Source organism: Mercenaria mercenaria, chromosome 6 (genome assembly GCF_021730395.1).
Source record: "Mercenaria mercenaria strain notata chromosome 6, MADL_Memer_1, whole genome shotgun sequence".
Classification (NCBI taxonomy): Eukaryota; Metazoa; Mollusca; class Bivalvia; order Venerida; family Veneridae; genus Mercenaria; species Mercenaria mercenaria.
Genome location: NC_069366.1, coordinates 50,889,929 through 50,962,017, shown reverse-complemented (window position 1 = coordinate 50,962,017; position 72,089 = coordinate 50,889,929). Strand labels below are relative to the sequence as shown.

Sequence of the window (72,089 nt, the reverse complement as noted above, 5' to 3'; positions counted from 1 at the left end):
ATTTCTAACCGGCCACCTCATACGAAGTAATATCTTTCAAAAGATTTTCAAGATATGAGAAAAAACATATTTGGCCTGTATTTTTTAACATGTTGATCTCCACCAGGTTCGGCATAGTAATTCATGTGTGACACTGAAAAATGACAAAGTGTGTGAAAATAAGTGTTAGATATAGGTCGAAAAGTAAAGTATAATGTTGATTTTCTCGAGTAGGCCTAATTCAAAAAGCGTAATAACGGTTCATTCGCTTCTGTACAACATATTTTAGTAACTCGTTAGGATATCTTGTAAAATTCAAACGTCAATAATAATATCTGTCATGTGTTTACGAATCGGATGGAAATTTCTTGCACACCGGACTGGCGTTTCCGGTGATTTTACCCATGCCGACAAAACCCATCAGGCACGCCCCATGCCAGATGACTCACGTGCTGTTAATGACAACTAGTGGTTCATGCACTAATAATATATTGTTTATAAAAATACGAAAAAAGCAGGTACCTTGATAGTTTCTCTCCGTTCCTTATGGTATATTTCTCGATTCAAAATACGTTAGTTTACCATAAGAACATAACGTTACGCTACAAACGATAAAACTAAAGTGGAACTTTGTTATTGTGCGTAACGCAAAACATCATGACGTCACTTCTGCTTACGGACGTTAATTTCCCGCGCTCTGCTATAAGAAAGAGTGCTACAAAGAAAGTATTTCTACCTGTTATTTGTAAAATGCGATATGCAAGAAAAATTATCTGCCAGAATAAAATGCTAACATGTATACGATATGCAAGAAAAAATATCAGTCATGTGTTTACGAATTGGATGGAAATATCCGTCCCTCGGCCACCTGCGCATGGGCGGTAATTCGGCAAGCCTCATTACCGCCCAATGCGCAGGTGCCCTCTGGACGGATAATTCTATCCGATTCGTAAACACATGACAGATATTATTAATCCGTCCCGAGGGCACCTGCGCATTGGGCGGTAATGAGGCTTGCCGAATTACCGCCCATGCGCAGTTGGCCGAGGGGCGGATATTTCCATCCGATTTGTAAACACATGACTGATATTTTTTCTTGCATATCGTATACATGTTAGCATTTTATTCTGGCAGATTATTTTTCTTGCATACCGTATTTTACAAATAACTCTTTGTAGCACTTTTTCTTATAGTAGAGCGCGGGAAATTATCGTCCGTAAGCAGAAGTGACGTCATGATGTTTTGCGTTACGCACAATAACAAAGTTCCACTTTAGTTTTATCGTTTGTAGCGTAACGTTATGTTATTTCGGTAAACTAACGTGATTTGAATCGAGAAATATACTATAAGGAATGGAGAGAAACTATCAAGGTACCTGCATTTTTCGTATTTTACATGAACAATATATTATCAGTGCATGAACCTCTTGTTGTCATTAACAGCACGAGAGTCATCTGGCATGGGGCGTGCCAGATGGGTTTTGCCGGCATAGGTAAAAACACCGGAAATGCCTGTCCGGTGTGCAAGAATAAGTTTGTACAACTGGTCACTTTCACAGCAATCACACTTATCGATTTTTGAAAGAAGAAAAAACGCCTAAAACTTTTAGCGTGTAGCTTTAAGTGTAGATCAATTGGAGTTACACTTACTCTGGTGTCGATACAGATCATTCTTGTCCCTGTAAATGCCTCTGTAGGCATACTTGTGGTTTGTTTCATTGCTATGGACGACGATTTTCCCTTTCTAAATTAATAATCCACAAATCTGACACGTTTTCAAAGATAACGAGCGGGGTGTTTAGCAGAACTTTGAGGTAATGCTGTGTTGAATAGTGTTATCCACATCCATTACACATGCATTTCACATCTGAAGCATAATACGAAAACCCTTTAAAATATCTAAATTCCAACAAGACAACGTTTATGTAGTTTCCTAAAATTTAACAGCCGATAAAGACTGGCAATGACTGGCATAATAGGCATGTCGAAGTTGTTTTCTCGAAGATTTCCTTAACATTAAGCTGTTCGTGAAATATAATACACAAAAAGTAACATATCAAATAAGTTGTTACAATCACAAGAACGCAAAAATGAACTAATATTTTCGTTGAACGCTTCTGTTAAAGCTTTTAAAAAAATAAGACTTGAACCATATCATGAGGAACCAAAAGAGACTGTGTTAAGTCGCACTAAAGACGTTTGGCTATTTTTTCCGTAATTCCGTACACCCTATCATTGTTTTCCCATACTTTCCATTATTTTCATCAATCCGAGAAAACTTTTTTATCTTCCAAAAAACGACGAAACGTTCGCCTTTTTGACTTGATAAGCCTTTACAATGAGAAAATACAATATGCAAATAAGGTTTCTAGTAGATAGATTAGCTGATTATCAAGACAAAGACGGAAAACGAAATTTCCTGTAACCCCTATCAATCGTCTAAAAACATGTTTTGTCATTTGTTTTCTTTTGTCAGTGCATCATTAACAAACGAAGTTTGATAATATACGTATGCACATTCTTGGAAAAAAGCAAGTCGGGTTGTCTTTGGTGGAACATTTAGATCTGTTACAAAATGAAGACAGAACCGACTTGTCTTGTGAACAAATCCGCCGAAAAGGTTTGAAACGAAGAAATCGACGCCATGTTTTCCCGTACCTTTGCATTTTTGTTTCACACAACACAAATAGCTTCGCCGCAATGTCTGTACTTCCTACATTAAAACGGATGGTAAACGGCAATTGAGGTAGGTGTAGTTATGTTTTTGTTCAGTAAAACACAATTATGAATGATCTCGGAAAAAAATGCTATTCAACAAAAATGATATAAAACATCATACGTGTGAAATATCTGGCCTTGGCCATATTATCACAAAAACTCTGGTAACACGACGCCTAGAAACTGTATGAAATCAACAAAAATGTCAGTTTCTGACCTCATGTGCCTTATTTGAGGGTATCTGACGCTTCTAATGATAAAAACACATTAATACATTAGCAAATATTACATTTACTTGCTTGATATCCTGCAAATAGGGACATAATTGACAAAAATACATCATCGGGAATGGGGTTGCACGCCGGGAATGGAGTTGCGCATACAGTATACTAGTATAGGATAATGTTAAAACTTTCCTGTAATTTATGTTATAGGTCCTTAAACAGTATTATTTCAATAGATATAATTCCCTTTATCATTTCGAGAACAATGGGAACTTGATTTGAACACAATAGGAGATACTGTCCATACCAAATGGTACAGTGGACCTCAGAAATGTTATACATGTAGTAATTATAATACAGATATGAGGTGGGGGGGGGGGGGGGGGGTGTGGAAAGCATAATTACTACGCTCAAACTGGGCTGTCATCATTTTGTATATCATTTGCGTAAATATAAAACACTTAGCAGACAAACAAAGGGGCATTTTTTTGCAATTCTAACATTGATGAAATGTCGTTGACTGCATTTACACAAATCTAATATTTCATGGCAACGAAGTGCTGCAACGGAAATTCTCTGCACTTCTGGACATTTTTCAATCGGACTTTTGTTGATGCAAGAATCAAGATGTCTTTCTGTTGAATTGTTTCTACACAGGTAACGTGTATTCGTAACAACATTAATAGGGAGGACGCAGATCTACGTATCTCAGGGTCCTGAGTTTGATCCTCGGGCGAAACGTATGGTCGACGCTATGATAAAAGGCATCGTGTCTATCATTTGTCCTCCACTTCTGATTCATGTGGAAAGGTTAAAACTGAAGGTCACTAAGGGTACCGAATCTCTAGTGCCCACCCAAACATAACTGAAGTACTGTTGAAAACTGCGCTAAACCCAAAAAGCCAACACCATGTTTCCTGCTCTTGTGTCGATTAAGACCATTCGAAAGAAAATTCGAAGTGAAATTCCTTGAGGAAAATGTTACACGTTTTAACCTCAATATTAAAGTCAAGAAGGCGTAATTCAGCGCCATCTAGCGTAACGTCAAACATTATAAGATTCTTTCACTGGTTGTAGGTGCAGATAGGAATATCCGGCCTCGAGGGTAACTGTTTAGGCGATAACGAGGCTCCCTGCCGAGTTACCGCCTAAACAGTTACCCGAGAGCCGGATATTTCCATCTACACCTATAACCAGTGACAGAATCTTTTTCTTGCATACCGATTTCAAGAAATAATAATAAAAATAAAATCAATTGAACCAATGTCCGTAAACAGGAAAGACGTCATGACGTTTCAAAACAAACAACAATGTTTAGTTCCGGTTTTGTTTTATCAGTTGCAACGTAACGTTATGAATTTTTGATAAAATAACGTGATTTGAATCGAGAAATATACTATCAGGAACCAACAGGAACTGTCAAGGTATTGAATTTTTATTCCGTTTTATAAATAAAATATAAATTACTACATAAATCTTCTACATATATGTAGTTCGTTATACGTCATTTACAGCATGAGAGTCATCTGTAACGCGGCGCTTTGCCACTGTCACAAGGGATCCGTCTGGGCCTGGCTTTTGGCTAAGTTGTATTATTAATGATATGGAAGGGAACTCATAATCGAGACATTTAACATTTAACAATTTTATTAACTGTAAAGCTGTAACCAAATTCTATGTAAGTTTCAGATATACATAACGTCTTATAATGAGAATTTATGTAAAGTCATCAGATATTTATGTAAATATGTTTGGTAAGTCTATGTTGGTAGTTAAATAGTGATATTTTATCGAGGTAGTGTCAGTAAAGTTCCTGTACTGCTACAGTTTCAATTTCAGTAATAATTCTGATGTTCGAATGTTCGAATGTTATGGTATAATTATTCCTAAAATCTTATGAGTCTCTCACACTTTAAAATATCACACAATCTGTCCAGCTCATGAAATCGTCTGTTACTATCTATAACACTTTTACGGTAGACTCTGGTATTATTGAGTACACTGTCAATAAAGTCTTCAACGGTAGTTACGGTTTCAGGAACTCAAGTGTTTATGCCAATGGTGATTTTGGTTGCTATGCAAGTCCGTTACACAAGATATCAGGTTGTCCGGTTATTTATTGTTGGAAACGTCTTAAGCCTTATCAGAACCCAATGTGCTGACGAAAGTTCCAGTGGATTATAGACATCAATGAAAAGAGTCTAATGTACACTTTTGTAACTCAGCCATTACTGTCGCTGTAAGTTTAAATGGTACCACGCTTTGAGAAAGTTGGGTAGTCCCTGACGGTAATAAATGACTGTTCAATAGCACTGAAGATACTGAAGTATAGACTGTTTGGTAAAAATGGCACAGTTCTTTGAAAGTTGGTGTAATGTCACTGACGGTGGTGTAGTGTGACACATCCGATGGTAAATGATTAAGGTTTTATAGCACTAACGGTTGTGTAGAATTGCACAGCTCTTTATCACTGACGGTATTTTAGAATGACACCAATACTATAAAGCACTGACGGCACTGGTTCTGTAGAATGACACATTTATGATATTACTGGCGGTAATAAACACAGCACACTGGAATATATTATTAACACTGACGGTAAGGTAGTACTGACGGTTCCGTAGAATGCCACTTGAGAACTTTTTATTACTGACGGTACTGTAGATGCATGGACACAAAACACTAGGAAAATAATACTGACGGTTTTGGTACACTGACAGTAAAGTAGCACTGACGGTATTTAACACTGACGGTAGAATAGGACAACAAGTTATTTAATACTGACGGTTTTGTACACTGACGGTAAAGTAGCACTGACGGTATTTGACACTGACTGTAGAATAGAACAACAAGTTATTTAACACTGACGGTTTTGTACACTGACGGTTCCGTAGAATGACACTTGAGAACTTTTTATATTACTGACGGTACTGTAGATGCATGGACACAAAACACTAGGAAAATAATACTGACGGTTTTGTACACTGACGGTTCCGTAGAATGACACTTGAGAACTTTTTATATTACTGACGGTACTGTAGATGCATGGACACAAAACACTAGGAAAATAATACTGACGATTTTGTACACTGACGGTTCCGTAGAATGACACTTGAGAACTTTTTATATTACTGACGGTACTGTAGATGCATGGACACAAAACACTAGGAAAATAATACTGACGGTTTTGGTACACTGACAGTAAAGTAGCACTGACGGTATTTGACACTGACTGTAGAATAGAACAACAAGTTATTTAACACTGACGGTTTTGTACACTGACGGTTCCGTAGAATGACACTTGAGAACTTTTTATATTACTGACGGTACTGCAGAATTTCACACTGGCGGTTTTATTGTTGAACACAACCGCCCGTTGAAATAACTGACGGTAATTCACATGACGGTTTTGTAGCACTGACGGTTCTTTAGAAATTGCACAACCTTTTCACATTGACGGTAACAGCTGACGGTAGTGTAGGACCACCGGTAGAGAGGAAACAAAAACCGTAGGACCTTACGGTTTCGTACCGTCCACGGTTACGGTGCTATTGGTATTCAGCAGGAGACTATGACGTACCATTTGGGTCAAAAGTCTGAAATCGCTCGAGCGGTACCATAATACACGGTAAGCGTGTAAATTTACACGCTCACCGTGTAAATTTATACGTTAAGCGTGTTTTTTACACGGTTAGCGTATAAAATACACGCTAAGCGCGTAAATTTACACGCTTACCGTGTAAATTTACACGCTCAACGTGTATTTTCGTTGACCCGATTCCTAATTTAGAATTCGAGCGAATAGACCAATCAAAATTTAGTTTAGAACTGCAAAAATGACTGCATTCACAGCGGACCAGTAGTATGGTCGTCTTCTGTATCGATATGAAAAGAATGCATACAGCAGTAGTTTCTTAAACGAGTGTATATTATTAAATGGGAAATAATTTACAACTAAAAACAAATGGAGAATAATTTCATTGAAGAAATTGATAATATTTATTTCCGGGTAGCCAACGACCGGCTGCGCGAAGTCCCAGTTATGTATATGATGCGTACCTGTAACTAACAAACTTACACTGAAATGGATAATAATTTATAACTACAGCGAAATGGAGAATTATTTCATTGGCGAAATGGATAATATTTATTTCTGGGTAGCCAACGACTGGCTACGCGAAGTCCCGGTTATTTATTTGATGCGTAACTGTTACTAACAAACTTAAATAAAATTGATAATAATTTATAACTACAATGAAATGGAGAATAATTTCATTGACGAAATGGATAATATTTATTTCTGGGTAGCCGACGACCGGCCGCGCGAACATCCTGTAATATTTATCATGCGTACCTGTAACTAACAAAGTTATTACTGAAATGAATAATAATTTATAACTAAAACGAAATAGAGAATAACTTCATTCATGAAATGAATAATATTTATTTCTGGGTAGCCGGCAACCGGCCGCGCGAAGCCTAGAAAATGTATATTATTCGTTTAGTTTTTTTTTGTTTTTTTTTTCCCCGAGTTAAATCATATTTTATTGCTTATTACTTTTTACATTTATACTAAGAAAAATCAAAAATGTACATGTACAGCCAAGAAAATAAACAAATAGGTCGGGCCACAAGTACATGTAACTAACAAACTTATTACTAAAATGGATAATAAATACAACGAAATGGAGAATATTATTTCATAGCCGAAATGGCTAAAATTTGTATTACCTAAATGGAAAATAATTATATATGGAACATTTAAAGATCAATTATTTATACCAAAGTATTTGTCTTATTTCCTTGCTCGACCTCGCAGAACTTACAACATGCCGCAATAAGCTTGCATGATACTTGTAATATAATTAAAAAGTTGAAAACGAAATATTCAGTTAAGTCCAGCCTTTCATATTGTATCCACTTATACTAAAGTGAGGATGAATTCATTCCGTATTCAAAAATAGTAATCATCTTAAAATTGTTATCATTTCTATTGATTCTTCGAATTGAAAGTTTTTATTTGAAAATATGAAATGGCAGCGGTCAGATTTAAGAGAGAGAGAGAGAGAGAGAGAGAGAGAGAGAGAGAGAGAGAGAGAGAGAGAGAGAGAGAGAGAGAGAGGAGGGGGGGGGGGCGTGTAGCAGCAGGGAAGAGTGTTCTAGACTTGAAATCTTGTTCTATTTTTTGCGGAATTCAGCTTTATCATAATTATTCTATTAAATTACGGATAATGACTTTGCGCACGATACAGTTTCAATATGAAAATGATCCAGCATGTAAATTAAAAAATAGAAAATTATAGATTTATATTAGCAGGAAGGTCTAATACGTATCAGTTGTTCCAGATATTAGGTATTTCCCATCAGTAGTAGTTTAAGTCCTTGATTCATATCTAACGAATTTACATTTTTTTGTTACTACACGTTCATCGTTTTAAAAATAAATGTCCATTAAATTTCCAAATATATTCTTACAGATTTTAAAATACTAGATATCCTGTGAAATTTTTATTTTCCTTTCACAAGACAGCTCCGCCACGTGATATATTAATCCGTGTTCGTTCATATATAGTGGCATTGATGACCGAAGGCATTAAATTATATCATATCAAAGCCATCTTATATGCTTCAGTAAATTTTATGATCCGCTCTAATTAGGGAACCTCGAAAGGATTTCCTGTTCTGATAACCTAGGTGACATATGTTTTATCATGTCATTTTGCATAAAAGTTACGTAATGATTTCCGGTAGATCACTTAAAACAGCAACTTCAGTGACATGGAGCCGCTCGATTCCCCCACCCCTCCCCAATTATGTACATGTCATTAAAGTTGGAGAAAAATAAATACTATTATTGTTTATATATATATTATTTGAAGTTGTAGAAAAATAGATATATGATAACAAATGACATTTTAAAAAGTAAAGTACAAGTTTTATATGTGTATGATGTGTGGAATTAGACTTGAAATGCTTGTTCTTTTCTGACGAAAATAAGAATAAAGCAGGCTTTTAGGTAAGATATAATACAAAATATACATGTCTTTAATCAAAGCATATATACAGTAGAATAAATTACTTGACTGAAATCATCTTTACAGTGGCAAAACATTTCGTAATATAATGAAAATATTATGTATGTTTCCTTAAAAGTAATAATTCAATCATAAACTTTATAAATATCTTCCTTTGTAACATGTATTTTGATTGGCTAATTTATTTAAAAGTGTAACTCAAGCGAGCGATACGCGCTAAGCGTATAAATTTGTACGCTTAGCGTATATTTTACCCGGTAAACGCGTAAAAATACACGGTGAGCGTGTACTTTTATAGATCTACCGATTGAAATACACGGTAAGCGTGTAAATTTACACGCTAACCGTGTATTATGGTATCGCTCGAGCGATTTCAGACTTTTGACCCAAACGGTACGTCATAGGAGACGGAGGGAGTTGGATGACGGTTGACGGTGGCTATGGTCGACGGTATATCCGAAAGACGGTAATTCTAGACGGAGACGGTAGTTGTTAATACCTGTACAGAGGTGTCCATCGTTGTTACGGTTCTGAACCACCCGAGATTCCAACTCGAAGTGACCTGTTTTGTTTTGTTTTGTTTTATTCATTCTTATTTGTTTACGCTGCGCTGCGTAGTTATGACTGTTTCCAGTCTAACTAATCAATCGTAGGCCCAGCGAGATTTGAATTTTGAGACCCGTTGCCAGATACAGGTCGGCGCCTGGATCGATTCCAAAGAATTAGATTCATATGATATAGTTAAAAAGGGACCTTAATTCAAGGCCCGGGTGTTATTTTGAACATGTCTGGGTCTTGGCTGGAGTATTTATTGTTATTATATTGTTTTTAAATGTTATACCCCCCTAAACTGTGTCATAATTTCCGAAATAATAAATAGGTTATAGAAGTATTTAAATTTATTAAATTTTGTCATCCAGGGTAAGAGCCGCGACTACCTTACTAACACTCCTGAAGCGCCTGAGAAAAACTGCCACTGACCATGAACTACATCTATACTCTTAAGCTTTATTTTATTAATATCAAAACTTTAAAAACATTAAAACTTTAAAAATACGTTTAAAACATAGCCTCTATATACGTCCGATTGTTGACAGTACACAGGTTATTTATAGATTACACGCCACGCCTACTGCATAAATGTGTCATATCGATAAATATGCTTGTTGCTATGATGGCGTCTTTCTCGGACTGGGTCATGCTTATGCATGCCACCATAGGTCCCTATCACATATATACATTGCTGACCATTACTTTAAATTATTTTTATAGCTTTATTTGGTATTGGTTGCTTATGATTTCATGATTTTATTATAGAGTTTGTATAAAAAAGTTAAAATTGAATAAAAGTTGGTTAAAAAGCTAGCTAAAATTTGATAAAATTTGATAAAATCAGAGTCGGCCTTTGCCGAAAGACGAAAACACAAAGACTCTTATTTCTGATTTTTATTTTGCCTGAAGTTTTTAATAAAATTAAGTTATAAAAATATATTTAAAACTAATTTAGTAAAAACAGGTGGCCATCCTTGCCGAAATGTAAAGTGTTTGCAAGGATGTGTCTCCTAGTTTTAAAATCATTGTCTAAAATTAGCCTAGTTATGGCTTAAAATTACGTATATGTTTAAAATCAGAACAATTTAAAAGATACTGGTTGCTAAAAGAGTATTTGGCCTTTTGATTATTATATAAAACAATAAAAATAACATATGTATATATACATTTTAACAACTAAAAGTAAAGTACTATAATATACATTATAATATTAAAACCTCTTTCGGGCTTATTTTGGTATACTTCATATACAGTCGGCTCCTGTTACTATGTTATTCTTGAATTTATTTCTAGCTGTTCATAGTTGAGGCCCGACCCTAGCAACTTTAATAGATAGCGCCTTTCACCCTGAGGTGACCTGTGGCTGCTTTCTGCCTTTTATAGTAGCTATCGCAGGCCGATTACGTCACAACAAGTGCGCTCATAGAATAGAGAGTATTTAGGTTTAGAGATTATCCAAAATGGCGGCCTTTACTTCTGCCGTTATAGTTTTAAAGTTATTGAAGCTTATTTTGAAGATCATATGTTATGCAAAGCCAGTTTCTAGTATCAAATGATTATTTCACAACAGAAATAAGGGTAAGATGATGATAATTTACCCGTGAAATAAATTTTATGTCTGAAATTACAGGGACTAAGTTACGCCTTTGCTTGAAAAAGGTGGGTGGGGAATGAATCCAATACTCTTTCATCTGTAATTCAGCATTGCGCCAACCGATTTTGAAAAACAAGGTATCGTTGGACTCGTCTCCTTGCGTGCTAAAACCTCATGTATATTATCTGTTCCTGGTTTATAAGCCATAGATTTTTAGAAAAAGAAATAGGTCAAATACAACTAACAGTGGTCAATTTCTGCACACACACACACACAAATTTTTTAGGTACAACGGTGGTGAGACTGAAAGGTCATTACACATCTTACACCCCGGGTGTAAGATGGATTTTTCCAGCACCGGTGAAGTTCCTCTTTGTTCCTGATAGTATATTTCCCGATTCAAAACATGTTATTTTATTAAAAATTAATAACGTTACGCTGCAACTGATAAAACACAACCGGAACTAAACATTGTTATTTGTCTTTGAAATGTCATGACGTCTTTCTGTTTACTGACGTTGGTTTCCCGCGCTTTGTTTGAATACGCTGCTATAAGAAATAGTTCTAAAAAGAAAGCCGTTCGATTGAATTTATTTTTATTATTATATCTTGATATCGGTATGCAAGAAAAAGATTCTGTCACTGGTTATAGGTGCAGATGGGAATTTCCGGCTCTCGGGTAACTGTTTAGGCGGTAACTCGGTAGGAACCTCGTTACCGCCTAAACAGTTACCCTCGAGGCCGGAAATTCCCATCTGCACCTACAGCTAGTGAAAGAATCTTATATGACGACGCCACGTCTTTGCGTTCTGACTGTAAACAGTTTGTATGCTGAAGATTGCTTTTCGCATCCAGCTTTTTGTCATATTCAAACAATTAAATATCTACTTTTAGTTCAGAAAAGGAGTGGATATAACTACTGCTTACTTTGAATATATTTTCTGATATATTCTTTTCCATTAAACCTAGTATGAACGCCTAGAAGCAAAAAAAAAAATAATAAAAAAAATGTTTATTTATGTTTAGAGTGAAAATATCATATGGCTAAGATTTTGTCAGCATTTGGCCGTATTCATATCTACTACTCAGATAAAAACTTCCACCGTTTTTATCAGTGTGTATTTTTTTTTTTTTTCAAATTTGAATAACGTGAGTATAAAGCTGGATATAGTCGCATAATCGCTGTCATTTTCAACTTTAGCTTGAAACAAACCCCGGTGATATGAATGAACTGAAGTATAAAAATATTAAAGATCGGTGCCGTTTCCAAACTTTACGCAAATATTTAGAACCCGAAAAATGATCGCTCAGAGTCTGTTTTAAAACGGCACTTTAAAACAAAAAATAAAGTAAAAAAATTAATATGAATAAACGGGGGGAGGGGGTAGTGATAAAAATGAGCTTTCGCGTTTTGATAATTAATTGCTTTATTATTATTTTTTATTTTAATCATATTTGACGGCTCTTTTTTTCATACATAACAAAATACAAATATATCTTTTTAACACCGAAAAAAACAACAACAACAACAAAAAAAAAAAAAAAACAACAACAACAAAACAATTAGGTCGGGCTACAAGTTATCTCAACATCGGCATAATTATACAGTCATTCCCACAATGTGTTAATTTTCATCTTTGTAAATAAACATTTTAAACCATAGTTAACAAATATGTGCAATTCAGATTTTAGAATAATTTTCGTTTTGAAAACATCAAATACAACTGACCCTTAGAAAATAGTCTCTTGTCTAATTCGTCCAGTCAAAAATTACCCCACCCTTCATGTCGGACCGAATGAAGTGTACGTACATGAAATATATAAGTTATTGCACTTATGCATTTACACAACCTGTCTTTTATAAAGGCACTCGCCGTAAGAAATTGACAACTTCCCCGCTTCATGGAACGCTGGATCTATTGGGGTTGAACTAACATATCCGGATTCCGGAGAAAAATGTGTTTAACTATTTATGAAACAGCTGAAACGGATTGAAACCAATTAATAATGCAACAAGCCGTTCAATAAAGGCTGCAAATAAATCCTACAAACAGACAATGTGAACTTGGTTGAAAAAAAAACTCAGGAAAAAGACGTAACGTTTTACCGCGCAAAATAAATAGCTTTTATTCTGAAAGTACGTGATTCTGTGCATTTTCTTTATTTGAACTACTTTCAAATAACCATTATTTGCTGAAATATTTTTTAAGGTCTTTTGCTCTGAATTATAACCAATATGCTTCTTCTTTAATGTAGTTATATTGAAATGTTATGCGGCATGTAAGAAATTGGATGGTGGTAACCAATGTTATTGGAATATAGTTTGGTGAACGGTTACTTGTTACAGCCATTTTCAAATAAAAAACTGGCAGTTTGATTTGTAATACCTATTTTTCAGTTTCCGTTGATAATTTGTTGCTTATATACTAAAACTAATATCTATGATTGTTCAAATTTCAGTAGAAAATTGTGGTTTCTAGAATTGAATTGATGTTACCATGGAAACGAAGCCCGTGACCTATATATCTGAATGTAAAATTCAAAAGCATTGACATTGGTATATTTAAGGAACACAGCTTCTATTTTTTTTTATTTCATTTCAACAAAATCCATGAGAATAATAGCAGCATGCTGAACGATTTTCCCATGAAAAATGCCACACGAAGGGTATTGCTGTAAGTATTTTAAGCTGTGAAATTTGTTTGAAGAAATGCAGATAACACGAAAATTTAACTTACGTTAGAAATAATATGTTTTAAAGCTACATTAACAAGAAAGAGTATTTTATTCAATATTTTATATAAGAAATTACTTCAAAAAGCAAGATATAAGCTATTTTAAGCATCTCTGTTGCCATGGTTACTTTAAACTTTAAGAAAAATAGGGTACCATGTAAAGTGCTTGGTATTTTGCTAATAATATTACCCAAATATTCCATGTTGGTCATTAACAGAATGGCACTGAAGCCGTCGAAAACCCCCATTTTTATACATTGTTGTTTTAAATTGAGAGAAAATGCGTTACCTTGGAAACACGAGCCCCGCGACATATACATTTTAATCTTATATTAGAAAGCTAACGCGCATACTAGTAAACTTATCAATTATGCAGACTTCTACGGTTATCAATGAAACTAAAATACACTGAAAAGTGTTAAATATCCGTATTTTCCTTCTTCTTTCAATATAACATACCTTTGGAGGGTCATGTTCTTCAAACCTAGATAAAAAATTAACTTGAAGGGACAGAGATAAACGAAATTGAGATTGTAGCAGTTAAAACATCATACTTTTACACGAAATACAAAAACATGAGATTGTAGTAGCTAAAATATTAACTTACACGAAATACGATATTGCTACGGTTTAACTAATTTGAATTTACCCTGGTAACAAGGTATACTACCTCCTTAGTGTAATTTTAGTGCAGTTTGAGGTTTAACACGCGAACCAGTTGGACGTACTACGTTGTGTGTTTTTACCGTAATTTCTTTTACCATAAAATGAATGTTACCGGGTTGCGATTGGAATTTTATGGAGATGGCGGCCCTTCTGAGAAAGACGGTATTGAATTTGATCCTAGTGCGCTTGTGTTTAACACAAATGACTCTGTTAAAGAACTGAGCCTCACCAACATCAGTACCGGAATTAATGATCTCAAAAGTATTAGATTTCTCCCATTGGATCATCCGGTACGTAGCGCACATTTTGTTTAATTCAGTGTAATTTGATCTTGACGTTTCATACTGGGAAATCAACATAATTTACTTTACCTTATTTAGATTAGACTCGACTTCTAGTCATAACTAATAAGAACGGTGTAGTAGTTTCGTGCTGGCTTGTCACATAGACGATTCTTTTTTGTTTTTAGTGAAAATTGTTGAGTCGTAATTAAATTGATTTCATTTTTTTTTACTAAAATATTTTCTATTAATAAATATTTATATGTTTCTATTTCTATTGTCATGTACAAGTTCATTTCATTTTAAATACCATTCAGAATGATTCATTAGCGGTAAGTTTCGCCAGCTGTCTCAGTGGATTCGTGGAATAAAAGTCCACAGTACATTTTTAGCTCGACTATTCGAAGAATAAGTAGAGCTATCCTACTCACCACGGCGTCGGCGTCGGTGTCGGCGTCGGCGTCGGCGTCACACCTTGGGTTAAGTTTTTCGTACCAGTCCACATTTTGACAAAGTCTTTTGAGATAAAGCTTTGAAACTTTCAACACTTGTTTACCATCATCATGGCCAGTTATAGGCAAGAGCACATAACTCCATCAAGGATTTTGGCTGAATTATGGCCCCTTTTGACTTAGAAATCATGGTTAAGTTTTTCGTACCAGTTCATATTTTGACAAAGTCTTTTGAGATAAAGCTTTGAAACTTTCAACACTTGTTTACCATCATCATGGCCAGTTATAGGCAAGAGCACATAACTCCATCAAGGATTTTGGCTGAATTATGGCCCCTTTTGACTTAGAAATCATGGTTAAGTTTTTTGTACCAGTTCATATTTTGACAACGTCTTTTGAGATAAAGCTTTGAAACTTTCAACACTTGTTTACCATCACCATGTCCAGTTATAGGCAAGAGCACATAACTCCATCAAGGATTTTGGCTGAATTATGGCCCCTTTTGACTTAGAAATCTGGGTTAATATTTCGTACCAGTTCATATTTTGACAAAGTCTTTTGAGATAAAGCTTTGAAACTTTCAACACCTGTTTACCATCACCATGTCCAGTTACAGGCAAGAGCACATAACTCCATCAAGGATTTTGGCTGAATTATGGCCCCTTTTGACTTAGAAATCTTGGTTAAGTTTTTCGTACCAGTTCATATTTTTTGTAAAGTGTTTGACATATGGCTTTGAAACTTTTATCACTTGTTTAGTATAATAGTCTCTATCTGTAGGAAAGAGAACATAACTCTGTCATCTATTTTGGCTGAATTATGGCCCCTTTTGGACTTTGAAATTGGTTCTGTTTTCATACAAGTCCATGTTTTGTCAAAACTATTTGACATATGGCTTTTAAACTTTGAACACTTGTTTATCATTATGATTTCCATCTGTAGGCAAGAGTACATAACTATTTTGATTGAATTATGGCCCTTTTTGGACTTTGAAATTGGCTCATATATTGCCATTTAGTGCAAGACTTATTGAAATCAAAGTAATACAGGAACTTTGTTTGTCTAATCTATTTATTTCTTTTGTCTGAATATCCGTGGAAATATTTTGACCCCATTCTTCAATCAGTTCTTCGAATAGTCGAGCGCGCTGTCATCAGACAGCTCTTGTTTTTCTAGCCAAGAATTACATAAAGTTATAGTATACAGTGCGTCGATTGTGTATTATATAAAATATTTTGTACTTACTTGAAAAAAGATATTACAATACGCAACAGACGTCCAAATTAAAAAAAAAAAAAAATAAAATAACTGTCCGTATAATTTCATTTTTATCTATTGTGGATTTACATAACGCTAAGTTAAAATGAAAATTTTCATAGATTTAGATATTACGGTGGCACAGGGGTAAAATGATACTTTATTTATATTGTGGCCACAACTTAGTAACTTGTGGCAACAACTTAGAAAATTATGGTAGTATATTTTTAAGTAGTAGTTTTATTAGGCACAAGTGTACATAACATGGCAATTTAAAACAAATGACATATAACATTGGTGAACTTCATCAGACTAGAAATATTGCATGACAGATAAATTTTATGAAATAAAAGCCATGTAATGATGTAATGCTCACCAATACCAGTGATAACACAAAAAGAGGAAAGGATTCCTCTTATTTCCATTGTGGTCCCTGATATTGGAGGTATGACACAGAAAGTCATGTTATAACTAAATATTCAGTACGAGTATTGCACAAAATTACATAATTCAGAAATGCATTTGAGATCACATATATTACAAACAAAGTTTGTATCACATTATTAAAACAAGAAATAGTTCATTACAGAATTTTTCAGCAAAACTTTAAAAACTATCATTGATATTATTATAGTGGAGGTATTGATATTGTAAAAATGAATGCATTGATATTATTAAAATGAAATCAGTACTGCAGTAGGGTAAAAAAATTGATAAATTACTTTGAGAAAAATATCTTTAAACTAAGATTCTCATAATAAAACATATTAAAAGATTCAAATAGTAATTGAGAGTGTCGTAGAGTAAAAAGCTAATAGAAATATAAAGTGAATTAAAATTGGTCATTGAATTTTTTGTTTAAAGCTGTCCTTTTATAAAAGAGTGACAGCTTTAAGATAAGTGATACTGAACAATGATCCTATACGTCACACATCCAATAAACCCGTTATCCTGTTATACTACCCCTCCGCTAACAAACGCTAACCTTTCACCCATGACTTTGTATATCGATGTTCATGAATACTGATTTGCTTCATTGCACTTAGTCTTTATGCATCGATATATTTAGACATGATATTACATATATATGCAATAAATTATCTTTGATAATTACATCTATTGTTTCAGTAAGTTGCAGTTGAGCCATTCCCAAAGCGAATCCATCATCTACCAAATAAATATTTAGATGTAAGGGTATTAGCTAGCCCTTGGCATATTAGCCCTTCGTCAAGAGTGACTAGAACGAAATTAACTGGCCAGAAAGTGGGCTTTGATGGCATGCTTAATTAAAGGCCTAGATTCACTACTATATAAGTGTCACCGCCCCCCAAATCCAATATACAACTCCCATCTTATCTATTGCTTATCAGCGATTATGTAACCGTAACTGATTAGAGTCAATTAGCACAGCAGGGACCCCAACTAGACCATGAAGATGTGTGCAGTGGAGTTGAAAGAAATTAATTTTTCTTCAGTGAATGTGGAATGATAATAATATTAATTATATATCAATTTAAAATAAATTACATTGTTTCCCTTTCTCACTTGTTTATTGGAACCATACTGTGATGGTCATTAGCCCCCAACTGTGCTGGTGAAGACAGAAATCCCTTGGCCCACTGCCAAAAATCTAGGCCTTTAAATGTGTGGGAAGATTCAATACACCTAAGATGTTGAGGGAGACTGTTCCACATTAAAAGCAAAAGATTTTCTACCAAAGCTTCCTACCTTTGGTAAAGAAAATCACTAAAAGTGTAGCTAGCATCAATTGAATCGGAAGAAGGAAGTGCAGACACTCTGGATCTGGTACAACGGTCATGAACACGAGTAAGGGGTACAAAATGCTCCTTAAGGTAATCTGGTGCTGTGTCTGACTTTATTCTATGCACATGACGGATCTACTCTCTTTGAGACAGGTAACCAGTTAAGAGTCTTGAATTGAAGTGAGAAAATTTCAAATATTTTCACGAGCGCGTAGCGCGAGTGAAAATGTGAACATTTTCTCACTTCGAGGTGAGATATATTCCATATTCACGAAAAACAAACAAATTTTCTTTTTATTTTATGCTCAATAACGTTGAGATGTGCATTTTACAACAATTATAATCTCGGCGCGGGAAACAGACGCGCGTAAACAGACATGACGTCAGACGTGTTGTGACGTTAGAAAGACGCACACAACATAAAGTTCCATTTTATTTTATTTTTTGCTGCATAACGTTATGAAATTCTCATTAAGAAAAATAATTTGAATCGAGAAATATACTATAAAGAACAAAAGGCGACTACAATTTTCATCCTGTTTTAAGCAAATAATTTAAAATTCATACACAATGTATGAGGGGGCGGAGCTATATCTCTCACAGTGTGAAAATATAGATTTCATATTTTCACAGTGTGAGTGATGAGATATAAAAATATTTAACTGATAGAATACAGTATTTCATTAGTTAGCATAAAATAAATAGAGGATATTTGTTTGTTTTGAGTGAATATGGAATATATCTCACTGAGAAGTGAGAAAATTTCAAATATTTTCACGAGCGCGTAGCGCGAGTGAAAATGTGAACATTTTCTCACTTCGAGGTGAGATATATTCCATATTCACGAAAAACAAACAAATTTTCTTTTTATTTTATGCTCAATTACGTTGAGATGTGCATTTTGCAACAATTTTTAATCTCAGCGCGGGAAACAGACGCGCGTAAATAGACATGACGTCAGACGTGTTGTGACGTTACAAAGAGGCACACAACATAAAGTTCCATTTTATTTTATTTTTTGCTGCATAACGTTATGAAATTCTCATTAAGTAAAATAATTTGAATCGAGAAATATACTATAAAGATCAAAGTGCGACTACAATTTTCATCCTGTTTTAAGCAAATAATTTAAAATTCATACACAATGTATGAGGGGACGGAGCTATATCTCTCACAGTGTGAAAATATAGATTTCATATTTTCACAGTGTGAGTGATGAGATATAAAAATATTTAACTGATAGAATACAGTATTTCATTAGTTAGCATAAAATAAAACCCAACATAAGACCTACTATCCATATTCAAGAAAAATCGAACCAATTTATTCTGGGTAGTCTGAAGCCTATTTTTCCAATACTGGGTCAAACTAGGGTACCAAAATGAACAAACATAGTCAAAGTGACATTGTGCTAAGGAAATGACCAAAAGTTTCCTAGTATGAAGATCCAAGAACTGACTCTTTCTATGCAAGTATTTCAACCGGGCATTTGACTTTGTAACCACTGACCGTGCAATTTCATCACCGGAAAGATTCTGATCCAAAGTAGCACCAAGTTACTTAACTGAACTGGTGGCTTGGATACTTGTACCATTACGCGAAATACCGGTATTTAAAGTACTTTGTGACCTTAACTTATGCTTTGAACCAAACATAATAGACCCTGTCTTACCAAGACGAAGTGAAAACGTCTTATCAACAAGCCATTCACTTACATGTTCCAGCTCCACAGATAAAAGCGATTCAATGTCGGATATACTTTTACTATTAACAAGGATCCAAAGTCGTCAGCATACAATGAAAGTTTGTTTTTTTACCACAGCCGACATTAATTTACAAGTTGTGGCCACAACTTAGTAAATTGTGGCCACAAGTTATTATATTGTGGCCACAACTTAGTAAATTGTGGTCACAACTTTGTAAATTGTGGCCACGAGTTTTTATATTGTGGCCACTACTTAGCATCTTGTGGCCACAAGTTTGTAAATTGTGGCCACGAGTTATCATATTGTGGCCACAACTTAGTAAATTGTGGCCACAATATAATAACTCGTGGCCACGACATAGATTAGCCAATCGAAACGACCGTTTTATCTTTGCCGCTGTGTAGAAAGGGTAGGGATAGAGTGCGAAATGGACCCGCACAAAAGTGTCTACCTCCCAGCAAAGGGCTAGACAGGAATGGAAGATGGATGGATGGATGGATGGATTGGATGGTACCTACCTACCTATATGTCTGTCCGTCCGTCTATCTATCTTCCATTCCTGTCTAACCCTTTGCAGGGACATAAACACTTTTGTGCCCGTCCATTTTGTAAGGTTGCTGATTTCTGCCATTTCGCGTTTCCGCCCAATTGGACGCGCCCAAATGGACGGGCACAAAAGCGACTACGTCCCTGTAAAGGGTAAGACAGGAATGGAAGATAGATAGACGGACGTCCGGACGGCCGGACGAATGGCCGTCCGTCCATCCATCTATCTATCTTCCATTCCTGTCTAACCCTTTGCTGGGACGAGACACTTTCGACACCTTGTTCCTACCCTTTCTATACAACGGTAAAGATAAAACAGTCGTTTCGATTGGCTAATCTAAGCCGTGGCCGCGAGTTATTATATTGTGGCCATAATTTACTAAGTTGTGGCCAGAATTTACTAAGCTGTGGCCGCAACAAAGTTGTGGCCAGAATTTACTAAGTTGTGGCCACAATATAATAACTTGTGGCCAGTATTTACTAAGCTGTGGCCGCAACAAAGTTGTGGCCAGAATTTACTAAGTTGTGGCCACAATATAATAACTTGTGGCCAGTATTTACTAAGTTGTGGCCACAATATAATAACTTGTGGCCAGTATTTACTAAGCTGTGGCCGCAACAAAGTTGTGGCCAGAATTTACTAAGTTGTGGCCACAATATAATAACTTGTGGCCAGTATTTACTAAGTTGTGGCCACAATATAATAAGTCGTGGCCACAATTTACTAAGTTGTGGCCACAGTATAGATAAAGTGTCGCGGATGTCACCTCTGTACCACCGTAAGATATCCGAAGAAACATTTGCGACTAGTTTATACCAATTTATTTAATGTCGATTGAGAAGCAAGTTCTACAACTTATACTATAGAGATAGTACCTAAAATTTTAGATAATAATAATAATAATGAAAAAAAAATTGAAAAATAAATAATGCTGGTTGCTGATAGAGTTTTAGAGTTTATTCATTCATGCATTGGACCATAGGTCCCTGAGCATACATGCAAACATAAATATATATTTACAAATAGTTACATTGTCAAGTATCAGTTAATTGAATATGTTGTAAATATCAGTAGCGCATCAATATTAGGAACTGCAATATAATATCATATACATATTAATTCATATATTATGTATCATGTATATAGCGTGAGGAAAGAGAGGTTTTCTATCAATTAAAATAATAACAATATTGATTTCTAATGTCAAAAGCTTTATGTACATACATCGCTAAGTTCTTATTAATATTAACATTTTCTGCAGTCATTAATTCAATAAATCTTGGTATAGTTGGTCTTGACCAGTAATATTTCTTGATATACTTTTTTCTTAGATCATTATAAAGTGAGCATTCTAAAATAAAATGAAATTCATCTTCTAAGCTATTACAATAGTGACATTTTCTTTCATTATAAGGGATTGGAACCGGTTTATGCCATCTGCCTGTTTCATTTTCTAGTCTGTGAGATGAAACTCGTAATCTACAAAGTGCATTTCTATACTTACTTATGTTTACTAATTTTAAATATGGTTGAAGCTTGAAACTTGAAAACAAAGCGTAACTTTTTGCTCTCGTTGAATCATTAATATCCGCCCTCCAGGTTTGAATAAATACATCAGTTAATCTAGTTTTTAGTACAGATATAAATACACCATTATCACCAACTCCCTGAAATAACCACACATCATAAAAGCCAAGGGATTGTAACAGATTTTTCGCAGATTTTGCCCAGGAGTTACTATTTGGTTTTACTTCTAATTGTCTGCATACTGAATATAATACTGTAAAGGTATTGATTTTATCATTTTGAAGCATGTTATTCAAGATTTTCTGAAACTTCTTATTTAATTTCCATGTAGCTGCTCTTACAGATAGTCATTGATAAATATTTAATCCCCAATCATACCTGGATTATTGCGGGAAGAACATATCTCAATGCAAAAATGTAGTCAAAATTAGTTTTTATTTCTTATAAATTCGCTACGCTCAAACGTAAATAAATCATTTATCCTGTAATCAAAGTAAATCAAAGGAAGAAAGGAAAACAAATACATAAATTCACATTTAGGATTTGTTATCTGCATTGTCATGTATCGACATTGTTAACACATTTTCTGGCTTTAACAATAACACATTGTGCATGTATTTTAATACTTTTCAAAGTAAACGAAAACTGCACATATTTATACTGTAAAGCAAAAAACTGCAAACCATCTTTATAATTATATCCTGTTCAACTCAACTTCAATCATATAAACAAATCAATTCCTACAAGGAAAACATACATATATGATTATACTTTCCCGGTCAGTGTGCTGCGAGGCGGCTACTCAACCCTAACTCCGTCGTGGGAGGGGGAAGTAGAAAGATACCAAGTCTCAAGACCAGCTACAATCTTCTGGTGGCCTGACATCCACTTTCCCACAATTAATTGCCGAAAAAAATATTATCCTCAGTGATGATAATATAATCCATAGATGTTCATTTGCTAGCCAAAACATGTACATTCATCAAATATATTATGTCTTCCAAACATATCATTTATGAATACAAATATTTTTTAGTCAATGCATTTATATCTTAATAAGACTATAAGAATCAGTTTTGAACTTTTGGAAAAAAAGCTGTCTTCTCTATTTCTATCATACAAGAAAAGGTAAATTTCTATTTCTAATTTTTAATCTTACAAGAAAATATAACTTTTTATTTCTAAAAGAAATTTAAACGCGGCAAATATATCGTCCTTGGTACTTCACTCCATTATAGAACAGTTCTCCACATGCATCAATCTGTAAAAGTATATCCATTCCGTAGAAATCTAGGTGAAGAACACCTAAAACCTTGGAGTAATCTGTAAAATATAAACTAACTTGTATTATTATAAACATCGTCTTAAAAAATGTCAACAAGTTAAGAACTAATTATACTTAAATCAGCTCTTGCGATTAGCAGTTCAATGCAAATTAAGCAAATATTTGTCCATAGAGTAATTCATATTATCTCCATTTGTCAGACAAAATAATATCGATAGAAAAGATTATCAAAGTACTGAAAGTACAGAGAGGCCGGCTACCACAAAAGACTAAATAACTGTGTGGGAAACATATTTGCAAAATCTGAAATACTGTGGAGTTTCCGTAATCAAACTAAAGCGAGCATAGGGTACTGTTGGGAGGAGGAATTATCTTAATTATCTTGGGAAAGGTAGTGTTAGGATATTACAGACTATAGATGGTGAAAAACACATAGTGCTTCATTGGGGATAACACAATTAGTGAGACAGACAGAACGTAATTCTTACTTGGGAATCTCACAAAATATAGACGAAGTAAAACTTATAGACAACAAAGACAAAATGAACAACGAAAGGAACACAATCGTGGACCGTTTTGTAACCGTCTGCGGCAAACACACAATTGGTAAATTTAAACCGTTTACACTGCGTTTGTATCCTTATGCTTGGCCCCGCATTGGTTCCAAAACAAGCTGTGTCATTGACATCAATATAGACTTTCATATAAATAAGTATTTTTTGTAGAAGCAATCAGATGTTTAGAAAACTGTCCAAAGGACAATAAAACTGCTTACAATGTGTAAGTTATAAGGGGTACAAACGGGAGAAGTATTGCAGAGCAATACAAGACTCCCTACTGGTTGGGAACATTACAAACAATAATAGGTATCATAAAGAACAATAACTAGAAACAGAGGAACTAAAAAGGAAAAAAAGTAAAAAATGTGACAACAATTACCCTACGTTGCCAAATTAAGTCTCCGTTTATGTACATGTATAAGTGCTTTTTTAAGTTTTGAGGTACGTAAGGAGGGGGGAATTGCCCCGTATCCTCTTAAAAATGGAAAATTGCGTCGTGATGAAAGCAATATTTTTCATAAATTTGTTATAATAAAAAAGAAAATGATTTAAACGCACATTGTCTCATGTTTTAAATGGTAAAGTTTACAATATCATGTACATGTAGAAAGGGGAATGTTGAATTTCGGCCCCCAAAACGGCCAAAATAACACCGTAAACTCTCGACTTACACTCTTGAATTTTGCTAACGATATTGCACATTTTGACATTGCTTTGTGGGTAAATAAAGTCAACGCTAATATATGTATGTAAAGAAGCTCACTGCTTTTACCGGCGATTTTTATAATGCCATTTTACTTTTAACAAAATATATCTTTAAAAAAGACGGTATGCGAATTGTAATAAGACAAAAAGTTTATGAGGTTTTCATATCATTTGTGTTATTCTGTCATCTATCTAACATTTTGCAAATAGCAAAACTAAACACGACACTTTAACATTTTAAACAATCCGTTATTTAAAGTCGGATCCAGAAAAGGCCAAATTCTTCATGCTCGGCTACGTCTGGATTGTAGCTACCTTAACCATGACCTAAACCGCCGAGGACTCACAAACATCGCTAGATGTGATTGTGGTGAGATAGAAACTATCGACCATTATCTGCTTCATTGTCGAAAATACCAAAATCTTCGAACTGACATATTTTCCAATTTCCAATGCCCTCTAACTCTTAACAATCTACTGTATGGTGATGAACATCTATCATATCAACATAATATTTCCCTATTCACAGACGTACAACGATTTATCATCTCATCAAATAGATTCAATGAATAAGCTGCGACACCCCACACCTCCCCTCTCCCACCCCAAACGACTACGAGAGACAATAGCATAAACATGCTCGTTAATTCTTTCACCCCTCATTCCAAAAAAACTTCGTATTTACATGTATTTTTCACATTCATATTCCGATTCATACAACATGACACACAAACTTACACAGCCTAGTTATTATTCTTCATTTAACCTCTGTTTTCCTTATGGAGCGGAATTCATATAAGTTTTAATTAGCTTGTTTTCCAGTCCATTCGATTAATATTTTCTTTGTTTGTTTGTACTATTTGATTGATGTATGTTTTTATCAAACTTTGTTAATTTAAATGTACTACTTGTGTTTGTAAATATAATTGTGGAAATATATACAGTTTAAACCAACATTTTAAATGGTTCTCTTTTATTTTTTCACAAAGGTTTCGTATGGGTGCAGTTTTGTTTCGTTTTCTTTTTCTGGAAAACACTTCTATACCTAGAAGACTTTTATCGATCGGCTAATATCGGCTAATCACACCCTTGCTATGTAATAAACAGACCGTATTCAGCTCTCTCTGTAAATTGATATCTCTTTTGTAATTGAGCAGGTTTTTATTATATTTATTAAACTTACTTATCTTTTTTTTAGATATATCAATATTCTTGCTAAATATACTGAGCGAAACGTAGCTTTAAAACTGTAAACAGCGTCATCAAGGATAAACGCTAAAATGTCTGACATTCACTCAACGTTGCACAATCAGCAGAGTGAAAAAATATACACTCTCGTCCAATCAGGCAGAGTGTTGCATAAATATTTCATCTTGATAAATTATTGGGGCGGTTAACCCCAGTGTTAACAATACGGTTCAGATTCTCTTAATACCATTTGCCTACAAGCAATCAGTAAACAATCGCCGCCTAAATAGTCCTAACATTTCAGCAGAACATTAATAACAAGTATCGCATATAAATGTAAAAAATATAAACTCTCGTCCAGTCAGGCAGAATGTTGCATAAATATTTCATTTTGATAAATTATTGGGGCGATTAGCCCCAGTGTTAACAATACGGTTCTGATTCTCTTAATATCATCTGCCTACAAGCAATCAGTAAACAATCGCCCCCGAAATAGTCCTAACATTTCAGCAGAACAGTAATAACAAGTATGGCGTATAAATATGTATAGCTGTCCAAAATACGTAGAATGCTATTATTTCTACGCGATTCTGTAAATGGTTATGGCATACAGCTCTCTTTTATCCGTTCAGATAATATAAGAAAATATTACATAATGAAAGTAAATTAGTCCACCCTCTATGAATGAAATATTCGTATGAATGGAACTATTTCGTCTTTGGTAAAGTAAAACTTAATGACATTAGACACACAGTGTGTAATATACAGAGATAAAGCTTAAAAATCATGCGAAATGTAAGACGTATTTAAAAAAAAGAAATATTTAAGAAATAATAAGTTCCCAAGTGTGGATCGTAAAATAACCCGTGTTTTGAGTTCTTATGCGTAAGAATATATCATGAAGGCCGTAGACCTGAGTGATATATTGTTTCGCATAAGAACGAAATATTCGGGTTATTCTACGATAAATCACACTTGGGAACTTGTTATTTCGATTCTAACACAACATACTAGTATCAACAATGTAAGAAAAAATGGTAACTACCTTTTACGACCGTGCTACGCACCTGGATCGGATGACGTCATTGCACGCGCGTGGGTTATTGCCGAATAACCAGAGATAGATCATTTGCTAGTCGTGTTAGAATTCTAATTCAAATTTTATCGAAACACTTGGATTACGTTATAGCTATGAGCTCGGTCTATAAATAGATCCGAGCACAGTTTCATTCAAAACAAACGTCGATATGAATTTAAACTGTGCATTATAATTATATTTTTAATAAAGATATTTCTTTTACTAGATATGATTTTGCATATAATACAATAAATAATGAGCACAAAATGTGTATGTTCATAAATATTAAAAATCGATTCTTCAGGCTCAATGGCCAGGTTCAAGGGGAGGTAAGCGCTGCGTGGAATTGCCACAGTAACGCGAGAAGAAACAAATGACCACATTCTACGATTCGTATACCGAGACAGCGTACATGTTATATTTTGTTACAGAATAATGTTTTCACACAACAAACGATACTATAATATTATTTGATTTACCGCCAGTTTTTTAACAGTTTTATACTAAATAAATTCATTTAAGAAACATGCTGCTGAATGTTGAATGCTGAAAGTAATATTTTAAAAAGGGCATTGTCTCCAATTTGCTTCAGTGTGTATATGTAAGCGATTTTTGTCAAAACCCCCGTTTTAAACAGTATTTCAGGTTATATTAAGGCGGTGGTCAATTTTCCTAACAATCGTATCAGGGAAGGAACTAGACTAGACCCAAATCATTATAACAATCAGGTTGGTAGCGGGATTCGAACCAAAAATTTCCCTCGGATTGACAGATAATCGCCCCATCAGTAGTTCAGTACTTTGATCTATAATGCGTTATCAAGTAATCTGATTAGCAAAGTTTTTTGTTTTATATATTAAGTCACGTGACATGGGTTAGTCCAGGTCACGAATTCGTTCTTAAGCGGCGTCCGCCGAAAAAAAAAACGAACATTTATAATATCAGAGAAAATACATAAGTAACAAATACAGCATGCCATCCCCAAAATATGTATAAACATTAATCAGGTTGAAACAACTTGAAATTATTTATAGTTCTAGTGAATTATGGTGGATTAAATGCGAAAGTAATAAATTCCTATAAACATATACTGTATAGCGGGTTATATTCAAAAATATCCTGCAGTTCCAGAAAAAGTAAAATCTTTTTGATTATTTTAGCAAATTATCATTAAAAGTGATATATCTAATTGCTTATTTTGCATGACACAGAACTCAAAGACAAGTAAATATTAAACAGGCGGGCTTTGCTCTCCTCTCTCCCCAACCCCCACATCCTCGATCCTCACCCCGTCCCGCCTTTCCCCTCTCCCATGTGAAAAAAATGAAAACACAACAATCACCTACCATAAAAGTGATCTAAGCCTTTTAATGGATTGAAATGAAAATTACTGTTCTTTTTTATAATTTTATTATACAGATAGTCTGATATAGCTGTTATCTGAAATGGCTGTTAACCTGACCTCTGTGATAAACATTATTTTAGAAACCCTCATCAACTTTTCACTAAAATTTATCGCTTTAAACATAAATCACACAGTCCAGACTTGCATTACGTTTGACAAAAATATCGTTGCTGGTGACATGCATTATTTCAAATTCATTGTATTTAAAACTTGTTTTCATATATGAGCATCATAATTCATGCATTTCTCAAATTAAAATTATTTATGAAATGAATAGAAATCAATTATATAGATTTGAGAAAGAAATGCGCACAATTTATTTCGATTTTATAAAATAAAACTTTAAAGACTTCACGAAAACATAAAATGTCTATAAAAACGTCAAATTTTCAATCTCATCTTCAGATCTGTATGATAACTTCATGTAAACTAATAGCAATATTTACGTTACCAACGGTTACGTAAATATCTTACAACATAAACATCAATCAATGGAATTAGCTTATCCACTTTGTAAAACAGAAAACATTTTTATTCTTACTGCTTCTTTTACAACAGCATGAAATAAAAATATCAAAATCAGTACTCCCTTTAGTCTTTATTCGCCTTGCCTTTTAATACCACTGAAAAATTCAAATGACCGAGCTTTCTAAAACATTTTCCCGCCACAAACTTTTTAAAAATTGGCTACCCGGTATTGCATTATGCCTTACTATACAAACGATGTATATAGCTATACGAGGGACAACTCTGTACGCACTTTTAGCTCCAATATCTACTTTTTAAATAAATCATGTATCGTAAATATCGGTAACGTAAATATTCTTTCAACATGTTTACTAATTAAACAATTCTTCATTGATTAAATATTGAGTTTAATCTATGATATATGATGCATGAAACCATCAAGCTTTTAGCTGATATAAACATGGTCAGCTTTTAACGAGAATTGTCAAGAATTCTCTCCCTTAATTATTGACTGTGTTAAAGCAATTCCCTTCAAATTGGATTGTCTCCCGTACATTAGCTAAAGTCGTGTCATTCATGACCCAAGTCATTCTTCGCCACGGATTTTGCATTGATCTTAATATTTTGCTTTTGGCAATACACGGAAATTAAACTCGCATATTACTCCATAGAAAGCATCAAAACATGTAGTCAGTTTTTGATATAAATCATGATGTTTTATAGATTCATATAGAAATATTATTCTTAATATAAAGATATAAAATATTTCTGTAAAAAAAAGCACAACATGTTATTGCGAAATTCGTGTTGTCATGTAACAGAAAATGAAACCATTTAAATAAATTTTTTTTCTTTTCTTCTGAAACTTTGAATCTCGCCAGAAAGTAACGGCTAAACATTGAAATCCGAGGATTATTTTATAAACGAGCTTTCCCACAAAAACATGTATAATAGTTTTCCTCCAGAAAAACGAAGCTTGTGTGAAGATGAATGTATTCCCATTTTGTTTGAATGTTCTTGTCTATATAACAGTACTTTTGTTTAACTGTCATGCCTAGAGGTTTGCTCTTTAAAACATGATAAAATAAAGTAATAAACTAAGCAATACTGTATTTGACAGGCAAGGGCAAAAAAAACACGAACAATTTAACAAACTTAAAAAACATACATGTTAGTAAAACACGCACACACATTATTAAAATTTAGGAGTGACCTGTCGCTTTTATTAATAATTTTGAAAGGTTACTGGAATAAACCACTTCAGTAAAGGGGTACCCTATCTTTTTATAACTTATTTTTATAATAAATATTTAAATGACTGCCTTCTTTGTCAGTTAGACGCCGTGGTGCAGTGGTAAGCGTGACGGCTCTAGAATATAACTTGTGTGAGTTCGAATTCCAACGGAGATCAATATGTTTTTTCATTTCATATTTTGCTAACATACATTTTAAAATGATGATAATGTTAAAGATGTATTTGAATTGCATTAGTTGTATCATTTTGTTATTTTCGCATATAACATAGGTTTTTCAAATATCTTCTTGATTATGAGGATGCTCCATTGGACGCATGTGTTTGAAATGTATTGAATGTATTGAAATTGTATGAATGAAATTAAAAATGAATTTGAAATGATGAAATGAAATGATGAAATAAAATGAAATAAAAAAAAACATGAAAAATATAAATAAAACAAATTCAGTCATAAAACAAATCGTACTATGGTTCGAAATCGCAAAAGTTAAATTACTAGCAAGATTCCTCAGTTCTACCAACTGAGCTACCGAGGCAAGTTCGATCTGTACATTATTTGAAGTATATTTATACTTTTAAATAAGTCAAATATCTTTCAATCCCTTATTTAATAAATGGAACAATCTGGAAAATCCAAATCTAAAAATAAAAGCGACAGGTCACTCCTAAATGCTAGTAGCTGTCCTTGATCCTTACTGTAAACTGCAAGGTTTTCCATAGAAATCAAGGAAAGAAAGAATCTATTAAGTTTCTGATTTTTCCTATCAGCATTGGTGTATGTGTATCATTTATATCCGAACTCATTTTTTATTAGCTCTGATTCACTCTGTCTACTTATTTATAGTGTCTAAGTTACTTAAGTCTTGTATAATCAATGATTTATGGCCAGTTTTTCAACTATTAAGTAAAGACTTAAGCTCTGACTTAAGCCGTGTCGGATATATTTACAACGATTAAGTCAGCACGTGAATAACGGGGCTCGACAAAAGTTAAACCTTCGATTGGATTTTTCTACTTTGAGCGGTGTCTTTCTATTGTTATTTTAAACCTGGGGCATAGGTGGTTTAAGAAAAGAGGGAAGCGGAATATTTAGACATGGATTTAAATTTCCAGTATGAAGTTAAAGCGGAAATGTTGAGGAGGGAGGGAATGATACGGGACTGAGCAAACCCTTTCGTTATGTACGATGATTTGGACTTTTGGATAGATTTTTTGTTTGTTTTGGGTTTAACGCCGTTTTTCAACAGTATTTCAGTCATGTAACGGCGGGCTTTGGATAGATTTCGTCTCAGTAAAGCTAGTATTACAGATGTTTTGCTTTATAAAAAGAACTTAAACCAACAGCGACGCCGACGCTGGGGCGAGTGCAAAAGCTCATTTTTTATTAGAAAAGTCGAGCTAAAAATGTAACAGATTCAACTCTTCAGTTTTAACTTTACTAAATTCGCTACATTTGTACACGTTTCAAAATATACATGCAAGCATAAATATATACTAATCCCCAATGATAACGTGATTTCCGCCGAAACGCGAGGACGAGTTTATTTCGTGATAACTTATGAAATAATAATCATAATGGTTACCCATTACTTGACAATTAAATATTAGTATTTCTTTCATTTGAAATATCCACTATGTACATGGAAAAATAGCTCAGTTGGGTAAACTGCAGACAACAATTGGGTATAAACAAATCGTTTTGTGGGTTCGAATCTTCATGGTTTTATTTTTCAGATATTTTTTCTATTCGTTTTCATTTTTGTTTCATTATTTTTGTTTCTTTCTTTGATGGTTTGAATTTGTATATATGTCTTTATATAACAAAATAGTATGTTCATTATTTGCATGGCTTAAGTACATGTATTTAATCAATATCATCTTTGATATATAATAAACTATTCTGATCTGCCAAATCGGCTTTAGGTATCTCTCTCAGTCTCTGTCGTATTGTCACAGAGCTCATGAAGGAAACTTAATTTTTATACAAAACTGAAATAAAAATTAATTCTCAATGCTGAGTTTCGAACCCACACGGCAAAAGATATGCTTTACCACTGAGCAGATTTGTAACCTGTACAAAATCTAGAAATATATAGATTGTAACATGCTAGAAAAATGCTGAATTCCCTATGTTCCATTTTAATCTATTTATAGTCATGTTTGTAAATATCAAGTTATCGTTGGGGCATAGTATGTGCATGTATTTAATTATAAGTACATGTAACGCACAAATAAGTAGGTGAACATATTTATATATGGATACGCACGTCTGTGTATATACGTCTTTCAATGACGTGTGGATTTTGAAATTCGTGCATTTGCAAGTGCAATTTGAGTACCTATACTATTAATTTAAATTTACAAATTCATTCCTAATTACAAGTGCATATTGCACGTGTTTTGTACATGAAAGGTGGAACATTTAAGAATAATGAAAACAATAAGACAATGAGCAAACATAGGAATGCTTGTAGTCTTACATTGAAATAAATTCACCTTTTTCCCCAGCAAATGTTTTTTTTTCATTCATTAGACGGGCGCTAGTGCTTCTGTGTCTTTTTATTTTTCTATGATTTCTATGAGAAATTCTCTTTCGAAAGTAGTAAATCACCAAACTAACACGTTTTATATATGAAAAATACAGCGAAACGGTCCGATGACTGTATCTACATGTTTATAGTGTGTGACCAAGGCTTAGCTAATACATCGCAAATATACCCGCCGAGTATTAGTAAAAATCCGTTAGAAAACAAGGTTGAGCGATGGCTTAACTAATACTGGTTTGAGCCTTTCTTAGTGCTAGAGTTGAAAAACTGGCCATTAGACATTAAAGCCCTGCTCCGCTGCTATTCAAATTCTTTTGTGTGTATGCAACCCATGATTACAATAGGGAACAGTTAACGGCCACGTGCCACACTTTAACACGCATAACCACAGGTATTTCATATAGAATTTTTTATAAAATAGACTCTATTTTGACAGGCGCCACTGTTCATAGTCAGGATTTTCATGCTTTTTCAGTGACAATTCAAGGTTAAAAGGTAGGACGGGAGCAGGGCTTTAAATACATTGTCTTAGCCCTATATCTCAATCTGACTAAAGTACATCTCCTATTACGCTACGCATAGGATCTGAAAACGACCTATTCATTGCCTCGTTCTGACGGCCCTTTCACTAGCCAATCAGAGCCTAGCTTACAACATCTTGTAAATCAACCTCTAGCATTGACTTTTGATATTTACAATTCTTATGTCGTAATGTATCAGATAGCCGGTTAGCTCAGTCGGTAGGCCACTTGCTTTGTAAGCGAGGGGTCCCGGGTTCGAGTCCTGGAATAACTGCAAATTTTTCTTACTCTTTGACAATCGAACAAGTCGCCTGATTGGATAACATAAAAATAGCAATAATGGAAATCCAAAATATACAGAAGACGAATGTGAATGGGTCGTTCTCAGATCTTCGTTTAGAAGATGAAGTACTTTAGTCAGATTGCCCTATATCTGTAACTGTCAAATTGTAACTAGATACTTGTTATTTCTCATTTCTTCATATAAAAAATGTATAATTACCATCATGGAAATACAAAATATTATAGTTATTTTGTGGTGTGTCTTAAAGGTAACTTAACAATAGCCACTACTGACCTTGACATTTTATAGGGAAAATACAAGTATATACAACTCTTAAAATATACTAAGTATTTAAAACTAAAGCTCAAATAAGAGCTGGCACTATTAGTGACTAACGCCCCCGAAGTCACGAAGTGTGAACAAAAATGCTATTTGTCTGTGCAAAATATGCCAGCATAGTTTAGGTATGACTCATTTTGCGACCAGATTAAACAAGTTCTCCGAAGGTAACCTTGACCTTGGAGCTAGGGTCTAGGTTTTGAGCATGACACACCAGCTCATCATAGGGAAGAATTGTGACAAGAAATTTCTGATGAATGGCAGAGTTACTGACTGCACAAGAAGGATACAAAGTCTAAGTTTGACTTTGACCTTGAAGCTAGGGGTCTTGGGCTTGTGTCTGACACGTCATTTCGATATAGGGAACGTTTATGCCATGTAATTTTAAAATCTCTTAATCGATGGAAGAGTTATGGAACGGACAAGAAACACACCATGTAAACTGTCAACCTCTGAATGTGACCTTGACCTTGGAGCTAGTGGTCTGTTTGTTATGCATAACAAGTTTTCTCGTTAATAGGGAATATTTATGCCAAGTAATTTCGAAATTCTTTGATGAATGACAAAGTAACGAACCGGACATGAAACAAACCCTATAAAACCTATAAAACTTTGACTTGACTTCTAAGTGTAAACTTGGAGTTAGGGGTCTGGGTCTTGAGCGTAACACATTGCCTCATTATAGTAAACATTTATGCCAAGTTGTTTCAAAATCCCTTCATGGATAACAGAGTTATATACCGGACACGAAAAAGATCCTATTAACCTATGACTTCTAAGTATGACCTTGACATTAGAGCAAGGGATCTGGGTCTTGCGCATGACACATTGTCTGATTATGGTTACCATTTATGCTAAGGAATTTCAAAATCCCTTCATCGATAGCAGAAATATGGACCGGACACAAAAACCGATCCTGTTAACATTTGAACACTAAGTCTGACCTTGACCTTGGAGCTAGGGGTCTGAGTCTTGCCCATGACATGTCGTCTGATAAAGATAAACATTTATGCTAAGTAATTTCAAAACCTCTTGATGAATAGCAAAGTTACGAACCGGACACGAAACAAACCCTATTAACGTTTGACTTCTAAGTGTGACCTTGGCCTTGTAGCTAGGGGTCTGAGTATTACACACGAAACGTCGTCTCATTAAGGTTTAGCAGTATATCACAAAACAACATATTTTTTTAGTAAATGAACAGCATCTTGACACACAAGGTACCTGTCCAATACATGTTTTACTGTTCTGTCCCACAGAGTTGGATACTTAAAATATTCTAAATAAGTTGTCACCCTTTAAATAACAGGCACGTAGCTGGGGCATTTTCATAGTACGCAGAAGTATGTGGGGGGTCGGGGTATCCTCCTGATATTTTTGAAGCTAAAAATATTTGTTCAAAACAGATGTTTCGTGGTAACAAACTTTCGAAATATTATTATAATTGGATATATCATTCAAGGGATATGTCTGTAGGTAAATATACGATAGTAAAATGAATTTTACTGTAAGTGTAGCTTTGCCTTCATGATTCCGCGCTTCATGTATCACCTGCGCAGTGAAATGACGATGGCGAAGAGCTAGATCATGATTGCAAAGTGCGACCGGTGGCAAACTGCTAAAAACTCTCGATTTCATGCTTAGCTATCGTGATCTCGTTCGAGGTCACGACGGCGAATTGCGAAATCGCTAAATTCCGTAATTCGTCGTCGTATGTTAAATCACAATGGCGAAGTGCGACTTTGAGAAAATTTCGCTATTTTGCGCTTGTGATCTCGCTCTTTGCCGCCATGGATCGGATCCAACGCTTCCCTCATCACCTGCGCATGATGGAGAAGCACAAAACGCAATATTACGATTTCGAAGCGCAATTGTGAAGCGCGAAATTCCGAATAATTCACTATTTCGCGCTTCGCCATTGTGATTTCGTGCTTCGTCATTGTGATTTCACGATAGCGAAATAATATAAACAGTTAATTTCAACTAAAACGAACACTGTTTTATTTAATTTTCGGTAAAATGTGATTGAAAATGTCCCTATTTTAGCTCTTATTTGATCTATGAAAACAAACATGGTTTGTAAAGAACATATTTCCATGCCCCAATGTTAAAATATATATACATTGAAATAACACATATTAAGATATAGCGAACCAAAAAAAGTTTGTTTTTTTTTTCAGAAGTTTTATACGAGGCTTTAACATTAGCATTGGGTAGACATTGTAATAACATATTGATTCGTTGATATATCTGAACAACATCTAAAACCAAGTATTACACTGAAATCTTGATCTGAATGTAGTTTACGGTCTTCTGAAATATAATATATATAATTCAGTTAGTAATAGGCCATTAAAAATATATAACCACCAATTATAAAAGAAAGAAGATATTTATCTCGCTGTGAACTGGATGCCACAGTAGTATCCTACGACTTGTGGGGCAATAGCATAAGATTTAATCGGGCGTAATTATTTGATTTCTATAGGATTTTATTTTCTACAACAATGTGACCATGGACTAATTGATAATTGTATACATTTAAGTACAATTATTAGACATAACAAATATTCTGTGACGTCTGAAAATAACTTAATAATTATTATGTGCGAAAATTATGTCTGTACTATTACAAAAATATCATATTCGAAATCCCTTTTAGACTTGAAGGCAAAAATTTGTTTCATTTTTTTTTTTTTGACATTGTGTTAAAATTTTATTATACAAGTTCGCCTCTTTAAAATTGTAAGATTGTAATATTTCACATGTTCAGGATTATTACAAAATAAGTAATCAAATAGAAGGATAATGAAATAAATTTCAAACCTATACAAAAATTGTTGTAAAACTACAAAGACAACTGGTGAATTTAAATGCATGTTAAATCAACTTATTATAAATCAGTTTACTATACAAATAATTCCTACTGGTAAGGAACATGTATTATATATTTTTAACGATCACATTTTGCATGTCCCATTGAGTTCGCCATTCCACTTTTTTAAAAACAGAATATGAAGTAAGCAATGATTGTATATGCAGCAATCTCTGTTGGATTATATAGACTTCGTGTTGAAACGACATAGATTAGCAATTTGAAGTGTGTATGTTTGCCAGATTTTCACTACGCGCCTGAATAAGAATGCCATTTGTAAAGAAATAAATGTAAACACTTGTCAAAACGATGTTTACCCAGTTATGTAAAGTTTAAACACTCGCACGATGTTGCAAATGCATCAAAACGAAGACCTGTAACAGCTTTTAAAAAAAATGGTGAGTTTTTAAAGGCGCTGGACTGTCCAGAAGTGTGGCCCCTTCATGCAGTCCCTTTCCGGAATTCAATACATATATGAGTAAATTGACAATGGTTTTGTAGAATAATATAAATGTTTTATACGCTGTTAAATTTTCATGTAAAACAATGCTTTCTTTCTATGATTTGCTGACGTTCGAACTTTTTTCTCCGAAACATGGACCTATACCTTAAGGTTAATGTTTATGCCAAACTATTTCAAAATTCCTTCATGGATAGCAGATCGAGTTACAGCCCGGACAAGAATTTACAAAATCACAGTCGGACGGACGGACAATGTGAAGTTAATATGCCCATCTTCGAGGCATAAAAAAACAAAACATACTGCAGTGTAAATAAGAAGTTATTTGCTGAAACATCGTTAAAAAATGTAAGAATGCTTTTGATAAATAAAACCTAAAATTATCAACCGCTTTTGTAAAATTCTTGAAAAAGATATATACTAATTAACGTAATACTAACAAAATATATTATCAAAATCTGAAAAGTGGATCCCTCGGAAGCACTGATGACAAGGCTAATAGTGAATATTGCAAATTCAATTTGATTGAGACCGCATTAACTGTAGTTGGTTAATTTTGTATACTAGTCAGCAGTGTACATGTATCTAGATAATTTGCAATCATGCTTTGCACGGAATGTCACGGATCAGAGGGATAGACTGGCTATATTTATCACTACAACCCGGCAAACTGTATGAAATCTAAAGTGGTAGTATATTCGTGGCATGTTGTAGATCTTGAATGTAATTTCAGTGGTGTCACATGAGGTTTGCGTGAACAATTAGTTTGAGGTTTAACACGCGAACCAATTGGACGTAGTGTGTTTTTTACATAATAAAAGATCTATGCGCATGCGCGAGAAATGGTGGTGCAAAATTTTTCAGGATAAAAAAATATGGAAAATACGTTAAATAAGTGATAGGATAGCTATAATATTATGTGACTTATGGTGTATCTTGTAAGTGATTGGATTACTGATGACAAGAAAACGTAAAAAGACTAAAGAATCACCAAGGAGTAGTCAGACCGAGATCAAACGACAGACAACAATGGCTCAAAATGGCGGGATACAGGGCATTCAATATAGCCCAAACGCAGGTTATCAGGCAAGTCAAACTTTTAATATGCAACAAATGCCGCAAATGTATCAGCCAAATGCGCCGTACACGGGAATGAACTCAGCATCACCCGTGTTGCAAGCCTGCAGCACACCATCTACCCCAACAATGCAGACATTTTCAAATCAAAAACATGGACATGTTTACAATGTTATTTCAAAGGCTGAATTCTATGGATGATAAGTTGTCACAATTAAGCGAGATTAAAAACAGCATGAATCAAATGACCGTTAGAATGGACATAATGGATAAAAAGATCAATGAAGTCGAGGGCAAGATCAAGGACATTGAATCGAGCAGGCAGTTTGACACGAAAACATTAGATGATATATGCAATAAGCAAACTGAACTCGAGTCCATGATGAAGTCGTTGAAAAAAATAGACTCTAAACAAAAATCGAAAGAAGAAGAACTTAGAAATGAAGTAGTGGATTTAAAATGTCGCAGCATGAGGGACAATTTGATGTTCTATAAACTTCCTGAAGAAAAGGGTGAAAATTGTGAAGAGAAAGTATTAGACTTTATTGAGAACGAGCTTCAAATTGAAAACGCAAAACAGGAAATCAAGTTACACCGTGCACATAGAGTTGGAGCGTACAGAAACACGAACGTCCGTCCGATAGTCGCAAAATTTGCATACTATCCAGACAGGGAGAGAGTTCGCAAAGCATCAAAGAAATTAGCAGGCAAACCATTTGGCATTGGCGAGCAATTCCCTAAGGAGATAGTAGAGACCCGGCGTAAGTTGATCCCGATCATGAGGAAGGCTAAACAGGATGGTAAACAGGCTTACTTAAGCGTTGACAAACTGTACATTAACAATGTGTTATATACTGGTGACTAGGAGGTAAACGGGGGTGTTCTGAAATGCTTAAGTTGGAACGTTGAGGGACTTACTCTCGAAAAGAGATCATCGCCTGATTTTGTTCAACTTTTACAAGACCATGATATCATATGTTTGAGTGAGACATGGACTAATAAATCTTCAAATGTAAATTTAAAGGGATATAGTAATCCTATTCATTCCTATAGACGATTTCAACATAGAAATGCAAAAAGATCGAGTGGTGGACTGATTATATATATTAAGGATACAATAAGAAAGGGTGTTAAATTAGTTAAAAATGATATAGATTGTTTAATTTGGTTGAAATGCGATACATGTTTTTTTTTAATATTGAGGATGATGTATATTTGGGATTTGTATATGTAGACCAGAGTCTTCTCCGGTACACAATAGGTACAATGTCGACATTTTTCGGCAACTAGAAATTGATATTAAGGAATATCAAGAAAAAGGCTGCGTATTCGTTTCTGGAGACATGAATTCGCGAATAGGCCGTAAAACCGATTTTATCAATAATGATCACGCGCTAGGCAATACTGACCCGCTTTTAATTGATGCACATTTACCGCGAGCGACACGGGATTTCACAACAAACCGTTTTGGTGATAATCTCATTGACATCTGCCGATCTACTAATATTCGCATTGTTAACGGACGGCTATATGGAGATCAAAATGTAGGGAAATACACATGCATGACCTATAATGGGGAAAGTATAGTTGACTATGTGCTAACTTCCCAATCAAATTTTGATAAACTAGCAAACTAACATATGTGATTTTAATGAATTTTCAAATCATGCTCCGATACTATTTTCGCTAAAAACAATGACTAACAAAACGTTCAATACAGGTACTTTCCGAAATTACTATAAGTGGAACCCGAAATACAAAGAAAATTTTGTGAATGATGTAATGACGGGTAGCAGAAATCTTGAGTTACATCTGCAGGAAAACATAAATAACGGTTGTGATTCAGACTCGTTAGCTAATATATTTACTAATTTCTTTCAAGTAAAGGCAGATAAATACTAAATACCGTTAGGTACGGTGGTACATATTTCACAGATACGGACAGATATAAGAATAAATGGTTCAATGATGAGTGTCAGCAAAAACGTGAGTTATACAAACAAGCATTGTATCAATACAATTTAAATACTAACGACGTTACTCGACAATGTCTTATACATAAGAAGCGAGATTGCAAAAATACATGTAAGAGAAGTAAGTCAAATTTCCATCGCGAGTTGAGTAAAAAACTGAACGAAATGAGAAGAAAAACGCCGCGCGAATTTTGGAAAATGTTTAAACGAAATACACAAAATGATAATAATGAAAACATAACTCTTGATCAATTTTATGAACATTTTAAACAATTGGCCGCAGCTGAACATGAAAATAATGAAGAATATATAGAGTTTTTGCAAAATTTCGACAATAACGTTGATTTGTCAAACCCTTCATTCCAGGAGCTTGATAACCCTATAACGGCGTCAGAAATATTACGCGCGTCAAAGAAGCTTGGTAATAATAAAGCTTGTTCGCTCGACAATATTTTTTGCGAATATTTAAAAGAAACTATACAGGTAATAGTCCCGTCGTTAGAATTATTTTTTAACCATATACTTAATACAAAAACATTCCCCCGAAGCTAGTCTTCGGGCATTATTATACCGTTATATAAAAAAGGAGATAATACGGACCCAAATAACTTTAGAGGTATAACTTTGATAAGCTGTTTCGCGAAACTATTCACTGTTATTATTAATGAACGGCTTGAACAGTGGGCTGAGCAAAACGGCATTTTGACCGATGCACAGTTTGGATTCAAAAATAGATATGGAACAGTGGATGCTGTCTTTATTTTGCATTCTTTGATTGAGAATCAGTTCAAGAATAAAAATAATTTGTTTTGCTGCTTTGTGGATTACCAGAAAGCTTACGATTTAATTGACAGAAATTGTTTATGGTTTAAATTAATTAAACTAGGAATAGACGGAAAAATGCTTTCACTTCTTAGGTCTATGTACAATGAAGTAAAATTATGTGTTAGGCACATGAATACTTTGTCTGTTTTTTTCAAATGTGAAATCGGATTATTTCAAGGGGAAATTACTTCACCAATTATGTTCTCGTTATTCTTAAATGATATTGAAATGCCCTTACAACAAAATATAAACGCAGGTTTAACAGTTGAGCAGATATAAATTTTTTTGATATTATTTGCAGATGATGCGGTATTGTTATCCGAAACTATGGAAGGATTACAGAACTCGCTGAATAGCTTAGAGCAGTATTGTAATAAATGGAAGTTAACGGTTAATGTTCAAAAAACCAAAATAGTAGTTTTTCGTAAGGGTGGGGCACTGAATAGGCAATATAGATGGTCATATGCTGGAAACGAAATAGAAATTGTACAAAACTTTAATTATTTGGGAATTGTTTTTTCAAGCGGGGGATCGTTTGTGCAAGCAACTAATACGCTCAGTGGAAAAGGTCTCAGAGCTATGAACATGTTATTTAGCGTTACAAAGAATTTACATACACCGATTCACATAATGTTTAACTTGTTTGATTCATATGTATTGTCAATTTTGAACTATAATTGTGAAGTATGGGGTTTCCTTAAGGCAGAAAATATAGAACGTGTACATAAGAAATTTTGTAAATGGTTACTAAATGTGAAAATGACTACTAACACTTTATCCTTGTATGCTGAATGTGGTAGATTTCCTTTATATATTGAAAGGCATGTTCGTATTATTAAGTATCGGTTAAAGCTGAATACATCAAAAAGTGAAAATTGCATTCTCTATCATATAGTAAAGAATCAAAGATATAGTATAGAACACAATCAAAATGTCAGTAACTGGACATCCAAAGTGCGAAAATTGTTGCAAGACTCGGGTTTTGAAGAAATTTGGTTATTTCCGGAATCTGTAAATATAAATATGTTTATACCAGAATTTAGGCTAAGACTGAGAGATATTTATATTCAGAACTGGCGTACAAATATGAACACGTGTACATCGTTATACATATACAGAGAAATTAAGTTGTCATATGTAAAATCTGAATACTTAGAAATTTTAGACAATAAAAAATACAGAAATGTAATTGCAAAGTTAAGATTAAGTTCACACAATCTTGCTATTGAAACGGGAAGACATAGACAAGTAGATAGAAGTCAAAGAAAATGTACCATGTGTGATTTGAATGATTTAGAGGACGAATTTCACTTTGTTTTAAAATGTCCATATTATAGTAATCTTAGGCAGCAGTTTATTCCAAGATATTATGTAAGACACCAGAGCGTTTTTAAATTTATATCTCTTATAAACTCGGATAGGAAATCAGTATTAATAAAACTAGCTAAATTTTGTATACAAGCATCTGAGGTTAGAAACCAGGTAAACATAAATTAAAGTTTGTTGTTGATATTTTATCTATAATGTCAAGGTACCGACTGTAGTTTAAAGTTAGTTTAAACATATTTATTTCGTAATGTACATTTAAGAATGACAACTGACATGACTACACACAATAGGAAAAGGATTGGAACGATAGAATTAACTAAAATAGTTCCTCTCCTTACAGATAAATTACATACAATAATGGCAGGCATTAAATATACGATCTTAAATACATTACATCTAGTTTAAAGTTGATGTACATTTGCCACGATTGTTATACATTTATTGGGCGATGTAAATGAACACTCTCACACGTTTTGACAAGTTTTGACTGTATTGACAGGTATTACCATTTCTTTGTGTTTGCATGTTTGTAAAATTGTATTATTTATGACGATGGGCTGTTAGGCTTAAGTCTTAATAAACTATATGTTCTGTTCTGTTCTGTTCATAATTCCTTTTACGATAAAATGGATGTTACCTTGCGATTGGAATTTTATGGAGATGGCGGCCCTTCTAACAAAGACGGCCCTTTTAACAAAGACGGTATTAAATTTGATCATAGTGAGCTTGTGTTAAGCGTAAATGAGTCTGTTAGACAACTGGGTCTCACCAATATCAGTACCCGCAGAAATGATATCAAACGTATTACATTTCACCGATTGGCACAACAGGTATGTAGCGCACATTTTGTTTAATTCAGTGTAATATTAAGGATGTGGTTTGATTTTGACGTTCAATTTATAGACTCGTCTATCGATTAGGGAAATCGGCATGTTTTAATTTGCCTTATTTAGTTTAGACTAGCTTTTAGTCATAACTAGTGGTTGCGTGTTGGCTTGTCACATAGGCGGTTGTGGTTCAATACCGAAAATTCTTTTCTTATTTTCATTGAAATTTTCTTAGTCGTAATTAAATTGATTCATTCTTTTACTAACATATTTTCTATTAATAATTGTATGTTTCTACCACCCATAATGCTTCATTGGCGGTAAATTTCGCCACCTGTCTCAATGGATTCGTGGAGTAAAAGCCCACAGTACAAATTTTTCTAGCCAAGCGTTACGAAAAGTATCGATTGTGCATTATATAAAATATTTTGTGCCTACATGTTGAACAATTCTCCTCTTTGGCGATCTTATCAGTACATCTACGGCACAAAATCTGATAAGCCATCAGACAGCGCAACTGATAAATCCTATTCCTATACTTACATTGATTTATATAGGGAAATGATACATTTACCATAGAAAATGTCATAAATTACACATTTCTATTTATTCTATTATACCATCCCGGATATTTCCTTAAAAAGCAATTCAATACCTTTACGATGGTATATTTTCCTTCAAAATAAGTCAATATTTGGTTGCTTCAAAATTCGTTTGTAAAACGTCTCTCAAATTCAATATACTCTCTATACATATTTGGCAGAATTACACGATAACCCTGTTTTTACTAAGTATTTTTGAAGGAAAAGTTAAAGTTAAAATACCATCCCGGATATATTTGGAAAGTCCTCGTCGTGCACATTCTAGATATATATTTTATTATAAAATAAGTTATTTCTTTCTTGCTTCAAAATTCCTTTAAAAACAGGGTTTCAACGCTTTCTGTATATTGACAAAAAAGTTTTACGATAAGATAGAGCCATATCGGAATAGGAATACATGTATAATTATATAACAGAGTTTAGCATTATTTTTGGGTGCGTTCCGTCTGACAAATGTTCTTTTAAAAGTTTTTAAAGTTTTTTTTTCATGTCATTTTCCTTTGAAAATGCTGAGATATGTTTTAAAAAATTCGAAAATAAAAGTGTAAGCAGTTCTGTTGTTGCATTGTAGTAATAACCAAAATGATAATGCAAAATATTTATTATGACTTATTTTGACATAATGATTGGGTGTTTCAGTAAATTAGTTGGATTTGAATTTAAAATTTTTAAAAGAGTCATTTTGGTCAAGTAGCATCCTATTTCTTGTATACATGTATATCTTCGTGACACGGGACAGCTTGAAAACTCGCAACTGACTGCTGCGTTATGGCATGTCAAACGTTGCTAAATTATATATGTATGTTATTATTATTGTATGTTTGTTATCAAAAGTACAATAACATCGCTGACCTAAAAACCCATCTATATATACAGATGTTGTTTAAATGTATTTTATAGGTAGATAAAATTATTTATGTCATTGTTGTACATTTTGGGCGAATCGGTCCTATTCTGAATTATGTTAATTTATATACTACGGTAAAAGCCAATCAATGAATTCCTTTTATCACGTGATACCGTTGAACCAATAGAGAAACGGCATCTTCCTTCTTCGTCAGCATTCAAGAGTGAATAGCACGCTTCTTTCTTTAATTTTATTTTGGCTAATTTCTGGTTTTATCTTAAGTGATTTGGTTGAATATCTATGGTAATCTAATACACAACATATTTGTTAACAGTTACACTCTGGTTTACTGCAGTACGGATGGGATATACTTGTAAATTTCGATGTTTTCCTGTACACGGCGTTGGACTGTAAAACTTCGTTAAATAATTCAGAATGGCTGTTTACATCCAGATTTTGGGTCATTCTTTTGTGACATTTCCATTTAAAACTATCGTTGTCATTGGTCAAATATTCTTGTTATCCTGGAGCTAACGTCGAAACACTACTGAATAATTTGTCGGACATTGATAATTTTTCTACGGACGTTATGGTTCTCATGATTAGAACAAACGATTTCTCTTGAACAGAGGCGGACCTCAACACTGTTACTTTATGAATTGTGGATCTTGCGGACAGGTTGATATTTCTTAAATACGTCAAAAGAGTGCTAATCTGCTATATTTGCCAATGGCAACCTTCTGAAACAGGCCGCTACACTTCTCGGTGTAATCACCGGGTTGATGACTCAAATTATCTGTTATCAGCACGGATTCAAGAACATCCGCATACTCACCTTACTTTTTGACGTATAAATGGAATTTGGTCGCAGTGACCTAGTCCACTGACTTCTCAGCAGACGGTGTACACCTGTCAGATGGAGGCTAACGGCAGTTATATTCCAACATCCATGCTGCAATGGTTAACACATTAAACAGAGGACTGCAGATTTAGATGAACAAGATACGTAACTTTTTTACTCATAGCATTCTATGCTTTAGATTTGAAAAGAGTATATCAATATTGTCCAGCAATTAATGTAAAGGGCATTCTTTATGATTAACGTTGGCCCAAAGGTTATCCTATATATCCTACTGGTTTGATTGCTAACAAGGTGAATAATTAATGGTCTATATAAAACTGTGCAATATGTTGCCATGCTAAAAACGTTACAGAATGATAACATTTCAAGATTTTTCATTGTTTTAGTCTTGTTATGGTGACATCTGCTGCATTAAATCAAACTATGTACCTTGTAACCTTTTCCTGATGTAAATTTTCATTCAGTAAAATGATAATTCTCTGATATTTTCATTATTATGAAATTTATAGTTGTATCCGGTGAAAGGTTTATCTAGGCGGTGCAGTCTGACATTTTAAATGATATATTAAATGATGTAAACAGCTCTGACCTTCAATTCAATATAAAGATTGTGGTGTAGCACGAATGAGTTTTTAATTATTTTATCAACCGCAGCTCGCAATCATACGATATCAAGTTACAGTACGATCTGGTACATTTCATAAATTTGTTACCGGCATTTGTTTGGAGTCTAAATATACTGTTATTGGTATTTTTTTTATTTATTTATTTATTTATTTATTTTTTTTTTTTTTGCCACTGAAATCACAATAAAGCTACCAGTGTGAATTTTAATTTTATATGATTGTTTAAAGTATTTATTTGCCTTATCAGTTTCAAACTTGTCATTTTAACGATAAATAAGATAAAACTGCTATTTGACAAATGTTTTTTAGTTCCAGACTATGTTCTGATGTTCCAGACGATGTTCCAGACTATGTTCTGATGTATTATAATAGTAACAAAATAATAATAATATATTTTTTTTAATAGTAAGTTTTCACAGTTTGTTACATAGTCATACGTTACAGACTAATTTTAGATTTCCGTACGAGTTACGGTGTTCGAGATTATGTCTCTGATGTTTTCTGGACGGTCAATTTTCTGATATTGTCCAGACTATATTCTGAAGTTCATGAGTATTTGCTTATGTTACTGACTATTTTGTTTTCAGGATTTTTGTTCTGATGTTCCAGACTATTTCTGATGTTCCAGACTATGTTCTAACGTATGATATGAACATGAAATAGTACTATTAAGATTCGCAGTGTTTTAATGTTATTATGTGTCACAGACTATGTTCTGAAGTTCATGAATGTTTGCTGATGTTACAGACTACTTTGTTTTTCAATCTTATGTTCTGATATTCCAGATTTATGCTATGACGTTCCAGACTTTGTTCTGACTGATGTTCCAGACTTTGTTCTGAGGTTCCAGACTGATGTTCTGATGTTTCAGACTATATTCTGAGGTTCCAGACTATGTTCTGATGTTCCAGACTATGTTCTAAGGTTCCAGACTATGTTCTGATGTTCCAGACTATGTTCTTAGGTTCCAGACTATGTTCTAAGGTTCCAGACTATGTTCTGAGGTTCAAGGGTTTTTTCTGAGATTCCAGACTCTCTTCTGACATATGATATATACATAAAATAATATTATTAAGTTTCACAGTGTTTTTGATATTATTATGTTTGTCTTACAGATATTTTCCGGACTATGTTCTGCAGTTCATAAATATTTTCTTATATTACAGACTACTTTGTTTTTTTTTTTTTTTTTTTTTCAGACTTATGTTATGACTTTCTAGACTTTGTTCTGATGTTCCAGACTGATGTTCTGATGTTCCAGACTATTTTCTGAGGTTCCGGACTATGATTCGAGGTTCCGGACTATGTTCCGAAGTTCCAGACTATGTTCTGAGGTTCAAGACTATGTTCTGAGATTCCGGACTATGATCCGAGGTTCCGGACTAAGTTCCGAGGTTTCAGACTTTGTTCTGAGGTTCCAGACTATGTTCTGAGGTTCCGGACTATGTTCCGAGGTTCCAGACTTTTTTCTGAGGTTCCAGACTTTGGTCTGACGTATGATATATACATGAAATAGTATTATTAAGTTTCACAGTGTTTTGATATTATTCTGTTTGTCTTGCAGATGTATTCCAGACTATATTCTGTAGTTCATAAATATTTTCTTATGTTAAAGACTACTTTGTTGTTAATATTTCAGACTTAAGTTATGATGTTCTAGACTTTGTTCTGATGATCCAGTCTGATTTTCTGATGTTCCAGACTATGTTATGAGGTTCCAGACAATGTTCTGAGGTTCCGGACTATGATCCGAGGTTCCGGACTATGTTCCGAGGTTGGTTCCAGGCTATGTTCTGAGGTTCCAGACTAAGTTCTGAGGTTCCGGACTAAGATCCGAGGGTCCGGACTATGTTCCGAGGTTCCAGACTTTGTTCTGAGGTTCCAGACTATGTTCTGAGGTTCCAGACTATGTTCCGAGTTTCCGGACTATGTTCCGATGTTCCAGACTGTGTTCTGGGGTTTCAGAATTTGTTCTGAGGCTCCAGACTATGTTCTGAGGTTCCAGACTATGTTCTGGCGTACGTCATTTTTCTCAATGTTCTAATATTATTATGTTCTTCTTACAGATGGAACGCCAAAAACGCTCTGCTACCACAAGACAGATACTCATTTATAGTACCAGACGGTACACCAGCATGTTGTGCCTAAAACAAACAACGAGGTATCGTTGACAGTTTGCGAAAATACGTCAATTTCAGACTATTCAAACAGTGAGGAGGAACAAGACAATTTAGTTCATGTCGTCAATTCACATGTAAATCAGCTTGCAGGAAATATGCTTGGTAGCCATACATACTTCGTCGAACCGATTTCCACCCCAAGGACGCTCTCAATTTCGCAGTCCCTAAGTAACAAAACAAATTCAGAACAACAAGTTCATCGACTTTGCATTACTGTTACCAAACATGGCTTTACCCCATGCAGAAAAAACAAAACAACATGCACACCCTTTCCCTAATAATTCTTTTTAAGGAAACATCTTCCGTAGACCCACCTAGTTCCTTAACAATATCTGCTGGTCATACAACAGGCGAGGTTTATGCCGAGAGCCACGATGCCCTCGGCCCCATACAGGTAAATGTTTTGTCAAGATACTTAAGCGGATCATCAGGTCACGACTACCTAATACTAGGTTTCACCATATGTTTTCATCTTGGTTACACTGGTCCTCATCGCAATTCTTCATGCTCCAACCTCTAATCTTATTCTGAATACCCGAATGTTTTCCAACGAAAACTACTAACAGATTTATAAATGTGCTAATTTCATAAAGGTCCTTTTTCGGAAAGACCTTTTCGTACCCTTCACGATAGTACACCGTTCAAAACACATGTATCTGTGCCCATTACAGGCCTTGCAGATATATTTAAACACAATCTGAACTTGGAAGGGTCCTTTATTACGATTTCGCTGCGGCCATCCAGTTCCTTCAACTTTCATCCGACGCATTCTCAAACTCTGTTTAGAAGACTGTCGGCTCGGCCCGATTACGTTCACAACACACTCATTCCGTATTAGAGGGACAACTTTGGCCCATGGCATGCAATTCTCCAATACACAAATTTCACGCTTCGGCAGTTGGTCTTCACAGGCTCACAAAAACTACATACGTCAAAACTTCACAAACGATTCGGTATAACAGCTATATAGTCAAGTGTGATTTTCAGAGGTCACATTCTGTCTTGACGGGTATATTTAGCAACCATTTCCAGTCGTATTTAAAGGCTTACCACCAATTTGAGTTTATTTCTTCATTGTCTGTCTGGGGTAGCAAAGCGTTACATATATTACAAGTGTTCGTTTTTAGTTTATCATGGCTGTCACAGTGAAAGAATTAAGCACGGCTAGATCTATATGATAATATAAATACGCCGAATGAACAGTCTCACTATGTCCCGCGGGAGTTATACATGCACTGCTCGATTGTCTGAGGCGACGAGCTTATATTCCTGAATTTTCATTTGCTCGACTGATTGAAACAGCGAGCAAGGATTTTTCTTATTGAGAAATTTTCTTATTGACTGACTGAGGCAGCAAGCTTAATGCTTTAGTTTGTTTTTGTTGTTGTTTGTATATATTACCCGACTGACTGAGGCAGCGAACTTAGAAGGCAGCGAACTTAGAACATATTCAAAGATCAATTTTAAACAAGTTTAGATGTTATACTGTTTGCAAAGTGTCAAAGTGTCTTTTTAGCTCGACTGTCTGAGGCGGCGAGCTTTATCGTCTTTTCCCTTAGCTCGACGAGCTCGAGCTTATGAAACATAAGGTGTGCATCGATTTATAAAAAAGACAGTCAGTACTGCTCGATTGTCTGAGGCGACTAGCTTACTGTCTTCAATTTTTATTTGCTCGACTGACTGAAGCAGCGAGCCTGAAATTTTTCTTACTACTTGTCTGACTGAGGCAGCAAGCTTCATGTTTAAGTCTGTTTTTGTTGTTGTTTTTATAAACTACTCGTCTGACTGAGGCGGCGAGCTTAGAACATATTCAAAGTGTGAGTTTTAGATATTATATTGTTTACAAAGTGTCCTTTTAGCTCGACTGATTGAGGCGGCGAGCTTTATCGACTTTTCCCATTGGTCAACGAGCTCGAGCTTATGAAACACAAGGTGTGCATCGATTTATAAACACAAACAGTCAGTACTGCTCGATTGTCTGAGGCGACGAGCTTACTTTCTTCATTTTTATTTGCTCGACTGACTGAAGCAGCGAGCTAGAATTTTTTCTTATTACTTGATTGACTTAGGCAGCAAGCTGAATGTTTTAGTTTTTTGTGTTGTTTTATATATTACTCTCTGAGACCCCAGGTCACTTGTTCCCTGGTCTTTCGTGGCGGTATTTTTCGCCCAGATATGTGAAAATATATATTTGTTAAGGTATTGTTCGGCAAAATAAATATTGCCCTTTTTCAGTCAACACTTAGTTCACTCTTATATTTTCCCATACATAGTCCCCAGGGTCAGTGCTTCGTTGTGAACAGATGCACATAAATGTATTTTATAGGTAGATAAAATTATTTATGTCATTGTTGTACATTTTGGGCGAATCGGTCCTATTCTGAATTATGTTAATTTATATACTACGGTAAAAGCCAATCAATGAATTCCTTTTATCACGTGATACCGTTGAACCAATAGAGAAACGGCATCTTCCTTCTTCGTCAGCATTCAAGAGTGAATAGCACGCTTCTTTCTTTAATTTTATTTTGGCTAATTTCTGGTTTTATCTTACCACCACCTCCCATTCCACCTCCTCTTTCAAGTGACAATTTTCTAATTTTGAAAGATTTCTCTTAATATGCAAATTCATCTACATTTCTTGATACGCTTTCGGCGGTTTTATCCGCCCTAATATGTGAATAGATATATATTTGTTATGGTATTGGGCTGTAACTTCATTCAGATATGAGAACATATCTATTTGTTAAGGGCGGTATGTTTCGCCCAGATATGTGAAAATATAAATTTGTTAAGGTATTTTTCGGCGGTATTTTTCGCCCAGATATGTGAAAATATATATTTGTTAATGTATTGTTTAGCAAAGGCGGTATTTTTCGCCCAGATATGTGAAAATATATATTTGTTAAGTATTTTGGTACGGGGCGGTATATTTCGCCCAGATATGTGAAAATATATATTTGTTAAGGTATTGTTCGGCAAAATAAATATTGCCCTTTTTCAGTCAACACTTAGTTCACTCTTATATTTTCCCATACATAGTCCCCAGGGTCAGTGCTTCGTTGTGAACAGATGCACATAAATAAACAGTTACCTGTTTAACCTTTCATGTGTTCAGTCAGAATACGTGTTATATTGTCACAGTGTTTATAAACACAGTGCTTTTATGATAACTTGAATGTGCATAATTAGATACGACTTATTTTCAAATGTAAATCGGGTGTTATCGTCAGGTTTTTCTGACACTGTACATAATGTAATTAAAAACGTGGGGCGTTGAAGTCTTTATGTGAGGAAGCCATCCAGCAAACAAACAAAGCATCTGGTAGAGACGTCAGGTATGTATTTATGGTGTCATATTCATGTGATTGAAATCATGGCTGGGATTTTCTTTTGTGATTCAAATCTTTTTAGCAATTAAAATCTTTGATAGATTCAAAAAGTATGTTAAGCCTGTTACATTGTCGACCAACGTAAATAACATACGAGTAGATATAAACACACGTCCCACAGAGGTTCAAAATTCAAGAATTCGAGGACGAATTCTAAAATTGAGTGTGTGTGTGTGTGTGTGTGTGGTAGAGTAAAATATAAGGGTGCACTTATACTGCCTATCTATATTAGTGAGTGAGTTGGGTTTTACGGCAAATCGACACAAAATGGCCATATGAGCCGCGCCATGAGAAAACCAACATAGTGCATTTGCGACCAGCATAGCTCCAGACCAGCATGCTGTTCGCTTTCAAAGCCTATTGCAATTAGAGAAACCGTTAGCGAACAGCATGGATCCAGACCAGCCTGCGCGGTTTGTCTGGATCCATGCTGGTCGCAAATTTACTATGTTGGTTTTCTCATATGGCGCGGCTCATATATCGCCGAGGCCTTAATTGCTATATTAGCTAACTTTTATAGTGACGTGATAGAGTGTCTGCCTTTGTTGTGAGAGGTTTCTGGTCCGATTCCCGGTCAGTGCTGAAGTATTTTCAATATTTGCATTTTAACAATAAAACTTTGGAAGCATAGAACAAGAAAGGTCCAAAATCCAAGGCTAGTAACTATAGGCCCATATCCCTCCCTAACATGTATTGCCTCTAAATTAATGGAACATATTCTTGTCTCAAATATCATGTCCCACTTTGACAGAAATGACCTCCTTAACCAGTATCAGCATGGCTTCAGGTCAAAACATAGCTGTGAAACACAACATATAAGCTTCACACAAGAGGTATTTGACAGTCTTGAGAATGGCCAACAGACTAACGTCATCGTCATGGACTTCAGTAAAGCCTTTGACAAGGTTGACCGCCATAAATTGATTCATAAGCTCGATACCCTGGGAGTCCACCTATTAGCATCCCAATGGATCAAGCCATTTCTCAAGGACCGTTTCCAAAGAGTAGTCGTGGATGGCTTCACCTCAGATGAACTTCCTGTTCTTTCCGGGGTTCCACAAGGATCAGTCATTGGCCCTTGTCTCTTCCTAGCCTACATAAATGACCTCCCAAAGTCCATCAAAAGTAAGTCGCGACTTTTTGCAGATGACACTATTGTCTATCTGACGGTTAAAACATCCCTTGATTCTCAATCCCTACAAAATGATCTTCCTTCCCTAGAAGCCTGGAAAAAGGACTGGTCAATGGAGTTCAATCCAGATAAGTGTGAGGTGTTGAGGATTACTCGAAAGAAAAAAACCTATCATCTACAATTATACACTCCATAATGTATTACTAAAAACTACAGAAGCTGCTACATACCTGGGGCGTTACACTAAGATCTCAGTTGGTCAAAACACATTGATAACATTACATCGAAAGCAAATAATTCACTTAGATTCATCAAAAGAAATGTCAAAACAAACAACAGAAAAGTAAAAGAAACACCTTACAACACCTATGTCCGCCCACAGCTTGAATACTGTTCCACTATATGGCACCCTTGGCAAAAATCCCTCACATACAAAATTGAACGAGTACAACGATCTGCAGCTCGATACGTATGTAACAACTACGGTCAAACAAGCAGTGTCACCCAAATGCTTAATGATCTCAACTGGCAATCCCTTGAACAACGCCGCATTAAAAATTCCCTTATGATATTTTTTAAAATAAGGTACAGTCTTATTGCAGTTGACCATAACCACCTCACACCTACAAGGAACCTGAACTACTTGATCCCACAATCTCACCCGCAATACCATTCCAAAAACAATTCGTTCCTGAAATGGTCTCCCCCAACATATGCAGTCCAGCCCCAGTTTGATTCTATTCACTGAGAGGCTGACAACTGTAACCTTCTAATCTATATCTATGTTTTTAACTTTGCACCTAATGAGCTTGCTCATCTTTTAACAGTCTGTCCCAGACAAAGCGCCTCCCAGTTATAATCAGAATTGAGTGTTGGGCAGTACACAGTATATGTAGATGCAACCAAGAAGAATAATAACAGACTTGGTTTGATTGAGTCTGTTCATGAGAGGTAATGAAATGTGCAACACCTCTTACGCCCCCTAGCACCGGCTTAAGCGGAATTCTATTACACATATGTTGAATGAACTCCATGATCCCAAAGGACCAGAAAATATAACAACACTAAAACATGCATGTTGTCATGATTATGAGGCATATTACATTAATCTACAGCTGAAAAATGACTGAATGCAACCTGAAGATCATGATGTGTGCTGATATTGGAGATAGTAGTAGTTGTTTTGGTTGTTTTAAAATTGAATGAAACATTTAATTTCATTGTAAATATTCTTTTATGTTTGCATTTAGTTTAAGAACTATTCTGAAGTGTCTTTTATCTATGTAATTTATGTATAATGTATTCATAGCCTGCTTTTACAAAGATGAGATCTCATTTAAAAAAAAAAAAAAATCACCTGTCAAGGTCACAGGGGCCTGAACATGGAAACCCGTTTCTGATCAAAAACTTAAGAACCACTTGACCCAGAATGTTGAAACGTCATAGGATGATTGGACATGTAGAGTAGATGACCCCTATTGATTTTTGAATCACTTGATCAAAAGTTAATGTCACAGGAACCAGAACTTTGAAAACAGTTTCGAACCAATAACTTTAGAATCATTTGACCCAGAACCTTCAACCACGATGATAGGAATTACAGGGTAGATGACCCTTAATGTCTCTGGGGTCACTTTACTTAAGGGAAAGGTCGCAGAGGCCTGAAGATGGAAAAACACATTCTGGATCAATAACTTGAGAATCACTTGACCCAGAATGCTGAAACTTCATAGGATGATTGGACACGCAGAGTAGATGACCCTGTTGATTTTGGGCTCACTCGATCAAAGATCAAGGTCACAGGGGCCTGAACATGGAAAAAACGGTTTACTTGAAAACCATTTGACCCAGAATTTTGAAACTTCATAGGGTGATTGGGCATGCCAAGTAGATGCCAAGTAGATGATCTCTATTGCAGCCAACCATTAGTGTCTCTTTGTCTTTCGTTCCTATCCTCTATTGACTGCATTGGGGAGACATGGGCATCTTCTAATTTGAAAATTAATTGCCCTCCTTCGAAGGAGGAGGGGTATATTGTTGATCGCGGCCGATGAGGCCGCGATCATATTGAATAGGACAAGTATTTGCACGATGGGGAAAATATTTCATGATGGACCTGTGAATTCTTTACTTGTGGGTGAAACAGGTCTCATAAGCTTCTACTGATTATAAAACATACCGTACGATTTGTTGTGAATCAACTGTTGTTATACTTTTAGTAGTTCAACCGCCACCCTTGTTTAACAGCAACATTTAAAAAACACGTTTTTTTTTCATCCTCAGGTAATGAGTAAGTAGACTCGCCCAGTTTAATCAATCTAGACGCATAATCTACATAGAGCGCTTACTTCACCCGATTTACATTCGGAACATTTTCACGCGTTTCGGGCTTTATCGTATGTTTAACATGGGATTTTTGAACCGTCCAAAGATGTTGGAAATGTTTGTCTCATTGTTTTTTTTTTTAATAAAAATGTTACTGCTTTCATTGTCTACCACTTCCCCCCCCCCCCTTGCCTGAAAAAACAGTAATGAGTTTGTACACTGTTAAGACAATTGTGCTCTGTTGAAATTTAACCAAACACAAGTTTACCTGCATAAACAGAAAGCATGATATGTCACCATGCGCGGATCCAGATGGGGGGGGGGGGGGGGCCCCCTCTGGAAAATCTTTAAAAAAGGAAAGAAGACAAGAAGGAAAGAAAATGTTTTTCGAAAAAGGCAACATTAGGAGTGCATGTAAAGTATATGCGGCTGCTGCTGCATACGATCCCGACATATTTCATATTATTTATCTAAAAGAAACTAAGAATTTTACCTTCAAGAAAGCTTGATTTTATCATTTTCCCAAATTTAACCGGTTAGTCCATAAAACTGTCCCAGAATGCAAAAAATGAAGTGCTAAATTGCAAAATTTTCAGGGCGGGTGGGGGTGGGGGCAGGGGATCGGACCCCCTCTGAAAAAAAATTGGCTGTGTCCGTGCATGGTCACTATACCTGTCGAGTACTGGACATTATGGTTAACGCTTCTTTCCTGCACAAATGACAATTTCGCAACTTCTGTCCGGTTTGTACAAATTTCTGGCCGTGATAAACCATTTGACTTGTAAATATTATTGTTTGACAATGGATATTGGTCGGTCTGTAGACCAGTCGGTTTCCGGATGATAACTGGAGAACGCTTGGGCCTAGGATCATGAGATTGGGAGAATTGTCATGACCAGCAGATGACCCCTATTGATTTTGAGTTCAGTAGGTCAAAGGTCAAGATCTGGTAAAAAAAAAGGTTGAAAATGCTTATTAATCAAGAGTAGTTTAACTAGAATCACCAAACTTAAGCTAACTGTTCATGCCCATTACCAGAAGCTGTCAACCGCTGCCCACGTCGGTCCTCTCAGTGCTTTGATTGTATGTAGTACCGTATAGTACTGATTCAATGTATGGGTTATGTTACGACGTATATTTGTTAAATCAGTTTATTCATTTGCCTCTGAGAGAAGTAGAAATTTCTTCAAAGGTAGTTTTCGCTGTGTTTAAGAGTGCTACTGAAAATTGTTAAGTGTTCCAAAACTTTTAGGGAAAACAAAACTGTTACTTAAATGCGGTTGAGTAAATTTCATTGATATGAACTTTATTAAGTATGAAGCATAGGAAAGAAGCAAAGAAGGCATGAACGCTTTCTACAAAATAGCGATTCATTTCTAATACATGCTATCCTATATTCAACTGAAATCTCACAGTCTAGAATGAAATTGATAATTTCCAATTCTCTTAATATTTGAAAATGCAATGCAGGGTTAGCAATTTTAAACATTCTTCAAGACTGGGTACTGGTATTTAATATCCAAGAATAGTTTGTAGGTAACATTTGCCAATTATACAAAGCTTGTTTTACAATATTATTATTACAATTTCCAAGTTACCCTGAGGATGCCCTCACTCTTTTACCGGAACAACATAAAAAGGCAAGGCTGTAGATATAACTACATACAGCGTGTACTATTAAGTTTTTGCGGTATTTGTTCATGTTTTCAATACGGGTCAAACATACATTTAAAATAATATATTATGAACAATCTATTCCTTAATAAAGTAGTATTACAGGAAATTAATTTCTAGGCAACATCAGAAGCTTAAAGTACATGCAAATGGTAAATGCTCCTAAATCTGTAATCGTAAATGGCAAAACTCAGGGCTCACACTCCGCATGGAACACTTCTGCAGTACCTCGGGGGACTAAATTGACATTTCAAGAAAACACTGAGGTGACTTAAAGTATTTGTAAGGACTTGTTCTAGGAGATACTTTTTCTTAACTGCCGCGACGATATACCAAAGCTACTGACCTGTGATGGTCATCGCTCACCTATCACAAACATCAGTCCATGCTTATCTCAAAATATATAATACTTAAACGATTAAAAAAAAACAACAAGTGTGGAGCTAAATGAAGCTACTGAATAAAAATTGGTTTCTTTAATTCCCTAATGCTTATTCACTGATATTGTCATTCAAGAAGTAAGTATCACAACTTATAAATCAATGAAACTTAATTAACTGAAATTAACTGAAACAATAACACAAACTGAACGTCATGACATTGTGTGCTTATGCTACTGTGCAGCTAGAACACGGATACCAATTTGATATTCAATGTTGCACAAAATATTAGCTTTGCACGTATCACAGAGCTGATGAAGTGTTAACAGAAAACGAAAAAGATAGGTAAACAGGCTTAGTATACTGGGTAAATTAAAATCCTTACGGAGGACATGTACACACGCAAGCTTTTTCAGCTACTAGTTGTTGGCGTTTTATTTGCAGGACGGACCCTTTCAAGAACATGTCGAGCTAAACGGTGTCAAGAAAAACGTGCCAGTAACAGTGACATTGAACCAAAAGCAAAAAGCCTTAGCAATTGTTAAATACACAAGCGGCAAAAACAAAATAACAAGTGACAAGGTTGTTGTATCTGTTGATGGAAAGCCGAACGTTTTGATACCTGTTTCTTTTAAAAAAGTGTAAATATTGAATTGTCAGATTTTGACAAGTTTGATTTGTTTCTAGTTATCATATTTTGTTTGTTATGGCGAATGTAGATAATTCCCAATACAATATTAACAGAAAAAGATACTATTTTCCTGTGGTAAAGAACTGGTTCAGTTTGAAAGTAATATACATCAAATATATATTAGACATAAATGTTTCAATCCTATTGACCGTTCTAAATTTTTCTCCCCATTCTACTTCGTACATTCCATAGTAGAAGTCATTTGAGTATGTTTACAGAGAAACCGCGTACGAAGAAGAAGAAGAAGTTTACAGAGAATCTACTGAGTTGGACTTTGGATGTGTTGTTGTTAACCGGAAAACTGTAGCACGAGAAATATCGCTTGTCAACTATGGCTCAAAGACGGGAGCATTTAGAATCAAGTATGAAGGGAGTCGGCTTATTGAATTTATACCAACAAGTGGCTCAGTACCTCCAAATAGGGAACTACGGATAAAAGTAAGTTCAATTTCGCACTGGAAATTATTTGACACTTTGAATTTAAAATTGTGAATTAATTATGTCTTGGCCAAATAGGTACCTTTAGATATGATAAACTTAAGCTAGTTAAAGTGACTCTTTCTGTAACGAATCAAAAGGCGCCTTCTATGAGTCATTTAGATCATAGCATTTTTTATGTCACATTTATTCAAGTAAGATTTCTTTAACAAATATGTCAATACTTTTTAGAAATGCACGTTGAGTAATTATGTATGTTACTGTTGTTTCATTTTAGGTTGAACTTGTTACTGTTGTTTCATTTTAGGTTAAACTTGAAACAAAACATCCAGGAAAAATTGAAGAAAAGGTTGAGTAAGTATGTTTTATATCCATGACATGAATTGCTGGTAACGCTGATAGCCCTTAGCTCAGTAGGGATAGTGCAGATCTGCGGCTCACGGGGGTCGTGAGTTAGATCTCCTGGGGAGACATATGTTGATAAGCGACACTGCGTCCACCACCTTTGACTCATGTGGAGAAGTTGGTAGTAACTTGTGGAGAAAAAGGAACTGGTTAGGTTAACTGCCCTCCATTACAGAACTGAAACACTGTTGAAAAGCGGCAATAAACCCAAAACAAGCAAACACCAATTCTAGTGTAACTATAGTGTTGGGTCTCGTAGAAAAGTTCTGATTGTGTTACAAAACTGATATTATCTATAGTAAGAACCATTTGTAGGTACATATAAATTACATTCTTTCGAACTGATGGCAACCGGCCTCTCATGAGCGGTTCCTCACAGTGTTCCTTTGTTTGTTCGCTTTGTCCTACTTTATTTTGCTTTATCTGTGTGAGTGAATGAGTAAGTGTGTATGCGTGCGTGCGTTTGTGTGTGCGTCCATGTTTACACTGTTGTACTGTCAAGGACGGCTGCGTTTTTGAAGCATGGCATTTCCCTGTTTAATATTCATCCATGCTTTCCCCCAACAGCTCTTCCCTTTCTACTCAATCCCCATATATCTTGCATATATTTGAAATGTACCTGTTGTTGGATTTTTAAGAAACAAGTCAATACAGTCGGCTCTCACTCGCTCGAATCCGGCTCGCTGGAATACCCTCAATCGCTCGAACTCGCCTTCCGGTCCCAAACTTTAGTCCATTATATTTTATATTGTTCTACTGCGGATGGCTCGAACCCCGATGACTGGAACATTCGAACTGTCTGTCCCTTCAACTTCATTACAGAGCAATTAACACCTTCTGACTCGAACATTGTTTTTCTCGCCGATATCTGGTTATGTATTATGTTTCTGTATAATTATGGTTTTGGCCATGTTTGCTGTGATATGTGATTCCGGAAAATCTACCCTTGCCTTTAAATATATTTTAGATATATTTTTGAAGGGCGGAGGTGTATTTTTCCATATATTTTCATAACATTTCAAAAAAAATAATTACAGGGTGACACTTGGTCATGAAACAAAATCCATGCATGTCCGGGCCAACGTGCTGGAGTCAGAAGATATGCTTGACCAAAAGACAGAGGATATGCCCTCTGCAATGGAAAGGGATACGATTCAAGTTTGTCCTGTAAGTCTTGAATTTAATAATAATGCAGTTAACAAGCTCTCTGACTGTTAACAACGTCAGTAAAAGCTGCAGAACATTAATTAACAAAGGTTTGTAGCGCACATTTTATCGAGTGTAGCTGAGAAATAATGTGTTAATGATCAAAACTTACCTGTGTTTTGCGCAGCATTAAAGCCAACAGCTGTAGGTCAGCTCATTGGCCCGAGAGCCTACACCAATAATATATGATTTTCAACCATATAGCTAACTGGTTTACATTGATGGCTATGAGAAATACTAGTGTAACGTGTACTGAGCTGTCATTTTGGTTACAGCACACGACTTTATCCTATGAGAAAAGTAATCCGGTCGAGTCAGTATAAAAGGATTTTTTACTTCCGCAAAGATGTACATGTATTATAAGTTTGGGTTTACGCCACGTCCGGTCAAGTTTGCGTTTCATGATCTTCGTCTGTAACTAGGGGTAGCTGGATCGAAGAACGATAGTTTTTGTGCGTAATGGAGCATTTCATCAATCAGTGAGCAAATAGTCCATTTTTTTCTAAAAGACATTGCCATTGGAAATGGTTTTACGGCACATGACGGAAAGTCCAGATCTGATGGAATATTGAGATGAAAACTAGGTCTTCTGCTATGATGATATCCTTATCAGCTGTTGCATGGAAATTTCGCCATTCTTCCTCTAAAATACCCTTGTCTATAGGCCGTTTGTAGTGGTTTGCTGCTGTTCGTTCGAAAAGTATATCAATATTCAAGTCACACCCAATCCGTTCTGCCGCCGAAATCCATCTAGCTTTTTCTGTATGAAATTGCACGTGCTGTAAGAAAACAAATGCAATATATATTTATATATATCAATATGTTGGCTAGTCTACACGAATATTTACACAGAAATTTCTGAAATTGCCTTTAATTGCAGGAAAACCTCAAAATAGAGGAGCCGCAAGATACCGTGGAAGAGCCTGACAGCCTGATACAGAGTTCAACAGGGCGGCGCAAACGTTGTGTAGTATTCTCTGGTGATGATTAGCGTAGCTGTTGTAGCAGCCGTAGCTACAGTCCTAGCTGTCTATTTCACATAAGGCTTTTGAAGTCACTTGATGTCATTCTGCTACATGTAATTATTATCGCTACGAAATTAACTATCTTAAAGGTGCAAAATAAAGACAAATGAATAGACATAAATCTTAAAAAAAGACTACACATTTTAAAATATAGTACTAAACATTATGATAGCCGTGCAATATTCCCTTGAAATCAACACAAGAACAGAGAAACAAATGATTGTTTCTGTATTTTCTTAGACTGACATGGGGGGTCATTTTGTCCTACTTTCATGTTTATCGTTTTTCCGTAATCGGTCGGAAATTCTTCGGGATCACGTGATTTTAAAATTGTTTCAAACGAATATCCGTTTATAGACGCGCGACAAAATAACTGTATTTCCATGATGGTAATTATACACGACTTGCACGAAAAATATGAAATGTACAAAATTTATGTTTAAAATTGACAGTGACATATATTAGGCCAAGACAATGTGTTTAATGACTAAAATCTTATTAAATTAATGTAGCCATATGTACATAAATCAGTGTATTTAGGTAAATTTCAATCACATTTTGTTTCTGCAGTGTAACACAGTTATTCATTTATATTCTTAAAACTATACTGAAAAGAGATTAACTGAAAATGTTTGCAGACGAAGTTGTAAAAACACTTTTATTCGGGAAGGGCCTGAATTGTCTTCCCGCAAACTTGTAGTATAGCTGTTTATTACCTGTATTATAAGAATGATTTTCATGAAGTTTTTGTGAGTTACAAAATTGTTGAATTCCATGTGATAAGTTTGTAAAAATCACGTTATCGTTTGGGCATATAATATATTTTGCATGTATTTATAAATTATAGCCTCGTTTCGGAGGATTCTTCCGAAAAAATCCGAAGATGCTCGACGGGTTCGTAAGCAGTCGGAAAACATACTTTCGATTTGACATAGGCAACATCTTTTGTTTATTTGTTAGTTATTCTTGAACATATTCATGACTATTTGGTCAGATCCGATGCAGTGGGCCATATTTTCAGTAAATGGGAAGTCTCAGCTACAAACTCTGGTTTTCATATAATACTCGTTCGGGTTTTAGTAATGGACCTTTAAGATTTTTCCTTCATTAGTTTTATACTTCAATGATTTCTATTGTATATATGTTGGCGTTGTTTGTTTTTGCACGAACATTTCATGCATTTCTGCCAGTATATATAGGCTTTTTCGCGCTTTATCTTCACTCGAGGTTAACATTTGGCAGCAAACACAAGTTTATGCCCACCGTCCCTCTCAGTTACATTTAATAATTTGGTAAATTTGTTTGAGGCTTTCAATAGGAGGGAACCGCTTTAATTTTCATTTATCTATCGTTATCATTTCCCTTTTTTAAAGTGAAATGTCAAATATCTTGCGTTGTTGCATAATAAATGTGAAATAGCTATTTTATTCTATTGCATCTATATTTTCTCATGTATTTTAGTATCGTTGCAGATTTTTACATTCACAACTGTGTCATGTCAAGCGACGAGGGCAAAGTCGAGGACAACAACAATTTGACATTTTGTATTGCTGAATATTTACCCCGCGATACATTGTTCGCGATATTTGCTGCCAAATAGATACCTTAAACCTATTTATGTTTTTAGATCACTCGATGTCCGGCGTCCGTCGTCTGTCGTCTGTCTGTCGTCTGTCTGCCTGCCGTCTGTCTGTCCGTCAAGATTTAGCTGGTGTATGCGATAGAGGCTGTATTTTTCAACTGATCTTCATGAAATTTGGTCAGAATGATTATCTTGATGAAATCTAGGCCGAGTTTGAAAAATGGTCATCTGGGATCAAAAACTAGGTCACTAGGTCAAATCAAAGAAAACCCTTGTGTATGCGATAGATACTGTATTTTTCAATTAATCTTCCTGAATTTTGGTCAGAATGATTACCTTGATAAAACCTAGGCCGAGTTTGAAAATGGGTCATCTGAGGTCAAAACTAGGTCACTAGGTCAAATCAAAGAAAAACCTTGTGTATGCGATAGAGGCTGTATTTTTCAATTAATCTTCATGAATTTTGGTCAGAATGATAACCTTGATGAAATCTAGGCCGAGTTTGAAAATGGGTCATCTGGGGTCAAAAACTAGGTCACTAGGTCAAATCAAAGAAAAACATTGTGTATGCGATAGAGGCTGTATTTTTCAATTAATCTTCCTGAAAATAAGTCAGAATGATTGCCTTGATAAAATCTAGGTCAAGTTTGAATATGGGTCATCTGGGGTCAAAAAATAGGTCATTAGGTCAAATCAAAGAAAAACTTTGTGTATGCGATAGAGGCTATATTTTTCAATTGAACTTCATGAAACTAAGTCAGAATGATTGCCTTGATAAAATCTAGGTCAAGTTTGAATATGGGTTATCTTGGGTCAAAAATTAGGTCACTAGATCAAATCAAAGAAAAACCTTGTGTATGCGATAGAGGCTGTATTTTTCAATTGATCTTTATGAAATTTGGTCAGAATGATCGGTTTGATAAAATCTAGGTTGAGTTTGATTATTGATCATCTATGTTTAAAAAGTAGGCCACTAGGTCAAATCAAAGAAAAGCCTTGTGTATGCAATAGAGGCTGTATTTTTCAATTGATCTTCATGAAATTTGGTCAGAATGATTGCCTTGATGAAATCTAGGTCTAGTTTGAATATGGGTCATCTGGGTTCAAAAAGTAAGTCACTAGGTCAAATCAAAGGAAAACCTTGTGTATGCGATAGAGGCTGTTTTTTTCAATTGATCTTCCTGAAAGTAAGTCTGAATGATTGCCTTGATGAAATCTAGGTAGAATTTGAATATGGGTCATCTGGGATCAAAAAATAGGTCACTAGGTTAAATCAAAGAAAAACCTTGTGTATGTGATAGAGGCTGTATTTTTCAACTGATCTTCATGAAATTTTGTCAGAATGATAGCCTTGATAAAATCTAGGTCAAGTTCGAATATGGGTCGTTTGGTTTCAAAAACTAGGTCACTAGGTCAAATCAAAGAAAAACCTTGTGTATGCGATAGAGGCTGTATTTTTCAATTGATCTTCATGAAGTTTGGTCAGAATGATAGCCCTGATGAAATCTAGGTTAAGTTCGAATAAGTGTCATCTGGGGTCAAAAACTAGTTCACTAGGTCAAATCAAAGAAAATGCTTGTTTTTGCTCCAATTTTAATGATAATTGGTCAGAATATTTTTTCCATGAAATAACTAGGTCAAACATGTTTACACTGTTATGGTGTACTATGGTGTGTTTCTCAGGTGAGCGACCTAGGGCCATCTTGGCCCTCTTGTTGGTTTTATGTTTTTACTTAATTGAGATAAGAGAATAGTTAATTAAATTTACTCACAGCTTCAGAGTGAGTGAAACTGTTTAGTGAGGCTTTAAAAATTGTACTAAATTTTTATGACATGCATTATATACTGAACAGCAAAAGACACTATCCAGATGTATAACTGGGGTATATTTAAATTTTTTTTTTAAAATTATAGATTTGACTTGTTTTTTTTATTAAAACATACCCAAGTTATACATCTGGATAGTTTCTTTTGCTGTTCAGTATACCTATATCCTAGCGAAGTGTATGAATACGTTTATGCAGTGTAAAACATGTACAATCACTTTAAAGATACATGATAATCATAGAGGGATTTCATATTCTAGGTGTATCTGGAAGACTTGTAAGAAACATTAATTTGCGCCTAATTTCCTGCATGTATAGAGTAACAAGTTATCAATCAACTGTCTTTGAACTGTCTTATATTAAGGTCTTTGTATCACATTGGTAGTACTCTTCACATTGGATAACAAAATTTCTAAATTGAAAAGCTCTAAAAACGGCAAGAGTTTTGGTCCTTGAATTCGTCAGAATTGCCATACTTAACTTTATTAAGACATTGTAGGCTACAGATCAGGAACAATCTTCATGACTTGTACAGAATGTGCATAGACACAAGATCTCATCGATCTTACACACGTTTGTTGTGTCGGCTAGGACTAAGTTTGTTGATGATTTGCACATAATGAATAAATTGTGGTTATGTAATAACCATCTGGATATAACTTACACGGGACTGTTTAAAGTGTGTGCATGTCTAAGGCCTTCAGGCATACTTCAAATAGTCCATTCAATGTATTTCAATCCAGATGGTAACTACAAAATCACCTACTAAACATGTAAACGTATATACTAACCACATCACAACGCAAGCTTTCTATGTGCAACATCGGGGGAATGCACGTTTTTTCATGACCTACATAGAGCAAAATTTCTAACCGGCAGAATATATTTCAAAAGATCAGTTATATTTTGTCTCGTAACTGCATGGTAGCGAATTTTCAAATCTGTCATATTTTCTGATATGCCTCCTGATATGCCTTCATCAATACTACCTCTTCTCCAAGGACCAGGAAAAGGAAAATCTTTTCAACGATTTCCCAAATCGATGACTCAAACAGTCAACTACCAGTTTATCCCGTATTATATCGGAGCCAAGGACAGTCGAACGTTTTGGTGATATTTAGGAAAAGTATTAACCCTTAGCCTGCTGGCGGCAATTATTTCTGCCTTTGCGACCAGTGCAGACCAAGATCAGCCTGCACATCCATGCAGTCTGATCATGGTCTGCACTGTTCGCCATTCAGTAAGTATCTTTTTGGTAAGCACCCCTTTTAACAGTTAATGGTACTGTCCAAATTGAAAGATGGACAAGTTCATTATAGAAATTTAGCAGGGTAATGGTTAAACAATAAAATTCCTACTTTTTAGCAAATTAAAAGCCAAATGAGGTACTTCTATCACTGCCCAGCCGGCTATACATTAATTTACTGTGCGCTCTGAAGCTTCCTTTCACCTTAATCTCTCTTCCCCTCTGCCTTCAAGTTTTATATCGCAGTTGGTCGTCTGTTGATTGATACACCGACTAAACGAGGAAGTTTTAAAAAAAATCAACTATTGGCTAGGTTTTCATCCAGTCATATCATCTTGTAAGTATATCGTTGGGTATTCGACCTCATGAAATCCGACTCTTCTATTGATGTTCGTACTACCATTTATTTATATGTGACACTATAAAAGTTGTAGAATGATGAACAATACCCTTTAGTATTACATAGATGTTACTAAATGTTGTAGGCCGCCCGCTTAACTCGTTCAGTAGGGAGGGCGCAGATCTACAGATCGCGGGGTTGTGACTTCGACCCTCGGGCTGGGCATATGTTCTCCGTGACGATTTGATAAAAGACACCCGTTGCATTACTGAAATAGATATCTACTGTTGAAAAACGGCGTTAAACCAGAAACAAACAAACTACTGTAGTTGTTGTTAAAACTGGATGCATAATCTTTATCATAAACAATATATTTCCATTTGATGTGTAATGACACCATCGGTTTTCTGTTACAATATCTCAACACTTTATCACAACATGAATTTGAGACTTAAGTGTATGAATTTCCTACATATGTACATTTATGACGATTTGATAAATCATTCCTCCTGCACCGCTCATTTATGTGGGAAAGTTGGCAGTTACTTGCGGAGAACAGGTTTGTACTTATACAGAATCCAGGAACACTGGTTAGGTTAACTGCCCGCCGTTACATCACTGAAATACTGTTGAAAAAGGCGCTAAACCCAAAACAAACTAATCAAAAGCTCTTTCCTAAAACCGTATTACTATCTATCATACCCCTTACGTACGAGGACATAGACTTTGACGCGAGTCAACTGACAACGAGAGAAAAGAATAAAAGCATTAAAGAAGTATATACAGATTGTATTGAAAATAGCTTAAAAACAGAGTTTGTTTCTAGCGGACACATGTTCAACCTGGCAGACTGCCTGGCTGAACTGATTTGCTCCAAGAGAGACAATATTCTCAGGGAGTGAGTTCCAATGGACAACAGTGCGAAGGAAAAATGAATACTTATAAAAGTCAGAGAGCTGATAGAAAAAAATGAGTTTAACACCAACATTAACTACAGTATTAAAACATGTTTTAGTGCAAATATGTTGCAACATTTAATGATGATGATTCAGTATCAACTGTATTTTAAACATTTTCAGTTGAGGCTTTTTTTTGTTCAGATTACATGGGTTATGCCCCAGTAAAATAAGAATAGAATCAAAATTATCTTAACATGCCGATTTCCACAAAATAGTTAAAAGTGAGGTCATCGGGGCTCAAAAAGCTTCTGATGTTTTCTGGTTTTTCTTGGCTTGGAAAAAGCGTAAATAAACTAGAATTTATGAAAGCCAGTCAAATTCATCGAGATAATATTTATCATTCTTCACATATTTACTACTTGTCGGAAGAAAACGCATATGTGATATCATCTGGTATAGGATTAAACTATCTGGATTGGTTGGTGGGGTAAAACCGATGCAGAAAATGCTTATTTTGAAAACGACATTTGTGTTATTTGGAGCGTTTCAGAAACTGCCCGTGACATGCCTCATTGCGACAGTAATGAAATGAGCCGCACCATGAGAAAACCAACAAAGTGCATTTGCGACCAACATGAATCCGCGCAGTCTGGTCAGGATCCATGCTGTTCGCTTTCAAAGCCTCTTGCAATTAGAGAAACCGTTAGCAAACAGCATGGATCCTGACCAGACTGTGCGGATGCGCAGGCAAGTCTGGATCCATGCTGGTCGCAAATCCACTATGTTGGTTTTCTCATGGTGCGGCTCAAATCATCTTTCGAATATATACTATCAAACAGTATAATATGTTTTCAAACTTATCTCCTGTAAGCAGATGTTATTAAAATTAGATATTACCTCACTTGTGTTTTACTTATATAATTCTCCTGTGTGCAGCAGTGGTTAAAAATTCTTACTGTTACCAATGTATCATATCATAGTTCCACATTTTCAACTATTTTCCTAATAATCATTTTAGAACATAATTTTAAAAAAACTTGGCATGCATATGTTTGTTGGTGTAGTAAAGTAAATACATGTACGTGCATTTGAGAGTGTAAACTGACACACTTGACTTAACATACAGACACCTACAGCAACAGAACTATGCAAGGGAACCCACATACCGTGGGTACCTTTTGTATAATATGTTTACTCATAGAAAGCTAGCCGACAATTGATCAGTCCACAGTATTACTGAGGATCATATTTCCTTAGACAAAGGCTCTTTCTTATTCCGATTTACATTAGAAATAAACATATGAAGTCAAATAGATATATTGTAACGTACGGGACGACGACGGGAAAAATAATATCTAGTCCCGCTGGAGGTTTCAAATGTAACAGACTTGCGTATTTCTAAAACGGCAGACTAATGTAAGGATGTGACTTCAGATGAACCATTAATTCGATTTACAATATGTATTCAATAATTTCAAACGGTGGATGAATCAAGACACATGTTCAAAGCAGCCGCAATATTTGCATCATATTGTATCATTTTGCACATAACACACTGGACATCTTAGAACTGTACGGGGAAGCTAAAGTATTTCAAAGTGAATATTTTGAAAAATGTTATTCTTCAACGTTGTTTCTGCTGTAAAAAAATAAATTATATGGAAGTTGTTTATAAATAATCTGCCTTAGGTCAAATCTAATCGCCTTTTCCCTATGGCTTTGTTAGTGAATAAAAGCGTTTTAAGTATAATAGATTTATCTCTAAGGGAATTCTGGCGAGCAAATCGTAATAATTATCATTGATTTATTGTGTTTGGAAAGAGTCACAAGTTACGCTCGACAATCATTTTAGATGGGTAATCTATCTAATAGCTTTAGTCCATATTTTTATTCAGATTGTAATTTAAAATCGGGTAAAGGATACCTTAGATTAAAAAAAAAATACTAATTATCATTATATGTAACGAATTTCCTTGTTCTCGTTTCACGTCTTAAATGTTCTTGTTTTTAAAACTTAGTCATCTGCACTACACATCACGTGAATTTTTATGTCATGATTTTTAGCTTTGTCCTTTTTAGATCTTCACCAATTTTGTATTTTCTCGTATTTGTGCATTATCACATCGTTTAAGGATTTTTCAGTATGAAAGAATAACAAGATAGTATAGGCTCCAATCATATTTTCTTTTCTGAAATGTTTTGCATACCATCAAACATGAATTCTGGCATTTAGACATAAAAACTGTATGACATTTAAATTCTTAGTTAACCAGCAGAAGCAAAGAATTTATTTGGAGCTCTATATTCAAACAAACAAACAAAAAAAAAAAAAGAAAAAAAAAAAACAATATTGAAACAAACGCAGCGTCTTTAAGATTTCAAGATTTATTTAATACTGTCATGGTTCGTAAGAACATGTGACATAAAATACAAAATAATAGATCTATAAAATGTGAACATGTAACAACCGGAACACAGAAAATTATACAAAGTAACAGAAGAATGAGTAACAATTACAATGTAAAACAGCCACAACTTGACCAATGATAAACATATTTATGTATCATTAACAAATTTCTAAAGAAGAAAACTAATGATAGAACATTATCAAAACTATTTGCAGGTTGCAGTTATTTCTTTACAAAACAAAGCAAGATGTTTTAAAAGTGTTTTGTTTCTATTGTTCATAAGTTCTTCAAATTTCAATATATCAGGATACATATAATAATATGGTTTAATAAATTTACAAATGTGTATACAATTAAAGAGATCGTGAAATTCGTCATCCAATTGGTTTGCATACTCGTAAGTTTCTGTTTATATCAAAGAATCGACCTTTCTCAACTGGCATCTTATGAAGTTCATACATCTAAACTTTAACAAAGCTGAAGAAAAAGTTGCCAATGCAGTATGTTAAAATATTCTTCTGGCTTAAGGTATTAGATACCTAAAAGTGCACCTCCTTTTGAAGAGTATTCAATTCCTACCATAAACCTACTTTTCACATAAGGGGTCATAGGTTCAAGTCCCACTCGGACCAATTTTTAGCTCATCTGATTTTTTGAGAAAAAAAATGATGAGTTATTGTCATCACTTGATCGGTGTCGGTGTCGGCGTCGGCGTTACCTGGTTAAGTTTTATGTTTAGGTCAGCTTTTCTCATAAACTATCAAAGCTATTGCTTTGAAACTTGCAATACTTGTTCACCATCAATAGCTGACCCTGTACAGTAAGAAACATAACCCCATCCTGCTTTTTGCAAGAATTATGTCCCCTTTTGGACTTAGAAAATATCAGATTTCTTGGTTAAGTTTTATGTTTAGGTCAACTTTTCTCCTAAACTATCAAAGCTATTGCTTTGAAACTTGCAACACTTGTTCCCCATTATAAGCTGACCCTGTACATCAAGAAACATAACTCCATCCTGTTTTTTTCAAGAATTATTGTCCCTTTTGGACTTAAAAAATCAGATTTCTTGGTTAAGTTTTATGTTTAGGTCAGTTTTTCTCATAAACTATCAAAGCTATTGCTTTAAAACTTGCAACACTTGTTCACCATCATAAACTGACCATGTACATCAAGAAACATAACTCCATCCTGCTTTTTTCAAGAATTATTGCCCCTTTTGGACTTAGAAAATATCAGATTTCTTGGTTAAGTTTTATGTTAAGGTAAACTTTTCTCCTAAACTATCAAAGCTATTGCTTTGAAACTTGCAACACTTGTTCCCCATCATAAGCTGACCCTGTACATCAAGAAACATAACTCCATCCTGCTTTTTTCAAGAATTATTGCCCCTTTTGGACTTAGAAAATCAGATTTATTGGTTAAGTTTTATGTTTAGGTAAACTTTTCTCCTAAACTATCAAAGCTATTGCTTTGAAACTTGCAACACTTGTTCACCATCATAAGCTGACTCTGTACATCAAGAAGCATAACTCTACCCTGCTTTTTGCAAGAATTATGGCCCTTTTTGGACTTAGAAAATCGTGGGTAGGAAACTTTTTTCTATTATACAAAAAAATGAGATGAGCTTCAGCACCCGCAAGGCGGTGCTCTTGTTTCACTTATATTCCTTTTTTTCTAGTAAGTTTGTACTTTTTTTCAAGACTTATAATTGATTTATTGTACAAAATTAGAATTTTTTATTTGATAGGCGATTTCTTGCTGTTCAAAGTAAATTTACCTCTGAAACAGAAGAGGGCAGAGTCAGACATTTTTAAAAATACATATTTGTCGGACATTAACTGTGTAAGATCATTCAGAAATAACGAAACCAATACAGGTGAAAGATTTTCACCTTGACATACCCCAGCATTACTTACAAAAAATATCTGAAAGCTTATTACCGGATTTTACACACGATTTTGCTTTGTAGCACAATTTTCAAACATTTTCCATTAATATTATACTTAAATTGTTTCTGCCATAAGGCAAATCTATCAACGGAATCAAAAGCTTTACGGTAATCAATAAAACAACAATATATAGAGGATATCTGTTTGTTTTGAGTGAATATGGAATATATCTCACTGAGAAGTGAGAACATTTCAAATATTTTCACGAGCGCGTAGCGCGAGTGAAAATGTGAAAATTTTCTCACTTTTAGGTGAGGTATTCTATGTTCACGAAAAACAAACAAATTTTCTGTTTATTTTATGCTTAATTACGTTGAGATATGCATTTTGCAAGAAATTTTAATCTTAGTGCGGGAAACAGACGCTCGTAAACAGACATGATGTCAGACATGTTGTGACGTTAGAAAGACGCACACGACATAAAGTTCCATATTATTTTATATTTTGCTGCATAACGTTATGAAATTCTCATTAAGTAAAATAATTTGAATCGAGAAATATACTATAAAGAACAAAGTGCGGCTGCAGTTTTCATCATGTTTTAAGCAAATAATTTAAAATTTACACACAAGTAGATCGGCATTTACAGTGAGTGATATGCAGTAAGTGATATGGATTATATATCACTGATAAAACACAATATTTTATCAGTTACCATAAAATAAGAATTATTACCCCTTGACAAATAAAAATCAACTAACATCTTCAAAGAGAATATATGATTTACGGTACCACTAAATCCAGATTGCTCTTCACAAATACATTAGCAAAGATTTTACCAAAACAGCTTAATATAGTTATGCCCCTATAATCATCGGGATCTTTTATATTTTTATACAATGGTAAAATACTCCTTTGCTCCATAACTCCGGGAAAATACCAGAGTTATGAATAACATTAAACAATTTACAAAATATAGGCAGCATAACATCTTTAGAATTTTTCAAATACTCATTCAAAATACTGTCAAAAACTGAAGACGTTATACCATTTTTTTTTAAAGATTTTAGCGCTGACGAT

At 34.8% G+C, this 72,089-nt stretch overlaps 1 protein-coding gene across 5 annotated transcripts; it reads left to right on the top strand.

Annotated features, from left to right (window-relative positions):
• The first annotated feature begins 14,542 nt into the window (after positions 1-14,542).
• On the top strand, positions 14,543-63,765 carry LOC123548925 (uncharacterized). 5 transcript variants are annotated; one of them, XM_053545875.1, is made up of 7 exons: positions 14,543-14,792; positions 57,499-57,695; positions 57,964-58,183; positions 58,491-58,537; positions 59,626-59,755; positions 60,675-60,872; positions 62,292-63,765. In XM_053545875.1, exons 1-6 carry the CDS (start codon positions 14,604-14,606, stop codon positions 60,783-60,785), a joined length of 894 nt encoding a protein of 297 aa, XP_053401850.1. In that variant the 5' UTR covers positions 14,543-14,603; the 3' UTR covers positions 60,786-60,872; positions 62,292-63,765. The 5 variants fall into 5 exon arrangements, with proteins under 5 accessions (XP_053401850.1, XP_053401847.1, XP_053401851.1 ...); XM_053545876.1 differs by lacking the exon at positions 14,543-14,792 and adding an exon at positions 42,717-43,037 and having other exon boundaries at positions 58,000-58,183; XM_053545873.1 differs by lacking the exon at positions 14,543-14,792 and adding an exon at positions 42,717-43,037.
• The last annotated feature ends 8,324 nt before the right edge of the window (positions 63,766-72,089 follow it).

Coding starts and splice junctions, on each gene's coding strand:
- LOC123548925 (XM_053545872.1), top strand. CDS start 41,206: ATGGAAGGATTACAGAACTCGCTGAATAGCTTAGAGCAGTATTGTAAT.